General features: G+C 39.4%; 3 protein-coding genes across 4 annotated transcripts; 1 reads left to right on the forward strand and 2 right to left on the reverse strand.

The window, feature by feature from the left end:
- Positions 1-5,775: 5,775 nt before the first annotated feature.
- LOC114284120 (uncharacterized) lies at positions 5,776-9,510 on the reverse strand. Of its 2 annotated transcripts, none has more exons than XM_082871095.1 (4): positions 9,044-9,510; positions 6,654-6,743; positions 6,461-6,557; positions 5,776-6,225 (listed from the first exon to the last, which is right to left on the reverse strand). In XM_082871095.1, the coding sequence occupies exons 1-4, from the start codon at positions 9,312-9,314 to the stop codon at positions 6,087-6,089; spliced, it is 597 nt and encodes a 198-aa protein (XP_082727221.1). In that variant the 5' UTR covers positions 9,315-9,510; the 3' UTR covers positions 5,776-6,086. The 2 variants fall into 2 exon arrangements, with proteins under 2 accessions (XP_082727221.1, XP_028082804.2); XM_028227003.2 differs by having other exon boundaries at positions 6,461-6,575; positions 9,044-9,379.
- A 5,988-nt stretch (positions 9,511-15,498) lies between these two features.
- Positions 15,499-16,619, forward strand: LOC114284119 (uncharacterized). Its single transcript, XM_028227002.2, has one exon. It carries the CDS (start codon positions 15,640-15,642, stop codon positions 16,432-16,434), a length of 795 nt encoding a protein of 264 aa, XP_028082803.2. The 5' UTR covers positions 15,499-15,639; the 3' UTR covers positions 16,435-16,619.
- Positions 16,620-20,734: 4,115 nt separating this feature from the next.
- Positions 20,735-26,580, reverse strand: LOC114284084 (uncharacterized). The gene is made up of 11 exons (XM_082871096.1): positions 26,237-26,580; positions 25,171-25,318; positions 24,744-24,815; positions 24,053-24,124; positions 22,756-22,827; positions 22,511-22,654; positions 22,336-22,416; positions 22,146-22,217; positions 21,959-22,030; positions 21,139-21,210; positions 20,735-21,055 (listed from the first exon to the last, which is right to left on the reverse strand). Exons 1-11 carry the CDS (start codon positions 26,328-26,330, stop codon positions 20,965-20,967), a joined length of 990 nt encoding a protein of 329 aa, XP_082727222.1. The 5' UTR covers positions 26,331-26,580; the 3' UTR covers positions 20,735-20,964.
- Positions 26,581-72,089: the final 45,509 nt, after the last annotated feature.

Raw genomic sequence — 72,089 nt, forward strand, 5'->3', positions numbered from 1 at the left:
GGCATGGCAATCTAAATTACAAAAATGTGTTGCTCTCTCAGCTACCGAAGCTGAATTTATTGCCATTACGGAAGCTTGCAAAGAAGAGTTATGGCTGAAGAAATTTTTGCAAGAATTGGGTTTGAAGCAAGAAAAGTATGTGCTTTATTGTGATAGTCAAAGTGCTATTCACTTGAGTAAAAATTCTACTTTAGTAAAAATTCTACTTTTCATTCGAAATCGAAACACATTGATGTGAGATACCATTGGATTCGTGATGTGTTAGATTCGAAATTGTTACAACTCGAAAAGGTTCACATAGATGATAATATTTCAGATATGTTGACAAAGACTTTGTCGAGGGACAAACATTTAAAGTGTCGAACTTTAGCGGGTATGGTTGATGTCTCCACCTAAGTCGGTAGGGGGAGAATTGTTGGGTATACCTCCTTATTGGAGTGTGGGACCCAATTGGTTTGTTAAAGAATTTTAATTTAACTTGATTTAGGTATAATATATTTTTATATATTATATTTGAGGAAACTCAATTCAATTTGAATACAATTAGGATTTGATTACAAAACCCTAGATTCACAATATATATTATTCAATATTTTGAGAGATATAGATTGGTTTTCACCAAAAAGAAGAAGTACTGCGGCAACCACACAGATTCCGGAGCCAACATTGATTGTTGGGGCTTAAGTTCAATTGATGTTCCATTGTTGCTGTGCATCATTGGTTAGTGGGTGTAATTGATTTGGTTCGTTATTTTGGATCTTCTTCAACTTTGGTTCTGAAGATTTTGGTTCATCTATTTTGTGAGGTCTTTCTTCTTTGTTATTTGTGATTATTTGGAATTCACTAAGGTGTTTTTTGTGAGATCATTCGTGTCTCGTTTGTAATCGTTTGGAACTATTTGGTTGATAGTGGAATCGGATTTCGATCCCGTGGACGTACCACGTAAAAATTCTTGTGTTGTTTTTTATTTAATTTTTTCACATTAATTTTTATTCTCATTGATTGATTTACTTGTGAAAAATCACATATTTTCCCTAACGTGTCTCACTCCAAACCAGTCGCTACTTCGTTTGCAACTACAGCTCATCTCGCAGCAGCTGGTAATTCTTTATTTCATGATTCTATTCTTTATTGCCAACTTGTCGGCGCATTTTAGTACATAACTTTAACTCGACCGGACATAGCCTTTGCGGTGAACAAAAATTGTCAATTCATGCACCAACCTATGGACGAACATTGGCAAGCTGTTAAACGTATCTTGCGCTATTTGGCTGCTACACCGACACATGGTCTCCTCATTGAACAGTCCTCTAATTGTCAATTGCAAGCTTTTTCCGATGCAGATTGGGAAGGCTCTCTGAATGATCGCAAGTCTACTGGCGGGTATGCTATTTATCTTGGTCCTAATCTTATCTCCTGGTCATCGCGTAAACAACAGATGGTTGCTTGCTCCTCTACCGAATCTGAATACAAGGCCCTTGCTGATGCTTTGACAGAGTTGACTTGGCTTCAATCTCTTCTTTCTGAATTGGGTTTCCCTCCATCTCAAGCTCCTGTTTTATGGTGTGATAATATTGATGCCAATTATCTCACTGCCAATCCGATTTTTCATGCTCGCACCAAACATGTGGAAATTGATTTCCATTTTGTTCAAGACAAGGTTGCATAGAAGGCTCTTCACGTTTAATTTATTTCTACCAAGGATCAAATAGCTGACGTGTTTACCAAAGGCTTAGCCACTGCTCGCTTTCAATTTCTTCGGGACAAGCTGAAGCTTCGCTGCTCGAAACCTTCTGCTTGAGGGGGGTTACTAGTGATAAGATTTTGTCTGATTTTGTGTTGTCTGATATAAGTGCCGATAGAGTTGTTCTAGGATTTATTCTTATCATTTTCTTCAATTGTTATCTTTATCTACAACTCATGTAACCCATGTATATATGTCGACAAGCTACTGGAGCAAAATATGAATTCAATAAAAAATATAAGTTTCAAACCCAATTACTTGTACCAATTGTTATGCTATCTTTAGAATGATTTAAAAATTTAATTACTTTTTATTTATTACATATCTGTTTTTTATAAAAATTTATATTTTTAAAATCTTCTCATCAAGATTTATCAAATAAGATATATGATGAATATGAGATTCAAAAATAAAATAAAATTTCATTAGCTCAAGTCAGAGAAATTTCACTAAAATAAGTTAAATATCATTGTAATTGACTTTAAGTTTCACTGTCAAAATTGCTCAAAGAAATTTTTAAATTACTTATTTTCTTTTAGAAAATTTTCTAAATTGCTCAGAGTAATTTCTGAATTGCTTATTTTTTCTCAGAGAAATTCAGAATTAGTTATTTTCTCTCAGATAAATTTTAAAATTGTTTATTTTCTCTTAGAGAAATTTCAAAAATTGGTCAATTGAAAAGTTAGTAAAATTTCTTTGACTCTTAATCAGAAAACTTAGTGAATTTTTCTTCTCGTCAAAATTTTATATTCATCATGAATGTTGTTTGATAGATTTCGACGAGATGATTTCAAAAATATAAAATATAGAGTTTCAAATAAAAAATTATTGAATTTTAAAATTTTGAAACACAACTTGTCTATAGTAAAGAGGGAAGGCATTGAAATTTCATGGTACCAATTTTTACAAGGACCTTGATATATATGATGAAATTTGTCCTTATTTTCATAGAATTTCAAATCTTAAGGATTTTAACTAGTAAATAAATTGTGGTTGTCCTTAAACTCTTACACAAATATATAGAGGAATCTCTCCCTAATTTTCCCAAACAAATCTTTTAAACTAAAACATATATTTTAACTTGTTTTTTTTTTTTTGTGTATTCATATCATCTTCATTGATTTTGATTATTTTAATATTACTAAAAGAGAGAAAAATTATGCTAAACTTGTAAAGTTGATTATATATTTTTCTAAATCCTCAGGATTAATAGTGTAATTTAACCCTTTTAAAATTTTTTTTTTATAATTTTTCAAATCACAAAAGACAATTTATATTTTAAACAAATTTCAGAGAATGTATTTGTAATTTACCCTTTACAGATTTGAATCAAAACAGGAACTTGACAACATGCTTGATATATTCATATGTCACATTTAATGATTAATATTTTAGTCATTTTCCAGTACCCACTTCAATCCATTCTTCCATGCCCAATTCCTCATGACTCTTTAAATAAACTACCATAACAACAATAAGGTACTAAATGTGTGATAAACAAAAATAAAAAATACATTATATACCCATCTCAGCCTATCTCCAACTCTAACTCAATTTTTTTTAATCAAATTTAAATTTAATGAAATATACTCACTTTTTATACTCCAATCATGGCATCAAACCTATATCAAATGAAGGAAGAATTATTTTTTTATCAAATCAAAGGAGCGTTTTATCGTTTTATCAAATTTGTAGGTGACCATTGAGCCAAACGTCTAGATTTGGGATGAATTAGAATGAAAATTTACTCTTACTGAACGACCGGTTGAATTGATGAAACCCGTTAGAGTGCATCATATCAAAATTAAGTTTTTCATCAAATTTTTGCTCAAATTTGATGAACTTTGATGAAAATTTTGAGTAGATGTTGGAGATACTCTTATGTTCCAAGCAAAAAACAAAACATATTTAATTCGTAGAAGAAAAAAAAAAAACAGTGTTCCCCTATGAAAGAGGAAAAACTGTTTCGTAGTTGACTCACATCCAGGGCCGGCCCTGCTCTAAGGCAGGTAAGGCTTGTGCCTTAGGCCCCATATTTTGGCTCAAAAATAGGGTCCCAAATTTAAAAAATTATTATAGGTTCAATCTTTTTCTTTTTTTTTTTATTTTAAGATCAATTTAAAGGGCCCCAAATGTTTTATTGGGCCCATGTATAATTTAGCCCATATTTATTTATAAATGTGTTTGGCCCATATTTATTAAAATGAAAATATATAAATAAATAAATAAAAAACAATAGGGCCCCTAAATTTGGTAAAACATATAAACATATATAACATAGGGCCCCTAAATTTGGCCCAAAAATAGGGCCCCTAAATTTGGTAAAATATTATAGGCTCAATGTTTTTTTTTTTTTGGTTTTAGAATCAATTTAAAGGGCCCCAAAATATTTTTTGGGTCCATGTATGATTTACTCCATATTTATTTATAAGTGTAGTTTGGTCCATATTTATTAAAATGAAAATATATATTAAAAAAAAAGTGTTTGAGGTCAAGAAAAATAATACATACAATATATGGGCCCTATTTTTTTATTTTTTATTTTTACCTTCTTTATCTATTAGATTTTAGTGGAATAAATAATTTTGCTCAAATTTTTTTACCTAGGTCTTTATCAATTTTAATTGAATAATTTTTTCCTAATTTTTTTGTTCTAATTTTTTTTTATTAAATTGTTTTATTTATAATTTTAATGATTATATGTGTAAGTAATTTTTTTATGGTTACAAACAAATAAAAAAATTGTAACTTATCGTTTTATTCATGAATTTTTTTTCAATATAAAAGGGCTTCCATTTTCGAAATTCGCCTTAGGCCCCGATGAACTCAGGGCCGGCCCTGCTCACATCTGCTAATAATCTAAGAAGCGAACATAATCGCCAACGGAAAATTATTCAATACTCTTGGAGCAATGCTAGATGGTGCTCTCAAATAGTAATTATTGGTCGAAACTATAAGACTCACCACTTTTGTGTTAGAGTATAAGAGACAATTGATGTGTTTAACTTAGGGGTGCAACTCGGGCGGGCTCAACCCGAGCAACCCGAGCCCAGCCTGAGTTTTTTTAGGGCTTGGGCAACTATATCTTGCAATCTGGACGGGCTTGGGCAAAATTTTGATGCCCGAATTGCAATTCGGGCCGGGCTTGGGCAGAACCAATGGCCAACCCAAGCAACCCGAACCCGAATTGAATTTAATATATTATATAAATTATATAATATATAATATATATATATAATTTAATAAATTATATAATATATATAAATTAAGTAAAAGAGTTAGTCTTAATTTTTATTTTTTATTTATTTTTTGTTAGTCTTCTACCATTAGATTAGCATCTTTTATGTCTACCCTTAGATCTACCTACATGTTTCTGGACTCGGGCAATTCGGGTAATTCGGGCAATTCGGACTAACCCGAACTCAAAATACAAAGCTCGGGCCGGGCTTGGGCAGCAATGCTCGGGTTCATGGTCGGGCTTGGGCGGGCTTGGGCACTGCCAAATACAATTCGGGTCGGGCTTGGGCAGACTCCCAACCCGACCGAACCCGCCCGAGTTGCACCCCTAGTTTAACTTGTAAATCGAAAGGAGCAATGCTCAGCATTGAATAATTTCCCATCTGCAACAGTTTAAGTCATTTTACTCCAGCCTTCTCTTTCAACATGGAAATGAATTTCTCTCTCTCATCTGGTGTCATTCCCAACCTTTACTCAAATTTAAATTAAATGAAACACACTCACTTTTTATGCTCCAACCATGGAATCAAACTTATATCAAATGAAAGGAGAGTTATTTTTTTTCATCAAATTAAGGGAACGTTTTTTGTTTTATTTATCGAATTTGTAGGTGATCATTGAACCGAATGTCCATATTTGGGATGAATTAGGATTAAAATTTACTCTCACTGAATGACCGGCCGAATTGATGAGACCTATTAGAATGCATCATATCAGATCAAATTTTTCGTTAAATTTTTACTTAAATTTAATGAAAATTTTGAGTTGCCATTGGAGATGCTTTCCTAGCAAACTAAGGAGAAAACATATTTAATTCATTGAAGAAAAAGAAAAGACGTGTTCCCCTACGAAAGAGGAAAAACTGTTTCGTAGTTGACTCACATCTGCTAATAATCTAAAAACAAACATAATCTCAAACGCGAAATTATTCAATACTCTTGGAGCATTGTTAGGTGGTACTCTCAAATAGTAATTATTGGTCTAAACTATAAGACTCACCCCTTTTGTGTTTGAGTTATAGGAGATAACTCATGATGTGTTTAACTTGAAAATTGAAAGGATCAATGCTAAGCATTGAATAATTTCCCATCTACAACAGTTTAACTCATTTTACTCCAGCCTTCTCTTTCAACATGGAAATGAATTTCTCTCTCTCATCTGGTGTCATTCCCTCTGCCGAACAATCTCCTACGCCCCACTCCGCCCCTCGAATGCAGTACTTGTCAAGAATTTCTTGCTTGTTCCTGAAAATTTTCATAACAATTTGAAACAAACAACCATTTAGGGTGTTGTATCATATTTGTTTTTCTTGTGAATATATATGTATATATATGAAAACATGTAAGTTACAGTGACCTCATATCATAGAGTGATACAAAAACAAAAGATTGCTTTCGATTGTTTTTCTGGGTTTTTTTTTTTTTTTTTTTTTTTTTTTTTTTTTTTAAAGATAGTCTAAAACTCAGCCAAGATAAGTACTTCTCTTTGTTCTGTTTGGACTGCTCTAGTAGCTTCTTAAGTAGGGGTGATTCTTTGAATCTTGCATCAAATTCTGCATACTTTTTCTGATTTTCATCTGCAAGAGAAGCAAAATCTGTACTTTTTTTTATAAAAAAATAAATAAAATTAAACTGCTACCAAAACTCATCATAAAGGTAAGTAAAGACTGAACCATTAAAGCGATTGAGAAAATCGATTTGTGGTAACTCAGGGCCAGGCATTGATTCTAGTCCGGAGAACCCTGAAAGAAATCCAGCTTCAGCTGCAAAAAACAAAGAACTTGATCAATTACACTCCACTGTTGCACAGTTGCCTATGAAGCATGGGCACTTTGAAAAATTTGCTGTACCCGTACCGGATACTTATCGGCGTACCGTACCTCATATGGTACTTCTGCATACGTACCAGGTACACGAAATACGTACCCAAGTTTTTTCTTCTTAATTTTTGACGTACCCAGTATATATTCAAGTCGTACCGTATTTCAGTTGAAACAATATTTTTCTTCTACTACAGAGATAAAACTCATTTCACTAGATTTCTTTTTTATTTTTTGTTTTATGCTTAGCATGATTTTGTAATTAAACTATAGTTTGTAAGTTATTTAATATATTGATATTTAATTTTGATTTATACTTTTACTTTTGGCATTAAATGTTAAATATAGGTTGAACCTTAACAAATTAAACCATTTAATTAATTTTTGCATTCCTCTAAATTAAAAATAAATATTTTTTTACAAGCGTACCAAGCCGTATCCGTATCCTATTTTTTTTTGAATTTTACCGTATCGACGTACCCGTATCGTACCAGTACTAGTACTCGTATCCGTACACGTGCTTCATAGACAGTTGCCCACTCTTATTCTCAAATGGCCGCTACATGATGAAACAAAAATATTGCTTCCGTTTCCTCTCTCCTCTCACAAACAGAGAGAGAGTATATTCAAGTCAAGTTTCATTAAGGAAAGGAAAGGACTCCACTCCTCATCCTGCAAATGAGATGGCCCGACTAAGAAATGAATCATTATTGCCAATTGTAAAAGGTAAAAATAGCAGAACTGGCGGTATGTGCACAAAAAGCCTAAGGGAACTTTGACTACCAAAGACAAAGTTTCAAAAGAAATATGAAATTACTTCAACTAAACTAAATAAGTGGCATTCCCAGCCTGTCACACAGAGAGAGAGAGAGAGTATTCAAGATTCAGTAAGTAAAGGAGAGGACTTCACTTATCTTGCAAATGAGATGCCAAGCTGAGAAGTGACGCATTGCTAATTGTATATATATATATAGCAGAGCCCAAACTAATCATAATCTCAATTTGACCACCAAAAACATTTGAAAAAAGCAAAAAACCTACCAAAGACAGCATGAAAATTGTCAATCTCCACTACACTAAAGAAGTCGCAGTCTCAGCTTGAGAGAGAGTGATCCTTTTAAGGAAAGAGAGGACTCCACTTCTCATTCAAATGACATGACCAACTGAGGAGAGAGGCATTGCTAATTGTATATAGTATATATAGCAGAAACGGGATTATGGGCATGACAAAACTAATCACAGTCTGACAACCAAAGATAAAATTTCTAAAGAATCATGAAAATTGCCAAATTGAACTAAGCTAAATTTAGTTGCATTCTCAGTCTGAGTGGAAAGATGGGCCGTGAATGCCATAACCATCTCACAAGACACTGCACGACAAAACTAATTGTGCTTGGACTAACAAAGACAAGATTTCTAAAGAAATGTTAAAATTGTCAATTTCAGCTAAGCTAAAGAACTTGCAATCTCACCCTGAGTGGAAACATGGACACCACCCCCATCTCACTACTAGAAATGCACACCAGCCTACAGCTTTGTCCAAAGGGAAGTAGTGCAGGTGGCATTGTGGTGGCTCAAAGCCAAGCTCACTACCACTTCAGCTAACCGAAGGTTGAACCCAATAATTTTTCCGAGTAATATTTAATTTTATACATAATTAACTTCTATGCAAAAGGATGTGACTTACTCTGATTATCTAATTTGCAAACAGGTCTATCATTTCAAAAAGGGTCATGCTAATGACAACATGTAATAATTTGTAGTTAAAGGTGAGGAAAATGTCAAAATAATTTTAGTACCAAGACATTTTTCATACATTTTCAATTAGTTTCATATATTTTCTAGCACTTTCTCACACATTCTTGAGCACTTTTCTCACGCCAATCAACACTAATTACCCCAGTTAGGCTGTTATTAGCATTCCTTTCTAAAAAATATGGCTAGTCTTTCTAAATGGGATTTGTCAATGGAAATTTTGTTACATATTTCCAATTACTTCTACATATTTTCAAGTATTCTTTTCACACATTCTTGAGCACTTCTTTCGTACCAATCAAGGTTAATGATCACCATTTAAGCTGCCATTAGCATTTCATTCCAAAAATACCACTATCTCATCTTTCTAAATGAACTTTTTCCTACCTTTTTCTTTTCCCAGCAACCAAACAGATTGTTTTCCAAAATCACCAACAAACAAACAAATGGAATTAGGTATAAAAATTAAAAAAGGGTAATGGGTTTACCTGGATTGGACCAGAGAAGAATCGCAATCGAAGCAGCAAAAGGAACGACAGAATTCTGAAGAACAACTCGTTTAGAGATTGTTGTAAACAGATGAAGAGCAACATTGTTAGTAGAACTAATAACACCTTTTGGTTTTCTAATGAATCCAATTTGTTGGGACGATTTGATTTGAGGATGAAGAAGATGTTTCGATGGATGTTGAAGTTTGACAGTGGTGGATGGTATCCGAAAGGAAGAGTCCAGTGGAGGTGAGATGGAAGAGAGAATCATGATTTTGAGCTCTCTCTATCTCTCTCTCTCTCTTTGAGAGTGGATTTAAATAGGGGTGAGGAGAGATGATAGGAAGTGAGCGGTTAATATTGGCCGCTGGAAATCTAGTTCAATTTATGGCGTGTCGTGTGTTCATTGGTCCAACACCCTTTAACGGTTGGCATCTGTTGAGTTTTCCGGCTGGTGAATGGGTATTTGCACTGTGGCCCCATTTTTTAAAGGGATTTTTATTGATAAGTCCAATTTAGAAGTGTTTTAACTTAAGAAGGTCATGAAGGAATTTTTTAACCCATTTAGTCCCATGTATGTATAGTTTTATTCCATAAAGTCCATTTTCTTGATTTACACTATTTTCTTGGACACTTATACCCTTATATTCAATTTTGATACCTTTACAAATATTTTTTGAACGATTAGCAATTTAATGATGTGAACATTTATATTTTAAAATTCACATCGGTAGGAATGTAAAATTAGCCCGTGGGCGGACCGAAACCCGCCCGCAAGCCGGGGCGGGCCCGGCCCGTTGACAATGTGAATATTCACATTAACATATTAACATTCACATTAATAGGAGTGTAAAATTAGCCCGCGTCTCGTGGCGGCGCGAAACCCGCTCGCTGTCCAAGGGCGGTCCGGGGCGGGCCCGGTCCGGCCCATTGACAATGTGAATATTCACATTGACATATTAACATTCATATTGATAAGAGTATAAAATTGGCCCGCGGCCCGGGGAGGGTCCAGCCCGGCCCGGTCCGTTGACAATATGAATATTCATATTGACATGTTAACATTCACATTGATAGAAGTGTAAAATTAGCTCGCACCTCGTGGCTGCCCGAAACCTGCCCACGGCCCGTGGGCGGCCCGGGGCGAACCTGGCCCGGTCTGTTGACAATGTGAATATTCACATTGACTTAACATTCACATTGATAATAGTATAAAATTGGTCAGCAGCCCAGGGTGGGCCCGACTCGGCCCGGCCCGTTGACAATGTGAATATTCACATTGACATGTTAACATTAACATTAATAGAAGTATAAAATTGGCCGCCGTCCCGTGGCGGCGTGAAACCCGCCCGCGGCCCATGGGCGGCCCGGGACGGGCCCGGTCCGGCCTGTTGACAATGTGAATATTCACATTGACATGTTAACATTCACATTGATAAGAGTGTAAAATTGGCCCGTAGCCCGTGGGCGGCTCGAAGCCCGACCGAAGCCTGAGGCGGGCTTGGCCCGACCCGTGACAATGTGAATATTCACATTGACATGTTAACATTTACATTGATAGGAGTGTAAAATTAGCCCGCACCCCGTGGTTGTCCGAAACCCGTCCACGGCCCGTGGGCGGCCCGGCCTGTTGACAATGTGAATATTCACATTGACATGTTAATATTCACATTGATAAGAGTGTAAAATTGGTCTGTGACCCGTGGGCAGCCTGAAGCCCGACCTCGGGCCGGGACGGGCCCGGCTCGTTGGCAATGTGAATATTCACATTGACATGTTAACATTCACATTGATAGGAGTGTAAAATTGGCCCACAGCCCAAGGCTGGCTTGGCCCGACCCGTGACAATGTGAATATTCACATTGACATGTTAACATTAACATTGATAGGATTGTAAAATTTGTCTGCTGCCCGAAGCTCGCCCATGTCCCGAGGTAGGACCGGACCCAAACCCGGGCCGCCCCGGGCCGCCCATGGGACGCGAGTCAATTTTACACCCTTATCAATGTGAATGTTAACATGTTAATGTGAATATTCACATTGTCAACAGGCCAGGCCGGGCCCGCCTCGGGCCGCCCACGGGCCGTAGGGGGGTTTCGGGCAACCACGGGGCACGGGTTATTGTTACACTCTTATCAATGTGAATGTTAACATGTCAATGTGAATATTCACGTTGTCAACGGGCCGGGCTTCGGGCTGCCCACGGGTCACGGGCCAATTTTACACTGTTATCAATGTTAATGTTAATATGCCAATGTGAATATTCACATTGTCAACGGGCCGGGCCGGGCCCGCCCTGGGCAGCGGGCGGGCTTCGGGCCACCCACGGGCCACGGGCCAATTTTACACCCCTATTAATGTGAATTTTAATATGTCAATGTGAATATTCACATTGTCAACGGGCCGGGCCGGGCCGGGCTCGCCCCGGGCCGCCCATGGGACGCGAGTCAATTTTACACTCTTATCAATGTGAATGTTAACATGTCAATGTGAATATTCACATTATTAACAGGTCGGGCCGGGCTCGCCCCGGGCTGTCCACGGGCCGTGGGCTGGTTTTGGGCAGCCACGGGGCGCGAGCTAATTTTATACTCTTATCAATGTGAATGTTAACATGTCAATGTGAATATTCACATTATCAATGAGTCGGGCCGGGCCCACCCAGGGCAGCCCACGAGTCGCGAGTGGGTTTCGGGCCAACCACAGGCCGCGGGTTAATTTTACACTTCTATCAATGTGAATGTTAACATGTCAATGTGAATATTCACATTGTCAACGGACCGGGCCGGGCCCGATCCCTGGCTTCAGACTGCCCACGGGTCACGGGCTAATTTTACACTCTTATCAATGTTAATGTTAATATGTCAATGTGAATATTTGCATTATGAACCGGCCGTCCCAGGCCTGCCCCGGGCGGTGGGTTGGCTTCAGGCCGCCCACAGGCCGCGGGCCAATTTTACACTCCTATCAATGTGAATGTTAACTTGTCAATGTGAATATTCACATTATCAACGGGTCGGGCCTATTTTTTTGGCCTGTGGGCCGGCCCGGCCCGACTTGAATTTTTCCGGACACCCACGAGGATCGACATGGGCCGGGCCCCTACACATTGACGATATGAACATTCACATTGACGGTGTGAACATTCACATTAGGGGTATTTTGGTAATTATGTCACCCATATGACTTATTGAAATATAAGAAAATAATGTGAACTAAATGGAACATAAGTAGATGAAAAGGGTATTTTGGTCTTCTTATCTCAATTTGGACCTAATGAAATAGTAAAAAAGAATATGGGTTGGATGAAATAAAGCTCTTAGAAAATGGATTTATCAAAAAAGCTCCCTTTTTTAAATTTATTTTTAATTTGGTTTTTTTTTTTTGGCAGTGGCTTTGGTCCAGTCCAAGATCGGACTAGACCGTGCTGTTGGGCCTATGGGGGCTCACCATGGGTCCGGTTTTGATAATCTGAACCGTTCAATATGTAAAACTCGTCGAGTACTATATGCCTATAAAAAATCACGTTGATCGGATATCGATAGCTATGTGAACAAAATATTTTTTTATCAATCGTTAATTTTTTCACCGTCCATTTTTTTTTTTTAATATAAAACTAATTTGATCACATAGCTATTGATATCCAATCAACGTGATTTCTTATAAGTATGTAATACTCGATGAGTTCTACACATTGAACGGCTCGGATTATCAAAACGGGTCCAAAAAATGGACCCTATGAGTCAAACTGGACGGGTCCAGTCTTGATCTTAACTTAAGACAAGCTGGACCTTATTTTTTTGGAAGTCCATTTTATAGATGTATATGCCATTAAAATCAGTCATTAATTTTTGGTTTTAAAAATATGAACACATATCATTGTTTTAAATGATATATATTTTTTAATTTTATCTTTGTAGTTTTTTTTTTTATTTCTACTTTTTCTTTATTTTCATATATTATTATTAATTGTATGTTTATAAAAAGTCACTGGCAATTGGTAAGAATGTAATTTTGGCCCGGCCCAGCCTGTGTCGGGCCTTGCGGGCTCCCGCCAAAGATCGGTCCGGCCCGGTCCACGGGCTAAAAAATTAAGCCTAAGCCTAGGGATATTCAGGTTTTGGACGGGCCAGTGGGCCAGGTCCCTGGGCCTGGGCTTGGGCTTTGGGCAAGCCTAAACAATTTTTATTTTTTTTCTAAAATTTTATTATTTTCTATTAAAAATAACACTGAGCCTCTAGCGGGCTGGGCCCACGGGTCGGACCGGGTTTCAAAATGATGGCCCAAGGCCTCGGGCTGGGCTTGGGCTCGGACTCAAACGGGCCGGGTCCGTCTCGAGCCGTAGGTGGGTTTCGGGCCGCGGACCAATTTTATACTCCTAACAATTGGTAACGAAGAGATAGATAAAATTATAAACAAATAAATAAATGTAATATGGTATTTTAAATTCTTGTTAACCCTCATTCATAACATGATAAGAAGAATTAAACTATTTTTGAATGGCAAGAAGGTATTATTTTATGATAAAAAATGTTTGAAATTTTAATTTTTTTTTTGATAATTCTATTCACTATGTTAAAATAGATGTAAACTGCACACATAATGATTGAGGGTCCATTTCTTATGAGTCTAATATGTGACTCATTAGTTGGCCAAATGCTACGCCGTTTTGATTTCACTCACCAACCAAACTACGCCGTTTTCGACCTAGCCATCCTTACGTCTCTAGTTAATATTCCAACAAAATTTCCATTTCGTTCACAGGTGAGAGAGAGAGAGAGGGAGAGACGAAATTCTCCCTTTTGATCTCTTCTCTTCTCTTCTCTTCTCTTCTCTTCCACCATCATCATATTCCTCTTGACTCAATTCTCTGTAATTAATGGTAAGTTTATTGCCTCTCAATTCTCTCTCTCTCTCTCTCTCAATAATCGATGAATTGTCTCTCATATATATATGTTCATGATTGGTACGCTACGCTTCTGATTAATTCGATTAATATATCTCTAATCTTGTCAAAATGTTTCTGTGCGTGTGTATATATATCTAGCATGTTCATGATTGGTGATGCGAGGGAATTAAAAGGCAAATTGCAAGTGTTGATTAACGAATGTGAAATGTAGGCAGGCGTATAATAGACAATGTGAATTTTTTTAAATGAAAGATTTGCACTTTTTGGTGATCATAGAAGAAGAGGAAGGAACAAAAAAAAGTGTAGTGGAAATTGGATTTTGTGGTCTTTGTTTGGATTCTACTCATATTTTTCCTTTTTATTTATAGCCCAAATATTGGTGATCATAAAATAGAAAAATCATGTAGTAAGCATTGCCTCTTTTGGTCTGAACCTATGTTACACAGATTTGGGTACGGTCTAGGAAGCACAGGCACGGAATGTGTTGATTTTGAAAACAATTAGGAGATGGACACGTGGACTATTTGGAATTTTTTTTTTGGGTGCTATTTTCGTGAATAAAAAATTAGGGTTGTGAGTGTATTTTAATTTATTTTTCTTCACTTTTTCAACTTTCTAAAATTATAAAAAGAAACCGTGTTTTGAGACATGTCCAAGCACAGGTCTCAATGTTTTTTACAAAGAAATAAATAAATACATTGACATGCCATGTTATGTATCTGACACATGGACTCGCAAGTCCATGATGTGTTGGTATCCGATAATTGTTGGAATGGCACCCATTTTCGAGTGTCCGTGCACTCTAGGTACAATTGTCTGGTGCATATCATATTTCTTGACATTCTTCTTTAATTGCCTGTGCAAAATAGTGTTTACAAGGTGACAAAGCATTTCATGCATAATATGGGAGTTCTATGCATCGTTGTATGGTAAACTCAAATTATTAGATGTGCTTGTTGGGTCAGTTTGCCATTACACTTTTCAAGTGTCGAGTGCTTGACACGAGTATTTCATCACATTTAGAAGAGCCCATGTAATATGGGTCTGAACATGTCTTCAATTTTTTATGCATTCTTTTATAAAGGAGGGCTGGGACACAATGTTAAATCACAAATGAATTGCTTCTCATAAGGTATTTAGAAGAGTTGGTTAGTTGATTCCCCATCCTGCGACTAAATTTTGGCTGTCTGTCCATCATGCCTGTATCATGTATACATTGTATAGCCCTTTAGTAGATAGTTAATGGAAGTGAGACCTATGAAAAATGGGAAATTCAGCTCTGTTAGAAAAACTCTCACATTCCATGGGAGCTTATTTTATCTACCCTCCAAACTCCAATGATCCAAATAATGCTCTGGCTGTTTTCCATGCTTTATTCAACTTAAAGTTTCTTATTCTATCTTAATGCATCTCTCTTATTAGAGATATTGTCAACAATCACATGAATTATTCTTTGACTTACTTCCTCATGTGGGCCTTCTACTGTAGGTTTGATTTGAGGAATTTGTACTGTTGACAATTAAAGCCAGAAGTAGACATCTTTTAAGGCTCAAGTTCTTGACGAAGAGTAAGCATATTTGGTTTTCTGATAAGTGATTTTATGACAAGTAAACTTTGAATGGTTCAAACTTCATAAAAACAGCCATTACTGCACTTTTGCTTATCAACCTTGCTGCTACCTCTTGCTATGTGGAGTTCTTTCTCTAATAAGATTCGAAGCCTTGGTCAGAAGAAAAACTTTGTTGAAACAAGTCGACCTTGTTTAGAATTCTCGGATGATGAGACATCTTCAAATGCCAATGCAGAGGAAGGACTGGAATGTCCAATATGCTGTGAATCCTTTAACATTGTTGAGAATGTGCCCTATGTCTTATGGTGTGGCCACACCCTATGCAAAAACTGTGTCTTAGGGCTCAGTTGGGCTGCCTTGGAATTCTCCAATCAACAAATCCGTATTCCGTTCTTCATTTCCTGCCCATGGTGCCATTTGTTAACACTCCGACTGGTTTGCAATGGAAATCTCAAATTTCCTCGCAAGAATTTCTTTCTCCTCTGGATGATTGAGAGCTTGAACGGAGACAGAATGAAGTCTCCTTTGTCCATCAGTGGGAACCATCCATCTATTTGGTCACCTAGAAGCCCCTTAGCTTTTGGAAACCAATTTAACAACAATAGCCTCAGAAGAACCTCACTCACTCATCGCCTAGGACGTTCGGGGACTAACAGTAATAATGATAACCACACCAATACTAGCCTTAATGTGGAGAGGAACCATCCTTCCCTTAACAAATTCTTTCACTTTACAACCAAGTTCCCACTGGTGATTATACTTCTTCTGATTGTTGGTTTTGCACTGCCTGCCAGTGCTACCATCTTGGTCCTGTACTTGATAATCACAGTTTTTTTTGCAATCCCGTCTTTTCTGCTACTGTACTTTGCTTTCCCTGGTTTGGATTGGCTGGTAAGAGAAATCACTTCCTGAAATTGTCATTGGTTCCGCAATACATATATTTCTTTTCATACTACATGATATGTATATGATATGTATCGCGTTTTGTACAATTTTGACAACACTGGGTAAGAAAGCTTTGTAGCCTGAACATGACTTTGTCTTTGTTTGCCTGTATGGTCACACTGCATTTCAAGGATTTAAATTTCTAGCACCAATTTCAGTGCCTCTCATTTGAAATAGTGATTCAACTGTTTTTAGTTAAACTCTTTGATGTCAAGTAACATTTATGGGTTTTTGTGATGGAAGTGGATGATTCTGGAGTTTCCAAGGATGGAATTTTGTGCAATTAGATCCATAGTTTGTGTGTTGTAGTGATATCCACTGTACATCTGCTTGAAAAAATTGGTTGATAGATCACATATTGTAACAGGGCTTGTACTACAAGCACAATGCATGTAGAATATAGCTAGTAAAGTGATTGAGTGGTGATATATATTTGTACAATATTTTTCTTATTTTATATGTGGAATTCACAAGGTTCAGCTATGCTTTTATTTGATTTGATTTTATATTATTACATTATTATTATTATTATTATTATTATTATTATTATTTGAAGTTGTCATATATTCAGTAGTTAGAAATATTCTATCACAAAATTTGGGAGTAATGAATACTTTCAATTAATTACATTTTTTTAGTTGTTGAATTATTTTCCCCTTCCTTGTTGGCATAATTAGAGGATTAATTATACTTTTGACTCACTTTGTGTCATTTTGTTTCGCAACATTTTAGTTGTGTTAATTTTGTTCTAAATGTATTAAAATGGCAGGACTATGCTGAAATACATATTGAAGTTTGAGAATGTAATTGTTAAATTTAGAAAATAAGAAACCAATGTTAAAATTCAAGTGAAAGTTAGAGAATGAACAAAATAAAAAATAAAAATACCCATTATAAGTTTGCTTTGTCATACAAGATCTTTTTTAACTTCTGAGAATTATTTTTTTATTTGTTTTTTCCCTTCAGATCACTATTTAAATTTATTGGGTAGGTTTAGCTACTCTGTAACGTTGCCATAATTAGCTTGACATTATATTATTGAGTTCATTTATTAACAAAATTAAAAGTATGGTTGAGCTTAACAAAATTAGATGATTTGTTAATGTGAAAAATCTTACAAGACTTCTTCATCTTCGTTCCATTTTCTTTCTTCTTTTTCTTTTTATTTTGGAAAACACAACACAAGGTAACAGATATATTAAATTTAGGGTTAATTATATTTAACACCTCTCCACTTTTATCTTAATTTCACTTGACAATTAAAAGTGAATGGACTAAAGTGAGACTTTAGTGACAGTGCAAAGATTAAAACAAGATTTTAATAAACATATAGGGACACTAATGAGATGAAAAAAGTTTAGTTCACATGTCAAGTTTTGTTTTGTTTTCTTGTAATATAATTGATTTTTCTGTTCCCAAAAAAAATAGTAGATAGACGGAAGAGCGACATTGTAACTCGATTTAAAATGTAAGGGATTAACCATCACAATTAAAAGTGAAAGGATCAAAGTGAAATTACAATAAAAATAAAGGGGTGATAAGTGTAATTAATCCTTGAATTTATCTTTATTATTAGGGTACAATCCATAAAATTTACTTAAAATATGAATTATTCCCTATGATTCTAGAAATTATATCATACCCCTTCAAGTTTCTAAGACATAACAAATTACCTCTTTTATTAATAAATTATCAAGTTAATTAATAGTTTTTAATAATGTCATAAATATATTTTAATTAACAATTCAAGTAATTTTATTGTTGTACAGGAAAATAATTAAGGATTTTATTTTATTTTTTTGTTAATTCTGTTAAGTAAAAAATTTAAATAAAGAAATATTTGTAATTTCTAGAATCACCAATAATAATTTATATTTTAAGAAAATTTCAAAGAGGATATTTATAATTTATCTTAATATATTTTGTTAACATGCAATACTCATGCGCAAAGGTAACTCACACTGTTCAAGTGTTGCATGATTTTATCTTATGAATAAACCTCACCGATCAAGGTAATGACTCATGAATAGTTGCCTCTTTCCTTTGTTGCATAGAAAATCCGCTCTTATTTTCCACATACAAAAGTAATAATCCATTCCAAGAAGTGGCTATGTGGTGTTTTAGGAAATTGAAAAATAAAATTTTTACGAAATCTATTAATTTGATATGTTATACAAATCAATCTACATGATTTGATTAAAAATAAATTTATGAGATGTTGGTGTAAGCTAAAATTAAAGGTAATAGCGTAAATTGCAAAATAACAATATTCGTTAAGCATGTGTAATTCTACTTAAATCACAAAAGAATCTTTTTACTTTCTTTTTTTTAATTACATTTTTTTACAAAAAATTAAAAATTTAACTTTATCTCCTCACACTCCTAATAATACAAAATATATCCCATCTTTTCAAATGCAAACCCTACCCGCACCTTTAACCCCACCTCTGACGTTTAGTGTCACCATAGTCGCCACTACCTCTACTTCCACCTCCGACGAGACTTTGCTTTTACACCAGCAAGCCCCCTTCTTCACCAACGAAACTTTTTCCACAACAACTCACTCTTTCCCTAATTGATGAACCCCTTTCTATTGCAACCTACTGCCCTATCCCTTTTCGCACCAACAAACCTCCATTGTGACCCCTCCACTATTTGCAAACAACCCAAAATTTTTTGCTCACCACCAAAATACTCTCAAATCTAAGGTTTTTAGATTAGGATTTGTGCACCGAAGTGGGAGATAAAACAAGATCTAGGTAAACAGATAAGAGGGAGAGGCGATAGAAGAAGGGGTTGTGGAGAAGTTGTAGAGAGATGACGATGAAAGTAAGTGGTGGAAAATGCTGGGATGAAGAGAACAAAGATAGCCATGATGTATTAGAAAGAGATGGCACCGACAACGTCATTGACAGAGATGACAGTAGTGTAGACTTGGGTGAGAAGAGAAATGATGATTTTGAAAGATTATGGAGTTAAATCTAATCTTGTGCAAAGATAAGATTATAATTTTTAAAAAAAAAAAATGAAAATGAGGAATGTAATAAGTTGAAATGGTTGTGTAAATGAAATTAGCTTATATATGCCAATAAATTTTGAGCTTGGTGAAAGGGTCATGCCATACAAAATAGCAGTAATATAAACCCCCAAGTAATGTTTTCAGCTTGGTGAAAGGGTATAAAATAGCAATAACACAAACCAACTAAGGTAGACTATAGGAAACTAAAAAATCATTATCAAACTAAAAAAAAGATTATAATAGGGTATTGTTGCACTAAAATTTAATTTACAAAAAAAAAAAAAAAAAAATTCGCAAAAACATCTGACAAAATTTAAAATTATATTATCAAACTGCAGTAAAATATTAGTTAAAATTAATTTTTCTTACATTTTTAAATGTAAAATTATAATTGCCCTTTAATTTATATTTTTTTAGATTCGCCGTTAGTTTATTAGGAATCCCTAAAATTTGATTAAATTTAGAAGCCAGCCCTTATTCGCCTTGGGCTAAGATCGATTCTAGACCGCACGCTACCTAATTTCATAACTAACTCTTTCTTAATTTAAGTTAATACATACATTCTTATTTTATATATTGTATTTTGTCTTAATCATGTTATTGAATAAAATTGTATTATTCCATAATACTTTTATAACAATTTTATAGTGCCAGAAAATCTTGGTCAAGGTCATAAAATGAATACTGCTTGAGAAGAATGCAATTTACAGGCAAAAACAAGTCATAAATGTTTTAAAATCATAAATTCATGAAAAATAACTTTATAAAAACTAAATCGATGGTACTAGGTGTGAACCAATTCATGAATCAACTGTGAATTTATATGTATTGCAAACCGGATGATACACGTACTTCTCATTCTCACTTACACAAATACACATCAATACACATCACGTATACGAGCCAATACTGTAATGAAACTCCTCCAATAGTCGACACTATTTCTGTTAGTAACTTGAATGATGATGTTTCAGACTACATGCTTCAAGAAGGAAAAAAAGTAATATAGTTGTGCTAGGAATACATAAGATTTTCACATAATAGAACACAAATGTGAGAAAACTCTTTGTCGATCGTCTCACATTTGTGTCTCATTCTTGTTTTACATCTGCATCCCATTTTGTAAACATCTTATGTGCACTTACATTTACTCAAAAAAGAAAAATGTAGTGTCCATCGGTTGTGATTCGTGCAGATAACACTAGGCATTCTACAGAATATCGGGTTTGTTAGTATTGGAGATGAGAGTGAGAGCTTGAACACCAAGTCTTTAATATTTGACAACTCAAAAGTGCAAAAAATGCTAAATTGTAACTTGAAACTCCTTTAGGAGGTTCAGAACTCATAAATGATTAGTTCTTATCTAGCTAAACTACAATGAACAAAACTTCATTCGAGAGTATCAAACTGAAACACCCTAGTTTTAGCAAGAACAAAAAGAAACAATTCTATGGGTAAATAATATGTGGAAGCTTTGACTAAAACAAGAACTCCGTGTCAGAAACTTCAAGGACATTGTGGATGCCAATAGGGTTCACACCTGGTCGGAAAGCATTTCCTTCAATATACCTGTGACAACGTTTAATCAGTTAGTATTTGACCTAGTGTTGGGTAACTGTAATTTGCTTGTAGTGATTGAAGCAGAAACCCACATTTCTTTCAAGAAAGTGTGCTTATAGAATGCATCAGGGATTCTCCCAGTAAATTGATTATGATCCAGGTACCTGCAGTGAAAGAAAGCTTAAGATGCTGTCCCATACCTACCCAAAAAAAGATGCTGTCCCAGATACACAAATCAAAAAGACGCAAAAAAAGGGGGAAAGCAAATTAAAGAAGGGAAAAAAAAGCATTAATTGTGATAAAAACAACAGTTAAAAAGCCGTGAATCAAAGCCATAAGGGATGAAGAAATCTTCTCAATATTGAAGATTGGGTCACAGATGTCAAGGAACGAAACAAAGTGTATCAATGAAATAAGAAAACTAACTCAACCATGGTTCCACTAACAAACTAGTTCAAATGGGCCTGCAAATCCAAATAACCTTTCAATATGCAATTGTAATATTGATCACTAGCAAAATTGCCTGTGCCTAAAGGTACTTCATCAGTAGGGAAATAACACCAACCGTTAGATTTATTCAATCTTAACCCCAAACTATAACACACAACATTTTTCAAAAACTGATGTGTTTTATTATATAGATTTGTCTTGTCCTTCTTGTCATGAAGACATGATATGTGACTATTTCAAACCATACAATCACATCAGCCAAATTGTGATCCAATGAATAGTATGCCCAGAAAGTGTAGCTAAAAAAGAAAAAATGTCCAGACTTAAAATCCGAACTGCCAAACTTATGTGTATTGCTCTTAGAAAGAGGAAAATCCTCTAGATACATTGCAAAAATAGAACTCCTCATACATAACTGGATCACATTTGTAGAGTGGACAGAAAATTCAAAAATAAACTTACAAGGAAGTCAATCGGGGAATATGAGCAAGTCCAGATGGTATGATACCAGACATTTTGTTGTATGATAAATGCCTGTTACATACATAGCAGTCAATTTTTTAAGATGGTTTCAATTACAACAAAAAGAAATCCAGAAAGAAGATAGATAACACTCTTAATACAGTTAAAAAGAAAATGAAATGCTTACAAGATTTCCAAATTAGTCAAGTTTGCTAGCTGAGCTGGGATTCCACCCGAGAGGTAGTTATTATTCAGATAACTGCATATTAGAATTACAAAGGATCGAAAATGGTTTTAATAAGAACTACCACTCTGATAGCCTTAAACTGGAAAATATCGTTTTAAGTGTTTCAAAATTCACTGAAGCATAGACTTACAGGTTGCGAAGAGATGGAAAGCATCCCTCAATACGTATTAGTTCCCTTATAGTTCCCACCAAATGATTGTTACCAACATCCCTATGAAAACATGGTTATCACAGAGAGATTATCTGCAATGAGATACAAATAGTAAAGCATACAAATACTGTAGGGAATAGAACATGAAATTTACAAATGTCGGAGTTGTTGCAGAGTGCCCAATTCTGGTGGAATTCGCCCAATAAAACGATTTTCATGTAGATAGAGGTAACGTAGCAGAGGAAGATTAGCTAATTCTTTGGGGATTTCTCCTTTGAAATTATTGAAACTCAAGTATCTGCAGAAGATTCATTAATAACACATTAATAGTATATAGAATAAATAATATGAGAAAATTCCTACAAAACTAATACCCTCAAAGATGATGAAATTACTCACAGATGGGTTAGACTCTTTAGTTCACCTATTTCAGGAGGAATGACATCTTGCAGCTTATTCCACCTCAAATTGCTGGAAAGAAATAAGAAAAGAAAAATACTGTAAGTAAATAGAAAATTAGAAAACAAAAAAGATCAGAGAAAGTGGGCTAGAGTTCTCAAAATTGGAGAAAATGTTTTCCACATGAAGTGGTTGGGAAAAAAAAAATTGTTGTTGTATCAGTATGTAGAGCATCAATCTAAAGAAGTATTATGGAATGAATAAGAAGACCTCATATCTAAAGACATGCAGAAAAAAGACTGCAATTTTAGGATGTGAATGAGTTATTAATGTAAACTCACTTAAAAAAGACCTTGCTCCAACAATTTGGAACCAGCTAAATAAAAATTTTAAAAAAAGTTAATAAAAATAGTAATAATAATGCATAATGCATCCTAGGGGCAATCAAACCATCCTATTCAGAGGTCAAAAATGCATTCAGACTACATACAACCCATAAAATCATAATAAAAGGACTCTATCTTTCCATGTTCAATGTCAATTCCAGCACCAACACCATCAACAACCACCAAAGAGAGAGATGAACATGCTTGTTTCAGGGTCCTCAACTAATAGGGGACAAAGATGATGACCAAGAACACACATAAAAAAGAAATACAAATGGAAAAAGAATAGGTAAGCATGTCTGAGTAAATGATACTCCTCTGCATAGGACATATTTTATCCACTAGATTTGGGGATAAGGCTATCATTACCTATGATAGAGCACATTAGCATTTCCATATTAGTATCACACTACTTCTCTAAAAGATATAACAAATTGTGATGAGAAGTATCAGAAACACATAGCATTCACAAATGTAATGTAGGAATGAAGGAACATCTTTCTAGCCTTGTTCTAGCTTACATCTAACAGCACTGCTATTTGCCAAGTCATTTTAACCTTGGAGATTAGGTCTGCTGTGTCATTGCAGTCATACAGCAGGTCACAGATGCTGCATACACCACATAGGCCCCACGCTCCAAATGGCAGTACCATCTTATTTAAAACAATGCATGAAAGATATACCTTTAACATCTTTCACATGGATGTTGATGCTATAGTTGTCTCTGCCAATTTTCGGGCAATTATTTTTTTGTTCAATAATAAACACTTGTAGTTTAATCTTTCATCATATGAAATTGAACAGATATGTGAATAGCAACATTAATCACTAGAAGATAATGTTCACAAGTTAAATGAAAAATTGATATTCAGGTAACCAATATTAATATATTGGGAGATGATGATCCATACAGTATTTTAAGACGCCTCAAACGCCCAATTTGTGAAGGAATTGGTCCAGTTAACTTGTTGTTATGGAGATCCCTGCGATAAGGAAAAAGTAATAAATTTCAGACATTTTGAAGAAAAATAATATTTGAAAGTATTAAAACATTCTTCACCTGTTATTCACATTACTAAACAAGAAAAAGAAAAGAAGAGAGGTGTGGAGGGTCATATCTTTGCACTTATATTATATATCACAAATTTACAATTGATGACAATAATCATTCCAGCTTTAAATTTCGTATTTGCACTAATAGGAACTTTCTTTACTAGACAGGAAAAGCATATTATAAGTATTTAATTTTCCGTATAGTTTCTTGTAAGTCACGTAAATTTGAAACAATGCGAGAGGCAATGGCGACCATACTATGCCCCTACACTTCCCTCCTTGCCACCCAAAAAGAAACACATCTGACGATGAGGCCTATGCCCCTACTTCAATGCATAAAGTATGAGGATTTCATAGCCAAAGAAAACATGAAAATCTAAATTTGCTATCTATAAAAGCTAGCAATTCACAAAAATGAAATGTGGACATTAACAGTGTCAGTGACAATACTGACAACTAAAAAATAAATAATAATAAAAAAAAAGAAGCTATATAAAGAAAGAAAATTTGAATCACTATAATAAGAAGATAGAGAGAAAAGAGTCTGACAGCCTAGTAAGATCCAACAGATTGGTCACTGCAACAGGAAAAGGCCCAACGATTGACACTGCATAAACTTCCCTGCAAATAAGTAAAAAAACGTCAATAAAGATATGTGGTACTTAAATTTTAAATCACCATCTTAACTTTATTTAATTAATGAAGAAAGATGTCCTTAAAACTTGTTGATAACTATGGCAGAAGCCATATCATCATCCAAGCTGTCTCGCACTTCTTTTCATAATTCCATTATTCTTGTTCTTCCATTCACCATTCTAGCTCTAGAATGAAGCAATTCTAGAACTAATTTGATGGATTAACAACATAACAGCATATACAAATAATATGGCGAAACAATTAGTGACAAAGAAATTTATTCCATTAGTTCAGAAATGTACAGCAATCACAAAACAGAGTAAAGGAAGGTAACCCTTACAATTCTGTAACTACTCTATAGTCACCCTGAAACGAGCAAGTGACTCCAGACCATGGTGGTAAATCACCATCTCCACAAGGGTCATCTCCAACCCATGAATAGACCACCCTCCATCCGAGAGATGCCTTAATTTCATTCAATGCTTTCACTGCAATCATAATGGCAAACATAAATTTAGACATTATGAAAAAAAGGTGCAGGGTTTATAGACACGCTTGCTCACGCGCGCACACACATACATATACACATGCATATATATATATATACATATACATATGTATATATCATACAAAGAAATCTTACTTAATCGACCACATAACAAGCTGCAATAAAGATATTACAATTAACCATTTTAAGAACAAGTCAGGGCCAACATACATGTCAGATTAAAACAGGAATAGTCTCACCCAACCTATGAGGCACGGATACTTCTAGAGGGAGTCATATCTGTATAGTACCCGTATCCGGTATCTAGAATACGTATCTGAAGCGTTCTAAATGCATCCAATACTTAAAATTTAATTTTTATAGAAGAAGAAAATAGTGAGACTTAAATAATAACCCTCTCTTCAAAATTTATCAAACTAATGTATACAAGGATTAATAAGAAAATATAATCATACTAAAATTGGATTTCAACAATTAAACAAGCAAGCTTGCATACAATATTTTTACATAAACGAAATGGCAATATAACCAATTTAAACGTGATATTGAAATGAAATTTTTATAACCACTAAAAAAAGTAAATTAATCACTAGATTTTAAATTTATACCTAATTTATAAATAATGGTTTCTCACATCTTATCAATACTAAAATTTTACAAACATATCCCAGATATCCTATTTTTTTAGGTTTTGTTGTATCTTCATACTGAATCTACATTCAATTTATTGAAGTGTGGAATTAGAAATAGTTTGTTTCTAAAGATCCAATTTTGGCCTTCAATCTCACAAGATAAACACAATACTAAGAAATACACAACACGATTGAATGGAAGTGCTTGACAATTTCAGAGATTTGTAGAAAAAACTGGAACTGAATGGGATCGAAGTAAGAAGTACCGTCTCTTTTGAGGGTTCTGCAGTGAACAACGACGTTGAGGAGCAAGGGCAAGAAGAGGATCGCAAAAAATGCAGGAGATGAACGAATCGCCATTACTGTACACCGATAAGTACCTTCAATTGGTGTTTCAGATACAGAATTGAAGCAATTCAATTCAAGCTTCAAAATTTATATTCATATATTGATAATGCGTACATAGATCCGAATTGTTTAGAGTGAGATTTGTTGGTGGAGAGTGCGAGAGAGAGCGATAGAGAGACGAATAGGACTATGGGTCGTCGTCGGTAGTGGAATGACGTGGTGGCAAGGTGTTTGACTTTTGAGATGGAAACGATATTATAAAGAAGAAAAATGCTTGGGAGCTCTAATTAGTGCTCCAACTAATTAGGTGGCAGTGGGTCTCGTCATTAATGATGTGATATTTTGGTCTTAGAGTTGTATTTTTTTTTTTCTTTTTTAATGCATTAGTGCTATTAGTGGTGATGTTTTTAGTGGGATGAATCATTGTTGTATAAAGAAAAATGCTTGGAGCACTAATTAGTGCTCCCCTAATTAGGTGGTAGTGGGTGTCGCTATTAATGATGTGATGTTTTGATCTTGGAGTTGTGTTTTTTTTTTTTTTTTTTACTTTTTTAATGTATTAGTACTATTAGTGGTGATATTTTTAGTGGGATGAATAATTGTTGTATTATAAATTTAAAATTATTAAACACGGTAACAAAACTTTAAAAAAATTATAAATTGATCAATTATTAATTTAGCAACTAGTCATTGTTTGGGAAGTTAACTATTTTAATTGATTATTTTAATTTGTCTAAAATAATTATATTTAGAAAGTTGATTAATTCTTTTTTTATAGTTAATTTAATAATTATGAGAGAAAAAATAAAATGATTATGAGTTGGACGTGACATTTTATCTTATTAACTTTTTAAATTTATTTTATCTTTTAATAATCTATTTTAACCTAACCCTCTTCCCAAACACTCCTAAATTTTGGAATTTTCTAATTAATTACAAAATAATAGGTATATTAGGGATGAGAATTATAATTTTTTATTTATTTATAAAATTATGAACAATTTTATGACAATATCCTTCATTTTTGACTTATTTTGGAAAGTAAGTTAAAAGTTAATTGTTTGATTTTTTTTTAAATTTTTTGTTTTAATGTGCAAAAAAGTAAAAGGGTAACGTGACTAAAAAATCAAAAAGATAAAAAATTGAATTTTAACTATGTTGTCAAAATAGACCTTCTTTTCTTTTTATCTTTTCAGTTCGCTAAGTAGCTCGAAAATGTCATGGCTCGAGTGGCTCAAGATGCCAAAACAATTTTTTTTTTATTTTTTATTTTTATACTTTCCCTCTTTCTGTGTTGTTTGCTGTTCTGTCTCTAGAAAGAAGAAGACGACAATGCTGGTTTTATGAGACAAAATCAAAACAGTGCTGGTTTTATGAGATAAAATGAAAACAATGGATTCCCTCTCATTTTTCATTCCCCCTCTCTTCTTTCTTCCTAAAATCCAAATCCAAAATCAAAACCAAACCTAAGAATAATACTTGGGACCCCCTTTTAGGGGTCACCCCCTCACCCCCTTTGCCACGTGGCGGGTGGTGATTGGAGGAGCAGGAAAAAAAAGAAAAAGAAAAAGAAAATGTAACCAATGAGAGAGAGAGGGGGTCAAAGGGGGTGGAAGAAAAAGGGGGGATGAATCATTGTTGCAAACCTAAAATCAAAATGAAAACCAAACATTTGGCAATTTCTTTTCCCCCTCTCTGAAACTAGTAACAGAGAGGCAAAAGAAAGAGAGAAAATGGAAGAAGAGAGAAGAAGAAAAAAATATAGGGGAACAGAGGAGAAAACCACCGATCGGCAAAAAAAAAATGTTGATATACACAGATCTATATATATACACATAACATGGGCCAACAAATTTAACACACCTTGGCTAGTTAGATCTGTGTGTACATATATATATATATATATATATATACATATATGGTAAATTACAAATACACCTCCTGAGATTTGATTAAAATATAAATTGCCTTCTGTAATTCTAGAAATTATATTTCATCTCCTGAGATTTCTAATTTCATAACAAATCGCCCCTTTTATTAATAAATCATTAAATCAATTAATAGTTTTTAATGGTATTAGAAATATGTTTCAATTAATAGTTTAAGTAATTTTATTATTGTATAGGAGAACAATTATGAATTTTATTTCTGTAGTTAATTTTGTTAAATAAATAATTCTGACAATGAAGTATTTGTAATTTTTCAAATCATAGGGAGCAATCCATATTTTAAGCAAACCTTAGGGGGTGCATTCATAATTTAAAGAGAGAGAGAGAGAGAGAGAGAGAGAGAGCCCACCGTCACAAACCCCTTTGGCGCCTCCATCACCATCGTAGTTCAGAATAAAGAAGAAGAAGAAGACCAAGGTAGAGGAAGAGAGATAGAGAAGAAAGAGAAAGAAAAAGATAGAGAGGTTGGGCCATTCGAGTCTCATTTTTGTCGAGCTACGAAGCTTTATTCTTATCTTTTTCTTTTCTCTTTTCCCTTTTTTCTACCATTGATCCATTCTTTCCCTTCTACTACCACACGTCTCATCCAATCTCAGTCCCTCTATCTAAACTAACTGTTATGCTTACCCCCATTACTAGGGTTTCAAATGAACTGAGCAATTCATAAACAAGTTCAGCTCGGCTTGGCTAAGTTCATTTAGTAAACGAGCCGAGTTAGAACTCGAATATTAGGCTCATTTAGTAAACGAGCCAAGTTCGAGCTCACATAAGCTCAGCTCGTTAAGTTCGGCTCGTTTATCTTTATTTAAATTATATAATAAATATATTATTTATATGTATAAATACATTATTTATATATTGAATAATATAAATAATATTTTTTATTTAAATAATATAAATAATATTTTAAAAAAATTATCAAAGCTATGCTTGAGTTTCATTAATACTAACGAGCCGAGCCGAAACGAGCTGAGCTCGAGCCTAATTCCTTATCGAGTCGAGCTCGAGCTCGAGCTCAATAAACAAGCTCGATAAGTAAACAACCCAAGTTTGAGCTTAGCAAAGCTCGGCTCGGCTCGGCTCGATTAATTTGCAACCCTACCCATTACCTTTGCCACTACTATCACCGTCCAATCACCGACCACCCCACGTCACATACCTGGTCTCACTGCCCTTTCCATATCTCCACCTCCACCCTCTTATTTTGCCCTTCATTTATGAACAATTTTATGACTTTGTCATTCATTTTCAGCTTATTTTGAAAAATAAGTTAAAAGTTGACTTTTTAATTTTTTTTATAAAAAAAACGTACAAAAAAATAAAGATGTAATATAACTCAAAAAATCAAAAAACCAACTTTTAACAATGTTGCCAAAATAGACCCTCTTTTATTTTCCATTCTTTTTCTTTTATCTTCCATTGACCCACCCCTCCCCTTCTACCACCACACCTGACCCAATCTCAGCCCTTTTGTCCAAACTAGCCATTTTGCTTTCCCACATTATCTCTATCACTACTGCTGCGGTTTGGCAATTTAGTTATTTTTTGACTATTTTAACCTGAAATTAAAAATTTATTTTTGAGAGAAAAAGTAAAATAATTATGTATTAGATGTGACATTTTGTCTTATTAACTTATTTAGCTTATTTTATTTTTTTGTACTTTTTTAAGCAAAAATTTTTAGCCCACAACCCCCCCCCCTCCCCCCCCCTCTTCCCACCTCCGGTCTCACTGCCTTCCACCTCCTCCTTTATCCTCTTATTTTGCCATCACTTCTTAATGCTAATTATAATATTATCTTTTTTGTTCATGCCAATTTTTAGTAACTAAGTTGACAAATTGCACCTCGCCTCAATTTTCCATTGGTTTGTTTATTGGAAAAAAAATGTCATAGACATCTTAAGGGTCATTAAATTCAATTCCACGATTTAAACAGATAAATAATATAAATTTTAACTTTAAGTGAACAAGTTTAATTTGTCATGTATAATAATCTAATAATATAGCTTTTTGGTATCTACTCATTTAATGATGATATTTCAAGATTGGTCACACAAAGCATTTAAGCAAATTTAATTAGAGGTATCACATGCATAGTCATAGGTGTATCACATGCATAGTCATGAACTTTAAATGAGTCCAAGTTCCATGAGAAAAAGTTTTATGTGTACTAACAAGATTACCATAATATCTCTCACTGACAGATGAGGCGTCCTTATATATGTCCCATTTTTTGTGAGAGAACTCAGATACATTACTTTAGTATATTCTATATAAAAAAGTACCTTGCTACTAGAATGGAACTTTTTGTGATGAAATTATTTGCAACGGTGCTTTTACAACCAAATAATTTAACTAAAAAGACATGTTTGATAGCATTGGCCTGAATAATTTGATTCTTACACATTAAAGCGTTTTATTTGTACTCAAAATTGTTTAAATATATGGTTGTAGATTTAATAAAGGGTTAATTACACAAAAAGTTCTCAAAATATGCATTTTATTATAATTAGCCGGTATCACACGTGATACTTGTGTAATTTAGATAGCTAATAATAAAAGATTTAATATCATAATATGTGTATTGTTTAAGGAATAAATATATTCTTAATGAAACTCAAGATCTTACGTTCAAAACTTGCTTATGCACGTGGCATAAAGAGAAGAAAATGTTTTATTAAATCAATTTAGGTCTTTACTTGATAATAGAATAGATAGATATAAATTTGGTCATTATGATTTTGTGGAGCCTTTTAATTTCATTACTAATTTTGAATGCTACTAATGTTAGAGTCTAAATGTAACATGTTACATACTTTTTGAGTATCCAAGCAAAATAATTAAAAAATTAAGAACTAAAACGCCAATAAAAATATTTGAGGACCACTAGTATAGTTAATCTATTAATCAGAATTATACAAAAATGCTAACCATTGATTCATTCATGCATCCATACAATAATGACACACAAGAAATAAATGATGGCAAAGAGCAACTCAAAACTTCCCCAAAACATCGCACACTTTATACAAACACCAATCAAGAACAATGCATGAAGTTCTTTACTATATATAGATGGAGTACAACTGTACAAGCAATACGAAAATCACCATTCTACCCTCAAAATAAAACCAACCCATTAAATGAATTGGCAACATCTCCTAAAATTAAATGAAACTCATGGACTTCTCTTGAACTCTGCAACCCCCCACCCCAAAATTGAAACAAAGAAAGCACTACACAACACACACTATTATACTAAACTATTTCCAATCCTGTTTTCTTTTGCTGATTCCAGTAACATTCCCCAAACCAGACATGCAAGTTCAAAAAAAAAAAAAAAAAAAAAAAAAAACAAGAGTGGAAATAGCAATTATATCTTCCATTCCATGTGAAAAAAACAAAACGGTTGAGACTTGAGAAAGCAAACAAAGAACCCTCTCTGTGATCTCTGATAGATATTCTTTGATTGCAGTGACTCAAGTTTCAACACTGACCCATGTTCTTGCCTTCATCGACTGTATTAGATGTTGAATAATAGTGCATAAAAAGAAGCCAAGAAAATGAAAGAAAGTGAAAGAAAAAGTACTTTCTTGGCAAATTCAGAGGAAAATGGCTAAGATATAGTGGCGAAGAAATGGGTTTACTGAAGGGTTTGGATCGGAAGAAAGAAAGAAAAAGAAAGAAAGAGCGAGAAAAAAAGTTTCTTTCCTCGAAAATTCAGAGGAAAATGGCTAAGATTTAGGTGGAAAAGAAATGGGTTTTCTTCAATTATGAAGAGGGTTGGGACCAGAGGGGACTAATCTCTTCTCTACACCATATCTTGGGTCAATTTCGTCGAGCGGTGACGATGGTGGCGGCGGTAGTAAAAAAGGTGGCAGGGGTGGGCGGTGGCGGATTCTTGGTAGATCATAACACTGCTGCTGTTGGTGGTGGTAGCCGCGGTGGCTTGAGGTGGTTTCCGGTGAAGATGGGCTGGAGATGAGTTGGGTTGTTGTTGATGATGATGATGATGAGACTATGAGAATGAGAAGAAGGAAAATTGTGAAACTCTGATGAAGATGGCGACAGGAGAGCATGGTTGAAGATGAAGAGGGAGAGATCTTCTTCATGGCGTCAACTTTATGTTTAGAGAAAGAGAGAGGAGAGAGGGTGTGGGGGTGGAGGAATTTATAGGAGAGGCAGGAGACACATGATCAAGTGTTTGGTTGCCAAGAAAAACATTAAATGGAAAATGGTGACCACTCGGGATTGGGAGTCGGCAATCACCATCTTCTCATCATCAAATGGATCACGCATTTGTGCGTGTAGGATTCATATACATACATACATATATATAAGTCGAAAATTCTATGTACTGTCAAATTGTGCTTCAAATTTTATCCCAAAGTTTCGTCCATAGATGGACTTTTCTATCTATTTTTAATTTGGAAAATATTGGACACCTCTAAAAATGTTTCATAATTTAACACCCATAATGATTTAATTTGACAAGTGTCAATTTTTAATTGATTACGCTCTCAATAATATAAGACTCACCATCCTTTGTTATATTATAGATATATTTGTGATGTATAATATATGAGCATGCAGTATTGTTCTTTTAATTTATAATACTATTTTAATATACCTACGCATAAATTAGGAATTGATAATGCTAAGTACCAAAAATTTGTCTAAAAATTTATCCACAATAAGAAATGATGGTTGAGCTTATTAGGTTTATGAAATTTAAATTATTTATTGATATTTATGTATAAAATTTGTGTAAAATTTTTGAATAAATAATATTGGTCACCACTAATAAATATTTTGATAGTAAACAAAGTACTTATTAATAATAACCAAAATTAGGACGTGATGTTCTACCATCTCTAGTATTGGTCATTTCAAAGCCCTAGATAATTGTGCATTATTTTATCATTTAATTGTGTTACTGTCAATGTAAACAAAGTACTCATTAATTCAAATAAATTACTGTAGAGAAGTGGTTTCGAAAATACTCTTTTGATTGTGGGAGACGCTAGCGATCCTCTTCTAGTCACCTGAAAAGGAATGAACACTCCGGTCGGGAGTACCGGAATTAGCACTCTGACGGACAAGTCAGTCTTTACACTCAAGTTTACTTGTATTCTAAATTAAGCACAATAGTTCTCACATACCTCTTATTGGCTGATATTCTTCTATTTATATCTTTTCTCTCTTGGGCCACAGGATTAGGCCCACTTTCTGTTCGTCATTCGGCTTCCTTTGTAGCAAATTCCTTTTTACTCGGCCCTTTGCCCTATTCGGCTATTTGACTGATTAGGGTATGATTTGGATGTGGGATGAAGCCGAATATTATACATACATCCTAGTTCCCCAAGTTCATATACTTAGCCTATTTACGACCCCCATTATTCGGCCCCCACAATTGTCCCCCCAAACATTCCACTAATGACAGTTGGTTGGAGTGTTTGGTTTCGAACTCGAAAAGTCATAGCCGAAATTCGGCGGCTGACCCCATTTCCAAGGCAGATGTCTGAACACATGCTTCTCGGTCATCATTTCAACTTCCCGTCCCTTCGTACTCTTCTACTTATTATGATTTAAAATTTTGATGTCTTTTCAAATACACACGCTTTTAGATATTTGCTGTTGGACTGTTTTCCGTGTTGTCTTTGCAACTTCTTTTCCTTCACTATCCTCTTCGTCTCTCGTAAGTTCTCTTTGCCTGGTTTGTTTTTGGTTTCGAGCATTCGTGTAAACTGTTGGAAATGGCAAAACACCTGAAAGACCTCCTCTCTTCGGATCGAATTTCTGGCTTCCGACGCCATTTTTCCATTCCTAATGACGTCCATCGGTCATTCGTGGTAGACGGCACCCTCGATATGGAGAGGGCTGATGAATCCACAATCGTCTTCCCTCTCCTATCAATCGCAGAGGGTGGAGTCCGATTCCCGCTTCATCCACTCCTTAGGGCTGTGCTCTGCCATTGGGGTTTAATCCTTTCCCAACCCAATGTTAATTTTTTTAGAACCGTAATGGGGATTATCGCACTAAACCGTCGCCTTAGGATTAATCTCGGCATTCTTGCTATTCGGCATTGTTATGCCTTGGCCAAGTCTTCTAGTCGGCATGGGAGTTACTTCCTTAGAGCCAAGGACACCCACCATCAACTAGTGACTATGCTTTCTAGCTCTGGGAAACGAGTCGATGATGTTATGGTCGTTGTTCAAGGTAATTGGGAATTCGGCGAAGGCAAGGATCGCCTCAATTCTATTCCTAGACGGAGGGGTGAACCAGGTGGCCGTGTAGCTTCTTTTATTTATTTTTTGTTATATTCATAAAGCTTCATTTTTTAGACCTTATGGCTTTGCTTGTGCAGGGAACGATTTGAAGAAAGTCTTGACTTCAACCAACGACGCTGTTCTTTCTGAAATCAAGGTTGCGCTCAGCTATTTCGGCCGGCCGAGTCTTAAAAAACAGGAGAGGGTGGCCCACATTCTTCTTCGCTACGAGCCGACCTAAACGACCTTCTCAGCGGCAGAGAACATCCCAGTTCCGAAGGGTGAGGAGTTTCTTACCGCCCTTATCCTGACCGATTTCAAGAATTTTGGGCAAGTCAGTCTTGAGGGGTCCGATTCGGAATGACCAGAAGTAGTTGAGGTTGCCGAGTCCGATCAGTCCGAAACTGAAGACGAGGCTTTGCAGTTAGCCTTTGAGGAAGCCGGCCTCAACTCAGTCGACCCTCCGTCCACTTTGGACCGAGAGGACCTTCAACCCGACGACATTTTTCACGGTCTGGAGGACCTTCCCAGCGCTTATCCCGAAAATATGGCTGGGTTAAGCCTCACACAACTTGCCAAAAAGGCGAACGCGAAAAGGATGACAGCACGACGAAGGGCATAGGCTATTCGAACCGGAGTGCCTCTTGCTACTGAAACTCAACCTTCCCTGCCTGTTAGCGAATCTCAGCCCTCCTTGCCTGTTATTGAGGAGGGGATGACAGAAAATCGAAGTGCCGAGGCCGAGTTGGTTGTGCAGGCCGATCGAGAGGCTGAACTAAGGGTCGGGAAGCGCTCTGCCGAGGTTGAGGCCGGCTTAGAAAATAACCGCACCGACAAACGACCTCGTTTAGAGGAATCAGATGTGATCGTGCCTTTTGTTATTCAACCGAAGATAAAAAACACGCCGATCCCTTCTGATGCTTCGGTAATTAAAGATCCAGCGGTCGCGCTTAGCATGGCTACATCCGTCACTGCTGGCTGACAAGGCGACTTTCCAGGCGGAGCCGGATCTGGTTTCAATAGCATTGGCCGCGCAATCCGCATTTTTGGTATAAATCTTGACTTTGTTTTTTCACTTTATGCAAATACTATTTTGGTCTTAACTTCCTGTTTTGTAGATCGTCGGAAAGATAACGGAGATGGGCCGTCACCATCATGACGCCATCGAACAGCTCGACCGTCTTCAAACTGAAGTTGAGGGCCAAAGGAGTAGGGCCGAGTTTGAGGCTTTAAGGGCGAAGATGGAAGGCGCGCGGGCCGAAGCTGAGATAGAGAGGGCATGAAATGCGGAGGAACTGAGATTAGCCGCCGAGAGGAGGGCGAACGCGAGCGAGGGGCACTGAAATTGGCCCAGGAAGCGGTCTCTAAACTGGAGGCTGAGTTAAAGGAAGTAAAGAAAGCGAAGGAAGCAGCCGACTCGGAGGCTTCTAAGGCATTAGAGGCCGGGAAAAGTGCTGTTCTTGCCGAATATGTAGACAAAGTCTCCAAATTTGAAAATCGGGGATTCAAACACGGCTGGCTCAAAGCCCTTGCTGTTGCTGATGTGACATTGGCTATGCCAATTCCATACGAGCAAGTGGATATTGAGCTGCTGCAGTTTGACTCCGAGGATTAATTTGGGCGACACCTTTTTTGCTTGCTGTTTTGTTTTTTGCTTGCTGTTTTAGGAGTTTTCGAATGTATTTTTACATCTTTTTGTTTGGTAATTTTCATGTGTAAAATGGCTACAATTTGTGCCCAATTTTCTAATGAAAATTTCCTTTTTGCCTTATTGTTATCTGTGCTAGCTTTTGTTATTGATAAATGATATTACTGTTGATTGCAAGATGGCTACACTTTGTTTTTAATACCAAGTATCGATCGGCATTAGGCATAAACATTTGGCCGATCAGATTAATAAATCTGCCTTTGCCCCAGCCAGTGCACGAGCGTCATTAGTCGAATAGGCCTAGTTCGTGGAATGGCTGTAGCATAAATCTATTGGCATCGGGCTTAAATATTTGGCTGATCAGATTAATAAATCTGTCCTGGCCCCAGTCAGTGCACGAGCTTCGTTAGCCGAATAGGCCTAGTTCGTGGAATGGTTGCGGCATAAATCTATCGGCATGGGGCTTAAATATTTGGCTGATCAGATTAATAAATCTGCCCTTGTCCCAGCCAGTGCACGAGCTTCGTTAGCCGAATAGGCCTATTTCGTGGAATGGCTGCGGCATACATCTATCGGCATTGGGCTTCTGGCGTTTGGCATTAATGACGTCGCCTCGGGGGCGCTGCATACATATGAATAAATGGGCGTGTAATTCATGAATGAGGGTCCTATTTATGTGCTCAGTCAGCAACTCAGTCCAGCTCTTTGAGGAAGATTAAAGAAGTGCGAATGTCAAATAAGCTTTTCTTCAACAGTAGAGGTGAAGCGAAGACGCTAGTTGAGCTGGGAGGTGCCATGAGTCGACGCGGTGAACCTTCACGCACGGGCAGTAGGACTTTGAGGGATCGGGAGAGACACCAATCTCCTTGTCATCGAGGTAGGTCGCCTAGGAGGGATAAACAGCCACAGTGTAAGTCTCCTCAACCCCGTCCTGGAAGGGAATCCGACGCGACTCCTCGCCCATTGAGTTTCGCGGTCTTCGTGGGTAATAGACCAATGACAGAGGCGGATTCGATCATTCGAGATCCAAATGTGGCAGTCGAGTTTGCTTGACAGATTTTTCCACCCGAAGTTCAACAGTCGATGGTAGGGCAGCCGGACTTCGAAGTGTTTCGTGAAGGCGTTCACGGGGCGATGAGGGGACTGCACACGACTTATGAGATCGGCATGCGTCTCTGTGCCGCTCGCCGCGACATAGAACAGAGAGATGAACGCATTCAGAAATTAGAAGCTCGCGCCAAGGAGGCCGAGCGTGAACTAAGGAAAATCAAGTCTGCAGGGCCCCAATCAACCAGCCACCCTAACCCGGTTGTCGAAGAGAGGGTTACTCAAAGGCTGATTAGTGATGCGATTACCGATCGTAATACGGCTAGCATGTTCGCGATTGAGATTGCGATAGCCGCGGCCTATGAAAAAGGCTTCCATGACGGCCAACTGGTCGAAATTCAGAAGACCAAAGAGAAACTCACCGAAGAAGTTTGCCGATGTGAAAATCGTGGCTTTAAGCACGATTGGATCAAGGCATCTCAAGCCGCGGAAGCTCTCCAAGCATCGGGCATTGATTCGGCATTGCCACTCTACCAACGTAATCATTTTCCATTTTCCGCCTTTGAAGTCGAGAGAGTGAGGATGAGGGCGACGCCGTATAAAAATACTGTGTAATTATGTAATTATTGCCTGATTGAATAAAACGTCGTTTTTAAAATGTTTCATTGTAATTTGCATTCGGCACACACGTGTTTGCATGTGTTTCATTGTATAAACATCGACCGGCCTGAGTCAATTAGGCATTTAGTTCTGAACGGTTATATGCTGGCTTGTCGTGAGCATTTTTCATTAAATATATATTCGGCATACGTGTCATGCGTCGATGAGGCTTCGAATTCGGAGGCTTTTATCGGCCCAAAGGCGTCATGCGTCGATGAGGCTCCGAATTCGGAGGCTTAATCAGCCCAAAAGTGTCATGTACCAGGGGCTCCGAATCCGGAGACTGTTAGCCCATCTATAATTGCCGTTTAGATAATTAGGCCTTTTTAACTCCAAAAAGCCGAAAATTAGCACATGGAGTGGCTGTGGCCAATATTGATCGGCGTTCGTCTTTTGGAGTTCAATGTTAATGAAATCGCCTCGGAATCTTCGCACCAGTAACTTCACTTACTGTGTTCAGACTCGATTTAGAACGATTTTGTTGCGTGGGGAGCAGAGGAGAAGCTCGAACTTTGGCTGAGCTTGATACTACAATGAATCGCAGCAGAGAACCCACCCGTGCGAGAGGTAGGGCGTTCAAAGAATGGGAAAAACGTCATCCTCCAAGTCGTCGAAGCAGATCACCCCGAAGGGAGAAACAACAACGGGGAAGTTCTCTGTAACCGCGACCGAGAAATGAGGCCGACATAGCGCTGCGACCGTTGAGTTTTACTGTTTTGTGGAGAATTCCTTTCTTGTCCTAGATCTTGGCCTTGACGTTGTCTATGGTGTCAAAGCTTTCCACCTCGAGGGTGATTGTCTCGCCGGTGTGAACATCGTGGATTTAAGTGCGGTCAGATAGAAGCATTTCAAGCTGCGGATGTTCTCCGAGCAGCGAGCGTTGATTCGGCGCTGCCGCTGTACCAACGTGACCACTTCCCTTTTTTCGCCTTCGAAGTTGAGAAGGGTGAGGACGGAGGCGACGCCGTATGAAAATAGATATTGTAATGGTCGAACGCGGATTGCGTTTTTGTAATTACTGTTTAATCGAATAAAATGTTTTATTTTAAAAGTTTGTATCTCATTTTGGATTTTTATATGTTTAATTAAACATCTTATTTTGAATGTTGGCACATTTTGCTTTGTTCATGCGGTTGTGCCAGCTTAACTTACATATTCCTGCTTTGATGTATAAATGTTTTTTCATTCTGGAGGGCGCTCTGAATTCGGAATGTTACTCGGCCCTTGAGCGTCGCCCGGTGGGACACTATTTGGTCAGCCGAATTTGGAGGCTTTATTGGCCAAAGACGTCATGTGCCGATGGGGCTCTGAATCTAGAGGCTTTTTGGCCAATCGTGATATCCACGAAGGGCACTTCGAATTCGGAGGCTTTTTCGGCCCAAAGACTTCATGCGCCGAGGGGGCTCCGAATACGGAGGCTTTTTGGCCAATCGTGATATCTACGAAGGGCGCTCCGAATCCGGAGGCTTTTTTGGCCTAAAGACGTCATGCGCCGATGGGGCTTCGAATCCAGAGGCTTTTTGGCCAATCGTGATATCCACGAAGGCGCTCTGAGTCCGGAGGCTTTTTCGGCCCAAAGACGTCATGCGCCGAGGGGGCTCCGAATCCGGAGGCTTTTTCGGCCCAAAGATGTCATGCGCCGATGGGGCTCCGAATCCGGAGACTTTTTGGCCAATTGTGATATCCACGAAGGGCGCTCCGAATCCGAAGGCTTTTTCGGCCCAAAGACGTCATGCGTCGATAGGGCTCTGAATCCGGAGGCTTTTTGGCTAATCGTGATATCCATGAAGGGCGCTCCGAATCCGGAGGCTTTTTCGACCCATAGACGTCATGCGCCGATGGGGCTCCGAATCCGGAGGCTTTTTCGGCCCAAAGACATCATGCGCCGATGAGGCTCCGAATCCGAAGGCTTTTTGGCCAATCGTGATATCCACGAAGGGCGCTCTAAATTCGGAGGCTTTTTCGGCCCAAAGACGTCATGCGCCGATGGGACTCCGAATTCGGAGGCTTTTTGGCCAATTGTGATATCCACGAAGGGCGTTTTGAATCATAAGATTTTTTGGCCAATCGTGATATCCACGAAGGGCGCTCCGAATCCGGAGGCTTTTTCGGCCCAAAGACATCGTGCGCTGATGGGGCTCCGAATCCGGAGGCTTTTTGACTAATCGTGATATCCACGAAGGGCGCTCAAAATTCGGAGGCTTTTTTCGGTCCAAAGACGTCGTGCGCCGATAGGGTTCTGAATCATGAGGCTTTTTGGCCAATCGTGATATCTACGAAGGGCGCTCCGAATCCGGAGGCTTTTTGGCCAATCGTGATATCCAAGAAGGGCGCTCCGAATCCGGGGGCTTTTTCAGCCCAAAGACGTCATGCGCCGATGGGGCTCCGAATTTAGAGGCTTTTTGTCCAATCGTGATATCCATGAAGGGCACTCTGAATCCGGAGGCTTTTTCGGTCCAATGACGTCGTGCGCCGATGGGGCTCCGAATCCAGAGGCTTTTTGGCCAATCGTGATATCCACGAAAGGCGCTCCGAATCCGGATGCTTTTTTGGCCCAAAGACGTCCTGCGCCAAGGGGGCTTCGAATCCGGAGGCTTTTTTCGTCAGAGCACTTTTTAACTAGATTTCGCAGTGGGTGGGATTACAACTTTTCAACAAGAATCCTTGCATTACAAAAGTGAAATGTGTACATGGCGAATCATTTAGAACTAGGATCATTCCCCATAAGTCGGGTTTAATGACAGAATTTTCGCAAGTGCGTCGAGTTCCAGGGTTGTGGCAGACTCCTTCTTAACATATTTCTGAGCCGATGTGGAATCTATCCTATAATGACCGTCTCAGTTAGGACCCAATTTTTCATCAACCATTTTCTTGTCATCCGGAAGGACCTTCAGGATCAACTCTCCCGGTGCGTAGTGGCGCAGTTGAATGCGTTGATTATATGACTTGCCAAGCTGCTGCTGGTATCACTTAGGGCTTCCGTGGCTTTTCGCTAGGGAGCCGTTCGACATTGTCGAGGCTATTTCGATTCGGCACTTTAGTGGAGTTAACCTGCGACTCCGTTGGTGTCTTTCCAGAAAGGAGATAACATGCTTGTGCGGATTGCTGGGAACCACTGATTTGCTCAATGCCGTGTTCGGTCGAGAAGCGTAGCAGCTGATGATAGGTGCTTGACACAGCCTGAATAGTATGCAACCAAGTTCGTCCCATGATGAGATTATACGGCGAAGGGAGCTTGACGACCAAGAATTCCACATCCACTGTTTGGGAGCCCGCTCGAACGAGTAGTGTGATTTTTCCCAATGGGTACTCTAGATTTGTGATGAAGCCGAATAATGGATAAGGAGCCGGAGACAGGTCTGATTCGTTAAAGCTGAGTTTGATGAAGGTCTCGTAATACATAACCTTCGAAGTGCTCCCCTGGTCTATGAGGACGCGTTCAATGGTAAATCGGTTTACGTGTAGTTCAATGACCAATGGATCAATGTGGGGGAGTGTAATGCCGATAAGATCAGAATTGTCGAAGATAATACTCGGAGCTTCGTGGGGCCGTTTCGTTGGTGTGCGTTGCTTCTGGGGGGCTGATTGAATTGCGTGTACGGTAAGAGGCGTTGGAAGGCTGTATATCATATGAATGACGCTGAGCGGAGGTGAATCCTGTCGAAGGGCAACTGTTTTGATTGCGCTCTTTCGGACATGTTACTGGAGCCGACCATCTTGCACCAATTCCTCAAGGTGGTCTTTCAAAGCATAGTAACTGTTCGTACCATGATCGTGATCTTTGTGATATTCACACCGCCTGTCCCACCTTCTCGTGTCAGGAGGTCCCACCATTTTGGACGGCCTTTTGAAGAACGGAAGATGTTGGATTTTGGACATAACCGAGCTGATTGGCTCTGACAGCTACGTATATTTCTTGTCGGCGCGCTTTGTGTGCCTACTATCAACTTGCAGTTGCTCATTTGCTCGGTGTGAGCATTGATCGCTTGATCGACGAGAATCCCGTCTCGTCTCGTTTAGCCTGCTGTCATGGTTCAGGGCTCTGAGGTGGTATGGAACTTATTGGCTGAGCAATTTCAGGAGGGGCCGTTTTGTTGGCCATGTGTCCGGCTTTAACCCGTAAGGCATCATCTTCCACTTTGCAATATTCCCCTACTTTCTTCATCAACCCCCAGACTGTTTTGGGGGTTTTCTAGTCAAGGAACTGCGGAGGGCACTATCTGGATGTAATCCCATTTTGAAGGCAGTGATGGCCATGAAGTCGTTGCAAGCGTCATCAACAAGATTAAAGCATTCCCAATATCGCACCGAATATGCTCTTAGTGTTTCTCCTTGCAGGATTTGCATTGCCCAGAGAGAGTCGACTTGTTTCGGCTGGACCTCGTTGGGGATGAATCTGGCCCTGAAGGATTTCTGTAATTGGTGGAAGGTTTTGATTGAAGCCGGCTCTAGTTTATAATACCACCTGACAGCTAATGGTCCCAAACTGCTGGGAAATATTCGGCACATGAGGGCCTCGTCGTCTGCATGCAATGTTATGGCTTGCTTGTAGTGGCGGATGTGGTCGATGGGGTCTGATTTGCCGTCGTAGAAGGTGAATGACGGCGCTTTGAATTTCTTGGGTAGCACTGTCTTTGCAATCCGTCATACGAAGGGATCGTGTTGATCTTCGTTCAAACTGCTCCTTCTTCGCTTGTGCCTTATACGGGGACTTTCTTCAGAAGAACTGGTAGTTTCAGGTCGCCCCTTCTTCCTGGGCTCCGGGGATAATGAGTCGGAGTCGCTATCAGTGTCGTCTTGTCGGGCTCGAGGTTGTCGACCACCTGCCTTCGGAGATCGTTCCGGATTTAGGCGTACAGCTTGTTTGGACTTTCCCACTTCCAAGGCCAAATCTTCACGAAGACGTTCGTTTTCAGCGATCATGTTCTCCAACCTCTGTTCATTTTGCTTTGCTTGTTCCATGATCGCCTGCATTGTCTCATGCTCCGAAGTTGAGGGTGAGGCGAAGTTCAAGGCACGTCTTGCGGCGATAGTCTCCGGTCCAAGCATGTTTGTTGGAGTGAGGTCGTCTCTTTGCGTGGTTTCATCAGTGACTATTGGAGGATCTTCTGTTGCGCCTGCCATGGATATATTTGAGTATTCCCACAAACGACGCCAATTGTAGAGAAGTGCTTTCGGAAATACTCTTTTGATCTTGGGAGACGTTAGCGATCCTCTTCTAGTCACCTGAAAAGGAATAAACACGCCGGTCGGGGGTGCCGGAATTAGTACTCCGACGGACAAGTCAGTCTTTACACTCAAGTTTACTTGTATTCTAAATTAAGCACAATAGTTCTCACATACCTCTTACTGGCTGATATTCTTCTATTTATATCCTTTCTCTCTTGGGCCTCGGGATTAGGCATACTTTCTGTTTGTCATTCGGCTTCCTTTGTAGCAAATTGCTTTTTACTCGGCCCTTGCCCTATTCGGCTATTTGACTGAATAGGGTATGATTTGGATGTGGGATGAAGCCGAATACTATACATACATCCCAGTTTTCCAAGTTCATATACTCGGCCTATTTACGACCCCCATTATTCGGCCCCCACAATTACATTGATAGTAATACAATTAAATCATAAAATAATGTACAATTATATATGATAAGTATGATTTTAAGAATAGATTGTTCATTTTTAAAGTTATGATTTTGTGATATAATCTTTCGACTATCGATACTGAAATTACTTGATTTTTTGCATGAATAATAATCTTGGCAAAACTTACAAAATAAATAATTCAAATTTGGCTCACAACAATTACACCATCTAATTCAATTAAATAGGTTCGAGAGAAGTCCCATCCTAAGAATAAATATTGAATGCAATGATGACATCATTTTATGGAGAAATATTAAAAATTTCTAAAACTCTAAATTCATCTATGATATTGTGGTAGGGATTGCGTTTCAAGTGTTTGATTTTTAAACTAATCAATAATTGATATAGAATAACTTTCATCATTGTAAATAAATTTAAAAATTATATTTTAAGAGTTCAATTTTTTTGCTATTTTATTTGGTACACTAATCTAATAATTTAATTCCTATTATCACAGTATATATTTTTTTCATTAATTAAATACCACTACAAAATTTCAACTTATGTCGATATCTACACATCTAGTCATAGGGCTAGAGAGGTGTGGTGAGATAAAGCGACCTGTAATTAATATTGTGGGACATTTAAACAATGGAGAACTCATCAACACCAGTTGTCAAAAAACTCAAACAAAATAAATTTAATGAGGTTAGCTTAGTAGTCAAATTGTTATGGATTCGATCTCTTTTCTCAAATGTACTACAAAAAAATTGTTAATGACATTTTGAAAATTATAAATCTAAATTAAAAATTATCAGATTTAACGTAAGCTCTGCCGACGAATCTATATCTTATTTAGAGTAATGTTATGAATAATTTTTTTTTTGTCATTAACATAAATATAAAAAAATCAATTAATGTTTGATATATATTTTTTATTTCAAGCCTATTTTGAAAAGTTGATTAAAAGTTAATTTTTTAACTTTTTGATTTTTTTAAATCATTTCGCCTTTCTGATTTTTTACACGTTAAAAAAAAAGAAAAGAAAAAAAAGTCATCTTTTAACTTAATTCCCAAATAAGAATTGCTAGTCAAAAGCCATATATTCTACAAAGATGATAACAGCATCATTTTAGTAATACATTGGATGAACAGCACATTCTTGTAACCAGTGGAATTTGTTAGAATTTTGGAAGTATTCAAACTCAAAATTAATTGAAAAGGGGTGAAGAGGTCTGAACTAAGTTTGAATAGGCTAAAGTATCAAATCAATACCAAAAAAATGGGTTATTTTCACTAAGATCTCATAAATTATTAGCGAATATTACTTTGTCTATTTTATCTATGAAATCGTACATTGTGACCTCTTTAACTATAAAAAAATTATCACTTTTACTCTTGCAGATTCTCTTTAAACAACGTTCAAAATGGATGTATTTGTATGAATATGTATGAATTCATAAATGAGATAGTAAAATGATATTCACTGATAGTTAAAAAGGTCTTAGTGTAATTAATCTATAAAATAAAATCTTAGATAATCAATGTAGAGTAAGTTAACACTAATTCTATATGTGGTCTGGTTTTGAGTGATGAAAATGATAGAGAGATAAACAGCCCAATAAATAAACCTGAGATGAAGATTTGATCAGGAGACCATTCAAAACCAATTAATAATAAAGTGAAGAGATATCTAAATTATTTGAATAAAATTTGAATGACTTAAAAAATTGATTTAGGACAAAGTCTAACAAAGTCACAGTTTTCATGGTACGTGAAGGGACCAAGTGTTCTTGTGCTTTTCTTGCATACCCCTCACATGCCAGGAGAGAGAAGCAGCCTCTGGAAAGAAAAATTGGATTCCTGTGAAGAGAATTTATAAAATATGTGTTGGAAAATGACTTCGGAGGTTATGAAAAAATTCTTATTTTTTTTTGGTTAATTTTGAGCATTAACTAAGATGGGACCTAAGCATTATTTTTAACGTTTTTCATTGGGTTCATGTTTAATGCTGCGTAGTGAATAAAACCGTGTATTTGATTGCTCAAAACTATTTTCAGATGAAAGAGAATTCAACGCGCGTTTAAGGATTCGTGACAATGGCTTTAGGTGGATTTTCTACACATTTGTGAAATGTGTTTGTCCCACATTGGAAAGGCTTGACATTTTGAATGGGTTTATATACTCTAACTTGGGATACTTGGGATGGGCCCCAACGGGAACCAAAGTTTGTGTAAGGGTGTGGTTATGGGTAAACATTTCCGGATGAATGAGAATTCAACGCGCGTTTTCGGGTTTGTGGCAATGGCTTTAGGTGGGTTTCCTACACATTTGTGAATTGTGCTTGTCCCACATTAGAAAGGCTTGAGATTTTGAATGAGTTTATATACTCTAACTTGGGATACTTGAGATGGGCCCCAAGGGGTACCCAAGTTTGTGGAATGGTAAGGTTATGAATAAAATGGGCTAGACCCATTGGACCCAGAACAAAAACCACACGCGCCGCCACCGCCGCCGTTTGTCCGGACGGATTGGGCTTGGGCATAGGTGCATGGTATGAGGTTGGGTTGGGCTTATTTAGCTCAATACTTATCTTTTTGGGCAAAAAATATTTGTAATTTATTTATTTATTTTTATTTTGATTTCAAAATTTTAAATAAATTGGTCTAGAATTTTTCTTTCACCCAAACAGATCCCTAATGGGTTCAAATCCACCCGAACAGATTCAAAGGGTTCAAACAGGTTCATACCTGTTCAATTCAAACTGAATCTATCCAAACAGATTCAAATTTGTCCAGGTACTTGTTCAATCAACCTATTCGGAATAACCACTATTTCTTCTATAAAAAGCCAACCTTTTAGCATTTCTTGCATAAGAATTTTCTATCAAAATTTCGTCCTTCTTCTCTGTGTTTCTCTACATCTATTCTGCATTTAATTTTAAAAAGAAAGAGAGAGAGTTACAACATAATTTGGTTCACCAGACTTGATTTTGTAGTGTTGTAAATTCAAGTGTTAGTTGTTGCATCCTGGGAAGTAGACGCCAGTAAATCTCGAAGTACAGGAGCGACGGAGAAATCTATTTTAAGGAGATTGCATTCAACACAAGCCTCGACGTTAATTTCTGTAAGCGTTTAATTCGGAATTTAATTTATATAATTATTTTCTGAATTATTTTATTTTGTTGTTTATTTAATTTATACATTTAATTTACACACAAACATCACAGTGGGTATAACAATCTTAAAGTAGATTTATGGTTTTTTATTTTTCTGTGTTAGACAGAAGAATATTTTGTTTCGGAAAATTAAATAATAGTCATATACTATTTAATTTCTTAAATAGTAGTAATTTATTATTTAATGATTTCTTTGATAATATAGTAGTAATATATTGTTTATCATTGAAATTTTGTTACAAAATATTATTCTGTTTATTTTGTGTGTAAATTCTTTTCTGTATAAATTTGTGATTGGTGTATTATTATTATTTCGTCAGAATTATGGCAACTGAAATAAACAATGCTGAGACTATTATTACTCAAACCGCCACACCTGTTGTGCTACTAATGACTTCGGCAATATCGGTAAATCATGGGAAGAAGCTAGAAAAATTCAATGGAAATGATTTTAAAAGATGACAACAAAAGATGATATTTTATCTTACCACATTAAATTTGGCTCGCTTCATTCATGAAAAAGCTCCGACACTAAACGAGGGTGAAACTAACCGAAAAATGGTTACCGCAGTCGATGCATGGAAACATGGTGATTTTCTGTGTCAAAATTATATCCTTAATGGGTTAGACAATACACTGTACAATGTGTTTAGTGTTAAAAGCACCGCTAAAGAACTATGGGAATCTCTAGATCATAAATATAAGACAGAGGATGTCGATACAAAGAAATTTGTTGTCGGCCGTTTTCTGGATTTTAAAATGATAGATTCCAAGACGGTTATTAGCCAAGTTCAAGATCTCCAATTAATTATCTATGAACATACATGCAGAAGGGATGGTTCTCAGTGAATCTTTCCAAGTAGCAGCAATCATTGAAAAATTGACACCATCCTGGAAAGAATTCAAAAATTATCTGAAGGATAAGCGCAAGGAGATGAAATTGGAGGAATTGATAGTGCGGCTCTGAATTGTAGAGGACAACCGTGGTTTTGACAAGAAGTCAGAAAATTATGTCATGTAGGCTAAAGCAAATGTTGTGGAACATAGACAAGGGTTAAAGTTCAACAACAAAAAGCGGAAGCATGATGACAATGGTACCAAACAAGGATCCACTAGTAAGATCAATAAAGGGATCAACAATGGGTTCTTCAAGAGTTTCAAAGGCAAGTGTTTTGTGTGTGGCAAAGATGGGCATCGCGCTAATGATTGTCACATTCGCAAGGACGGAGGGAGTTCGAGCAAAAACCAACACAAGCCAACATAGCCAAGAATTTTTATCTTTCCGATGAAGTGGCAGACATCAATCTTGTTGCAGTAGTCTCTGAAGCAAATTTGGTGGGCAATCCCAAGGAATGGTGGGTCGATACTAGAGCAACCTGCCATATCTGTGCAAATAAGAAGATATTCACAACCTACAAAATGGTGGAACGTAGGGAACAACTTTTTATGGGAAACTCCTCAATTTCAACTGTGGAAAGACAATGAAAGATTGTGTTGAAAATAACCTCGGGGAAAAAACTCACACTCAACAATGTACTCCATGTGCTAGAAATTCAGAAAAAATTGATTTCTGAGTCATTATTGATCAAGAATGGGTTTAAACTAGTCTTTGAATTTGACAAGGTTGTACTCTCCAAGAGTGGCATATATGTGGGGCAAGGTTATATGAGTGATGGGTTTTTTAAGCTCAATGTGAATATTGTTGTACCAAATTTGGCTATTAATAATAAGAACACATCTTCTATTTATATTGCGTAGTCTTCTTTTTTATGACATGGTAGATTATGACATGTTAATTTTAATTATTTGCGTAGACTTATTGCTTTAGAATGTTTACCAAACTTAGAGTTTGATCATAATCATAAATGTGAGATTTGTGTTGAGGCAAAACTTACTAAGACATCATTTAATAAAGTAGAAAGAAGTACTGAACCTTTAAGTTTAATTCACACAAATATCTGTGATTTAAAATTTGTTCAAACTAGAGGAGGTAAAAAGTACTTTATTACTTTGATTGATGATTGCACTCGATATTGCTATATATACTTATTGAGAAATAAATATGAAGCCTTAGAAGCTTTTAAGCAATATAAGCTCGAGGTTGAAAAACAACTTGGCAAAACTATTAAAATAGTGAGGAGTGATAGAGGTGATGACTATGATGCACCATTTGAGGAATTTTGTTCTGAACATGGTATTATTTACCAAACCACTGCACCCTATTCTCCTCAGTCAAATGGAGTTGCTGAGAGAAAGAATCGAACTCTTAAAGAGATGATAAATACCATATTGATTAGTTCAGGTTTACCTTAGAACTTGTGGGGGGAGACGATTTTGTCTGCTAACTTTATCCCTAACAGGGTAACCCATAAGAAACTTTATCAAACACCTTATGAATTATGGAAAGGTCGACGACCTACCTTAAATTACCTTAAAGTGTGGGGGTGTTTGGCCAATGTGGCAGTCCTTAGTCCTAAAACGATTAAGGGGTTGTTTGGGGTGTCCTAAATAAGTGCACTTTTTGTCTTTTTGGACTAAAAAGTTGAGGAAAAAAATATGGATGTTTGGGTTAACTTTTTGACTTTTTATGGAAAAATGTGTATTAAAAAATTGAATAAATTAGTGTGTAGGGAAAAATTAGGATTGGGAGTTGTGCAGCCGTAATTTTTGACGTTTGGTGAATAGTGATAACTTTTTAACTTTTTGAGTAACTTTTTGGCTTTTTGACTTTTTTTATTCTACCCAAACTTGGCCTAAGATAGGACCAAAAATCGTTGATTGTGTTTTCATTGGTTATGCAAATAATATATAAATTTTTAGTTCATAGATCTGAAAATCCTGATATACATGTAAATACTATTATTGAGTCAAGGAATGCATCGTTTTTTGAATACATTTTTCCATGCAAGGAAACTAAATAGAAAAGTTCAAATAAAAGAAATTTTGTTATTGCTATGGGTAGCAGTGAAGACCACAATGATAATAAAGTAGATGAACCTAGATGTAGCAAGAGGGTTAGGATCTCTACATCATTTGGTCCAGATATTCTGACATACTTATTAGAAAATGAGCCTCAAAACTTCAAGGAAGTAATGTCAAGTCCTGAAGCTCTGTTGTGGAGAGATGCTGTGAATAGTGAAATTGAATCAATACTGCAAAATCATACTTGGGAACTGGTGTGTCTTCTACCAGGGTGTAAACCTCTTGGATATAAGTGGATATTCAAGAGAAAAATGAAAGTAGATGGTTCAATAGATAAATACAAAGCTAGGCTTGTTGTTAAGGGATACAGGCAGAAGGAAAGCCTTGATTATTTTGACACCTATTCACCAGTAACAAGAATAACATCTATTTGCATGTTGATTACGATTGCAGCTTTGTATAATTTGGAAATACATCAAATGGATGTGTAGACACCCCATTTTTGACTGACCTTAAGACTCAGACGTCATCGATTGAGCGCTCGGTGATTGCGCATGTTGTGCTCGTTTCGAGTTTCCGAAGTTTTTGGCCGAATGCCTTGCCTCTAGGCCTTTGAACTCTTTGTGTTTCTGCTCGGTTTGTGGACCAAGCCTTGTTTCCCTTCCCTAGAGGGAGAAGGAGGTTTGTGGACCACCTTTTTGTGGTCGTAGACCACTTTTTGCGGTTGTAGACCACTTTTCCTGCTTGGAGACTAGTTTCCGATTTTCGGTGCCTTCGACCGCGCGCCTTATCTTGGGACCACTTAACGTTCTCCATTTGGCATGGTTTTTGAACCATACCTTTTTGCCTCTTCCTAGAGGGACACTGTGGTCTTGGAGACCACTTTTGTGGTCGTAGACCACTTTTGGTGCCCGTAGACTAGTTTTCGAGGCTTCCGGCCGCGCGTCTTGCCTCTCGGACTTTCGTCTTGCATCCTTTTTGGTTTGTTTTTGGTATAAACCTTGTTTTCCTTGTTTGGAAGGTGGTACAAGGGTGGGAGACCAGTTCTCCCCCTTGGAGACCACTTTTCTTCCTGCCAGCCAGATTTCTGGTCGGGCAACTAGTTTTCTTGGTCTTTAGGCCACCTTTTCTAGTCAGCCACCACACCACCACCTTGCTTTCATGCTGCAGACCATCTCCCCCCCCATGGCCGACCACTTTCTTCCCTGGCCGACCATTTCCACTGGTCGGCCGACCAGTAGAAGTAGCTGGCCAACCACTTCAAGTGGTCGGCAGCTTTCCATCACCTTTTTGGAGATATTTTTTAGCCAGCTGTAACAGCTGGAGGGCACAGAAGTGATCCTCCATACACGTGTATGGAGGGATGGCTTTCGGTCTAAGCTTGTCCAACAAGCTTACAATTTATTTTTCTATGAGAGGGAGGCCCTCCCTCCCTCCTCCAGGTTTAGAATTTTGTGCTTGAGAGATATAGATACACATTTGTCTCTATCTTGCTCTTTGCTTCACATTTGTGCTTCAAAAGTGTTTTTTTATCACACTTTAACACACAAACACACACTCAAACACCATACTCTTGTTGCTAAGGCTCTTTGAGGTTGGTTTTGGAGTCTTTGGACTAGTTTTGATCAAGGAAAGTTGCTGGAGTTGCAGCTTTAAAGGTGTTCATCAAGGGTGAGCTTTTAACCCATAAAACCCTTGTTTTGGTTTAAGCTTTTGAACCTATTTGCATGCTGTTTTTGGCTTAACTTTAAATTGAAAAAAGTTCTAATTTTGCATGCTTAACATGTTTGTTTGAGGTCTCTTTTGTGTTGGGGGTGGTCTACCCTCTCTTAGGCCTTGTTTAGGCCTTGTTTTGAACCTTCCTTTTAAGCTATTGGGACCACCTTGTTTTGGCCTTCTCACCACTGAAACTCAGAGGGATTTCAGTGGTGGAAATGGTGTTTTAAGGTCCCAAATAGGAGAGGGTCATCCCCTCCCCCTGTGTCTTGTATGCTTGCTTCACTTGCCTCATGTTTGAGCATGTTTATCTAGCATATGTTAGCTCCATCTCAGGCCATTTTTGGCCTTATTTCAGCATGGCATACCACTATTTTCACTTGGTTTTGTCATCTCATGCATGCTTTATACACTTATAGTGTAAATTTTGCAAACTAGTCTTGTATGCTTCATGAAGTAGCATGTCTTTCTAGCTTGTTTTGAGTCCATCTCAGCATGTTCTTGGTGTTGTTTTTCCATGATATACCTCTGTTAAGGTTTGGTTTGATAGCCCCATGCATGCTCCATGCACTTGTAGTGCAATTCTATGAACTAGCCTAATGTGTATCATGCTTTAGACCATCATTCTAGCATGATTTTGGCTTAACTCTAAGAAGCTTTTGTCCATGTTTTAGCATGCTCTAGCTCTGATTTGTGTTGTTTTGGTCATGCATGCCATGCTTTGTATAGCTATAATGCATTCTAGCTTGCTAGCTTTGTGTATCAAATCCACTAGTATGCATTACTTGGACTATTTTCATGATTTGACATCATTTGGAATGTTATTTCAGTCCATATAGTGTGGTCATATACTTGCATTTGTCACGCTTTCCATGCTTTGGAGAGTTTGTGTTTTATGCCTTAACACGAGCCATTGCGTATGCCTTCATGCCTAAGCTTGCGAGCTATCATTTCAGTGTGTTTTTGGGGTTATTTTGCCATAATATAACTCTGATTTTTGTTGGCGAAGCCATCTCATGCTTGGTCTTAGTAGGTGTAGTGTAATCCTCCCTTTTGGCCTTGCATATTTCATGCCTTATGCCCTTTATGCTAGCTTGTTTTGGCTTCCTTCCATACATGTTTTAGACTCATTTTGACATGTTCTAGGACTGTTTTGGGTTGTCTCGACCATATGCTTCATGTTTTGTATAGCTATAGTGCATGTGCCTATGCTAGTTTTGAGCTTTGAGCACCATAGCATGCTTTATTTGTGTTGTTTACATGATTTGGCATCCTTTAACATGACATTTCAGAGCATATAGAATTTCCATGCTCCCACTTCTTTCACCCTTTGAGTGCCTCTAAGGGTTGTGCGTTGTCGCCTTGTTTATGGCCTAGCTTGTATGCCATCTTGTCTAGGCCCTTGAGCTCCCATCTTAGCATGTTTTGGTCTTTATTATGAACTACTTGTGCTCTGTTTATGGCTGGTTCATGCTTTTGTGCCATGTATTGCATGTCCCTAGAGTAGTCCTCTTTGTTAGCTTTCATGCTTTAGGACCCTAGCATGCCATGCTTGTGTTGATTGAATGATTTGGCATTATTTCATATCTTATTTTAGTGCATCTAATGTTGTCACACTCCCATGTTTATCACTCCTTTAGCATTCTTGAGGGTTGTGCTCTTGGGCCTAGTTGATGGACCATTGCATTGAGCGTGCTTGTCTTGATCTTCATGCCTTAGTTTCATTATTATGGCCACTGATTTGGGCATGACTGAGATCTGTCTATTTTGGTTTAAGTCCATCGAGCATGATATGTGAATGTTGTTACATTGCATCATGTTGTTGCATGCTTATGTTGCCTTGCATTGTGTATGCATGCATTAGCATTGTTTGCATGTCATTAGCTTTGTTAAGTTGATCATGTCACATTGCATTGAGTATGCCACGTTGTTGTTTGCATTGTGTATGCCATGTAGTTGCATTGTGTTTTGCATGCCTTGCATTGCATGTTTGCATGCTTAAGTTGCATTGCATGTTTGCATGCTTGAGTTGCATTGCATTTGTTTGGATTAGGTGTTAGTCCAAACACGAGGAATGAGGGACGTTTCATACTTGAAGTGATGAAACGTGCCTCAATTCTCGGTCGTCGAAACTCTTGATCACACATGATAGAGTTTAAGGCATTTGTGTGTTTATTTGTGCATTCATTTCATATTAAATTGTGCAATTTGGCTTCTCGGCCATCATGTATTGAGATGCGTGATTGGTGGCCTGGGGGTCAAGAACCACACTCCCTTGAGCTTATGAAATGATAGGGAGGGTGGTTGTGCACACATATGTTGCAAATACATTGCCATGCCCCTTCTTGTTCTCTGTCGCAGCAAAGTGGAGGAGTGCAGCAAAAACTGGTCGGCCGACCAGAAAAACTAGCTGGCCGACCACTTTTTTTGGTCTGCAGCAAAGAAAAGTGGTCGGCAAGTGGTTAGCAACATCAATAACTGGTCGGCCATGTTCTTATAGGTTCCCATGGTGGAGTTGAAGCTTTGTGGAGCTTGGTGCAAGGTTCTGAGAATAGTTGCAAACAGAGGCAAATTGGGACATCGCGATGGATTTCTGAACGAGGCGACCGAGCATGCATACACTTCTCGCCTCGAGGCTCATTTTTACTGCTTTCCTTAGCTAGTTTATGCTTTGGTTCTGTATTTAAGTAGTTAATGCGTTTAGCTGCTTATTTGTGTTGTAATAACTAGTTAGTTAACTTGATTAGTTAATTAGCTTTGTTTTGTACTTAATTAGTTAACTAGGATTAGTTAATTAGTTTTGTGATGTAATAATTAGTTTAATTAGCTTAGATTAGCTAGTTAGCTTCTTATTCGGACCCTCCGTCGAGAGGGCCAACAGTTGTAATAAGCATGCGTGTATGCGATGCATGTCTTCCAACCCCCATTTCTTTCTCCCTTTTACTTACCACCTTTCGATGGTTAGTTTTAGGGCATATTTCAATTAGCATACTTATACTTCGCATGCGTGCATCATTCATTTTGTGTTGCATGCACCGGGCTCGGTGCATCATACAAATTGCATTGTATTTTAATCCCAATTTGAATACACGTACCAAGTTGCATTTCACATGACATCTTAGAATAGCCGAGCCTATCATAGTTGCATTTTGTATGTGTTGCATTAGTCATCTTAACATGAACTAGGATCATGCATGATTTCTAACTAGCTCTCTGTTTTGGCTCGGAGTACACTGTGAGTGTTTACGCTTTAGCATACTGCATGTGTGTTAATGTTGCCATGAAAGCATGCTTGCCATGAGGCTAACTGCTTATTTGATATAACTGCTTGAATGCCTGTGGGTGAAGGTTGGATTGCTTGAATTGGAATAATTCATCAAATCCCTGATTTAGCCTACTTGCGAGTAGCAAACTTCAAATCATTTTCACAAACGAACATGTAATGTTTTGTTCCAAATTAGGCGATCTAGTCTATACTTGTATGGTGTGCGCATCACATAGTAATTCTAGGTTAATAACAAGAATAAGAGCACATATGTTTTCAAAAAATAAAATATCATGCTTAGTAAAGGCCGATCTTTGATCGGGTGAGCGGGGGTGCTCATTGCATGACCTTCTCCTTTCGTACCCAAGTTCCCGAGCTGAGGCAACTTTGGTGATGACGGACACGTGGCCTTAGGCACTAGTCAGGGTTTCCTAAATTTCTCAAAATAAAACATTTAGGTGGCGACTCTGTATCTGGCAAAGCAGTCCATGTTTGACACTTCTTTATAAACATCAGTTTTCCAAAACGATTTGCCGGATTTGGACTCTTTGGTGATTTATCGGTCTCACATTGCACTTTGCGAGATTAGATTCAGAACCGTGACACGAGTCCGAATTGTAGTAGCTAAAGAACAAAACGATTCGCGCCCTCGCGGCGTGGAAAGCGGAGTTCTTGGGGCGGTCTACAGTTTCTGGCGACTCTATTGGGGATTTAGAGAACTTGACTCGAACTCATGATATCTTGTTTTGTTTACAGTTATATGTCTCTTTGCATTGCATTTGCATTGGTGCGCCTAGGACACCATGTTCGCTGTCTGCTATTCCTGAACGGTTTGCCGGAGGCTGTGTGCCATAAGGCAGATCGGTTACGGGCTCTGCCACGATGGGAACACAAACTCCGGTTATTACTGAGGCACCCTTTCGACCATTCGACCTAGTGCATATCGGAATTCATAGTGACCATTCCAAACTAGGACAGGTTGCTTACCCGATTATAAGTTGTTTAAAACCGCTGCGTGCATAGTGAAACCCTAGCTCCTGACAAAATAGGACAGAGAAACCCTACCCCTAACACAGGGGTGTTTTGGCTCTCATTTGCTTGCTATGTGCTTTTAGAGTGCGTCTCTACAGGAAAGCATGTATCAGTTTGCAAGTCTGGGTATCAGGCCTGAGGGCATCAGTATTCGGGAATCAGTTTTACCTGAGGGTACCAAATCTGGGGCAGCGATTTGGGCACAGTAAACAGTGTTTGAGAGCAGTATATTCAGCTTACAAGTGCCAACTGTGTCTTGCCATGTCAACTATGTGTTGTCTTTATTAAAGCCGTTATGATGTCCATTTTTCTGGTTGTATGTTTACTTATTATGCTTTATTTATCTTTTTGCAAGGTAGTTTAGCACAATTGCATCTGACCAGGCAGATATTCCCCGAGCACTCCGAGTTAGAGGTCGAAGACTTAATCGATCCGAGGATCTGATAGACGGACAAGCAGTGTTCCTTTCTTTACCCCCGGTTACTAGACGGAGGTCAGTAAGGCGCAGTGTATTAGTACAACGGTTGCCAGATCAGTGGTCCTTGAGTAGTCGGGCTGAGATTTCCTAGTCTACGGCAGAGACAGACATACCGGTTGTTCAGTTAGACCAACATCCTATGGCAGGTATGGAAGAGATAATGCGTCAGCTCCAGGAGAGTATGCAAGCCATGCAGTGGGATACTGCCCGCCAGGCAGAAGTGGTTGCACGTCAAGTAGAAGTAGTGGCCCAACAGGCAGAGTTAATTGCCAGGCTACAGCAGCAAGCCAGAGCATCTGCTTCGCACCCAGCTCCTCCCCCACCAAGAGTTCCAATACTCGGGGAGACCGCCAACGTCCAGGAAAATACGAACGTTCCAACGGGGCCAGCTCTGCCCCCAATCCTATCCCAACTGTCTAAAGTGCCCATCAATCTAGTAGATTCATCATTTGAATTTGAGGTGGATCCAACAACGCTAAAAGTGAGCAAGCTAGAAAAGCTATTCAAGAAGTCTCAAGGCGTGAAATCCATTCCGGACATAGAGGATGGATATACCGATTTTGCCGTGACTCTGTCGGACCGGTTTAAAATGCCGCACATAGACCATTTTGACGATTTTGGAGATCCTATGGTGCACCTGCGGTTGTTTTCGGATATCTTAAGGCCAATGGGCCTCACCAGATTGCAGAAGCTTTCCCTGTTTGGCTGGACCCTGTCGGGTATAGCGGCTATTTGGTACGCGAAGCTAGAGGACTCTGTTAAGAGAAGCTGGGAGGAGATGGCTGAGGCCTTCTGTAGACGTCCCCGAACGTCCCGGGAGGAATTCCGTTTTGTTCATTTGGGGCTTACTACAGTTTGGACTCAATGTCACGGTCCTGTATCTAATCTCGCGGAGTGCAATGCAAGACCGATGAATCATCAAAGAGTCCAAATCCAGCAAATCGTTTTAAAAAATTGATTTTTAGAAAGAAGTGCCAAACATGGATTGCTTTGCCAGATACAGAGTCGCCACCTAAATATTTTATTTTGGGAGAATTTAGGAAACCCTGACTCGTACCTAAGGCCACGTGTCCGTCATCACCAAAGTTGCCTCGGCTCGGGAACTTGGGTACGATTGGGGAAGGTCACTTCGTGAGCACCCCCGCTCGCCCGATCAAAGATCGGCCTCTACTAACCATGATATTGAGTTTTGAAAACATTATGTGCTCTTATTTCGGTTATTAGCCTAGAATTACTATGTGATGCGCGCAGCATGCATGCATAGACTGGATCGTTTAAGTTGGAACAAAACATCTCATGTTTGTTTTTGAAAGCGGTTTGCTCCTCGTAAGTAGGCTAAAATGTGGATTTTGCTATCCTCAAGTGGGCTTAGAAGACATGGTGATTTGCCACTCTCAAGTGGGCTTAAAACTCGCAATCGATGAATTGTTCCAACTTAAATAATCTAACCTTCACCCACAGGCATTCAGGCAGTTATATCACATAAGCAAATAGCCTCATGGTAAGCATGCTATCATGGCAGTCACTCACACGTATGCAAGGATGTTAAAGCATAAACACTCACCGAGTACTCCAAGCCAAAACAGAAACTAGTTAGTAATCAATGCATGATCCTAGTTCATGTTAAGATGGCTAATGCAACACATGCAAAATGAAAGTAAGATAGGCTCGGCTATTCTAAGATGGCATATGAGATGCTACAGGTAACATGTATTCAACTTGAAATTGAAATACAATGCAGTTAGCATGATGCACCGAGCCTGGTGCATGCATAACAGATGAATGGATGCAAACATGCGAGCATAAGTATGCTAATTGAAACATGCCCTAAAACTAACCATCATAAGCTGGTAAATAAAAGGGAGAAAGACGTGGGGTTGGAAGACATGCATCACACACACGCACACTTATTACAACATTGCCCTCTTGCAGAGGGTCCGAATAAATAATACACAACCGAATGAATAACGAACTACAACTAATTATTACACGACATTAACTATTTAACAAACTAGCTAAGTAAGCATGTAAACTAAGTGAATGTGACTGCCTCGGCTCTGTTTTGGATGACAATGGAAGCATGCATGCTTGAATCACTTTTGTTGGGAAATCCATCGCAATGCCCTCGACTCACCTTTGTTTGCAATTGATTTCAGAAACTTGCACAGAGCTCCAAGAGGCTGAAACTCCACTCTGGAAGGCTGTGGGAAGGCTACCGACCAGCCCTTGGCTATGGAGACCACCTGCCGACCACCCTTTGTGGTGGAGACCCAAAAGGGTGGTCGGCCTGCCAGAAAATCTGGTCGGCCGACCACTTTCTGCCCCTAGATTCTGGTTTTCTGCAACACAAAGCAAAAGGGAGGCATGGTAAGATATTTCCAACAAATGTGTGCTCGACCACTCTCCTTGTCATTGCATAAGCTCTAGGGGGTGTAGACCTCGATCCTCATGCCACCAATCACGCATCTCGATGCATGATGGCCGAGGAGTCGAATTGTACGACTCAATATGGAATGAATGCATATGAAAACACAACAAGGCCTAAACTCTATCATGGGTAATCCGGAGCGTCGGCGACCGAGAATCGAGGCATGTTTCGTCACTTTGAGTACGAAACGTCCCTCGTTTCCCGTGTTTGGACCAACCCTACTCCAAACATAATGCAACAAGATAGCATACACAATGCGACTAACATGCAACCCTAAATGCAATGCAACCTAATCATGCTGGCATGCAAGGGATGATATGCAAACATGCAACTAGCATACACAATGCTATGAACTAAGGATGGCATACTCAATGCATACGAACCATATGGCATACACAATGCACATACGAAGACTATCATGCACAGATGAAGACTATCAATGAGATGATCAAGGCATACACAATGCAATGGCGAAACATACAACAACATGAACTAAATGGCATACACAATGCAAGATGGACTTAAACCAATGTGAGTGGACCTCAGCCACACTCAAACTAGTGGCCAAACACAATTGAAATTAGACAAGAACGCTCATGCAAACATATCCAATGCAAGGGACCGAACCTAAGGCATCGAATGCCACTCTACCAAAGCATGGCAAGGGATGACACATGGCATACAATGACACAAATTCCAGCTCTGAAATAGCATACAAGATGGTTCCGAAACATGCAAACCCCTCACTCTACGCATGCTAGATGACCCGAATACCGAAACTAGTGGAATGTATTACACTCTAGGTATGCAAAACAATGCTCAAATGATGAAACCAATCCCAAACAGTCCCTATGCAGACCAAAATCAGTGGCAAAATGCGTTAGGATGGTGGCTCGGAATGCATTCAAATGAAGCTCATGCAATGGCCGGTAAATGAGACATTCAAGCATAACTCTCAAACGCATTTAAAGAGTGAAAATCATGGGAATATGGCATACATGTAAGCTCTGAAATATGATGTGCAATGGCCCCAAAACATGAAAATACCTCAGTATATGCATGTAATAGACCTCGAAACTCAAAGCCAAGCATGGATATTATGCTACAAGCATGCAAAACAAGCATCATTCGACCATGAGACCCAAAAACAGAGCTAAGGCAGTCCAAAATATGTACAAAATCAGTTTAAGGCATGCCCAAAAAGTGCTGGAATCAAGGGTCAACATAGCATGCAATGTAAGCTAGTAAAGAGGATTTGCACTACAAGTATGTGAGGCAATCAAGAGGTCACCAAACCAGAAAAATTTAGAAGTATGACATGCCAAATAAACCCCCAAAACCCACTAAAACATGGCCTATGCATGCAAGAATGATAGGCTCCTTTGATAGGCTATAAAGAGGGTTGTTCTACACATGCAAGAGGGACACTTAATATGGAAAAACAACCTTTAGAAAGAGGTTATGAAGGCCCTTAAACCCACTGAAAAGGGCCTGAAATGAGGCTAGGAAGCATGCAAGTAAAGGCTCCTTTGAAAGGCCATGAAGAGGGTTACTCTACACATGCAAGAGGGACACCTAATATGGAAAAACCACCTCTGAATAGAGGTTATGAAGGCCCTAAAACGCACTGAAAAGGGCCTGAAATGAGGCTAGGAAGCATGCAAGAAAAGGCTCATTTGAAAGGCCATGAAAAGGGTTACTCTACACATGCAAGAGAGACACCTAATATGGCAAAACCACCTTTGGAAAGAGGTCATGAAGGTCCTAAAACCCACCAAAAATGGCCTAAAACATGCTTAAGAAGTGTGTAAATATAGGCCCCTTTGTTAGGCCAACAATGCTAATAAACAAGATAAGGGGTGAGAGGGTCACCCCTCTCTGATTTTGGGGCTCAAAACAGTATGCTAGCCACTGAAAATCCACTAGATTTCAGTGTCTAGAAGTCCAAACAAAGCTAACTTCAAAGGCCTAGATGCTTGGCTTAAAACAAGGTGAAAACAAGCATGCAAGGGGGTAGATGACTCCTAACAGAAAAATGACCTTAAACAAACTTCAAGAGGAGCTCAAAATAAGCCTTTTTTTAGTTTATGACAAAGCCCAAATATGCTTGAAAATATTGCTAAGATATGAAGCAAAATAAGGACCAAAAAGGGAATAAGAGTGTTACCCTTGTAGCCAATAACTCCAGCAGCTTCTGGACCAAAACAGCAACCCCTTAACCTCTGAAAACAAGCTCCAAGGACCTTAGGTTGGTGTTGGAGGTGTGTGGTTGTGAGGTGGTGTGCAAAGAAGGGCAAGAACTTCACTTTTTGAAGCTAAAATGGAGAGACACAAAGGGAGATATGGTGTATGCCTCTCAACAATTTCTGAACCCTTGCAAAGGAATGAGAGGCCTTCCTTTACAGAGCCAAGGGTCCAAAGCTTCTCCTAGAAGCTTAGAACCAAGAGTGAAGATCCTCCATACATGTGTGTGGAGGATGCAACTTGTGCCTCTCAGCTGGCACAGCTGGAAAGCATTCAGGGAGACAAAAAAGGTGGGAGCTGGCCGACCAGTTCAAGTGGTCAGCCAACCACTTGCCCTGGTCGGCCGAGCAGGTCAAAAGGTCCAAGGTGGTCGGACATCCCCTATGATGAAGCCCCAGAAGTTAGCTTTCCAATGGCTCCAGCCTTGCATTAAAATTCTAACTGTGCAAAAAGTTATGCCTGTTGTGGTGAAGCCGCGCAGATTTGGTCCAACCGGATTGATGCCCTACTTCAACCAACCATATCTCCCCCGTCCGGACTTGGCTTTAGGAGATTCTTGAGTGTAAAATGAAGCCCCAGAAGTCTCATTTCCAACGGTAATGGCGTCATATCTTAAATCCAAGTGTACAAATAAATAGGCCCGATTCAGCGAGAGCTGCTCGACTCTCTCTTAACGGTTCATGCCCATTTTCTCCCCCAACTGGATTTCTCCCATTTTCTCCTATTTTCCTCAACTTCAAACCCCTAAGCAAGGTGTTTTGAAAGATTTTTCAAAGATTCCATCTCTCTTTCATTCATTTCCACTTTGCCCTGGCTCAGTTTATCGAAAAGCGCGACATTTAACAAAATGTGAGCCTCGAGACATTGTAGGAACTTTATTTCAAAAATATTTCGAAAGAGAGGGTTTTAAGATCTAAAATCTTTTGATCAAGAAATGGAGTGTGAGGTTAGGGTTTGACTCTCCTCTTGCCGAAGAAATTGAACCTTTGCTCTGCTCAACTTTCTCCACCAAGTAAACCATCAGTAGTGCCCAAGTCTTAAGGGCGGTCAAAAAGGGGGTGTCTATACCTTCATAGCTCAATACTCCTATAATACGCAGATCGAGGTCACAACTCGTGATCTTGAGACAACCAGGCAAGAGCCAAAGGAGAGCTTCTCCGATTTTGTAACCCGCTGGAGGACTAAAGCCTCGATGATGACCATCAGGCTCGTTGACAAAGATCAGATTCGGATGGTTGTGTGCAACCTCCATCCCAAGCTCATGCAAAATATGATCGTCCTCCCCCTACCCACCTTTGCAGATTTACATGAGATCGAGGTGCAAATCGAGGATGCTATGAAATAAGGTCTGATTGACCATGAAAGAGAGCAGCCCAAGAGGGCATTCAACCGCGGTACGAATGCAGGCACAAGCAGTGCTGCAGCTGCTAGAGCTTCAGATGTCGGCATGGTCACCACCACCACCACCCCAAAAACCCTTGCAGCTACACCCTTCACCAGTGCGTCCGGAAGTAGCTCGCAAACAACCAGATATGCACCCAAAGGCCAAAGAACCTTTACTCTACTATACATGTCTTTGTCCATGGCTTTGGGGGTTTTGATCAAGAAAGGGCACTTGAAGCCCCTAGAGCCGCGACCCTTACCAGAAAAACTTCCTCCCTCCCATAACCCGGCGAAGTACTGCGTCTTTCACTAATAGCATGGTCACGAAACTGACCAGTGTTTTCGATTGCGTCATAAGATTAAGGATCTCATTGATAACAGGGTGATCGTGCCTCCAGAGAAGCCGAATGTCACAACCAACCCTCTCCCACCACATAACCAAGCTCCACCTCCCATGTGCATCAACTTGATCTAAACTGGGGTTGTATCATACGGCCCTAGTATATATATCACACCTTCCCACCTACCCAAGCCGGAGGTGTTCATTCCGGACAGCACTGACTTGTGCATGTTGGGCATCCCCCAAACCCAACCGAAACCGGTGGTGGTGACTATCAAAGGTAGAATTGGAACGACTGCTGATAGTAATGAGGATTTAGAGCCTGAGGGATCTGCAAGCTTTGTGTACAACCCGAGTAGTTACATTACTTCAATAAGCCAGGATAGACCGAGAGTAGAGCTACCGGTTGGGGCAGAGATTTGTGTAATTTGAGAGGATGGACCTAATCAGGGGCTAGATGACCTAGCGGAGCAGGAAGAGGACATTGCCAACCTTTAGTTCTTCAACGAACAGGATCTGGGAGGCGTGACTGTCAACTGGTTTGATCTGGAAGGGTCATCGGAAGCTATAGGGTGGCTTAGCGACGAGCCAGATATTGTTGAGCAGCCTCAGCCAGAACAGGGTCCGTCAGAGACGGGGACATCAGTAGTGGCTGGAATGGCCGGGAATCAGAGTGGATCGCCAGAGAGCACCGGTGTTAAGGATTTTGCTCGAGATCAGAGCATTTTGAGTACGGAAGATACTGAATAGCAGGCTGCACTGAAGCAGTTTGAGCAGGAATAGATCGAAGATCTCGAAAGGGCTAGAAAGACCAAAGCCCTTGTGGGGATGGAATGTGCTGTGAGCACAAGAACGGGAGGTGCTGTGCGCACAGGAACAGTTGTAACAGAACCGGATAGTTACTTGTCGATGGCCGATGGAATGTGGTGGGAAGACGACGAACTATGTCTTGCCCACACCGACGAAGATTGGGGACAGAACCAACCGGATGATACTTAGTATATTGGAGAGGTGGACCACATGACTAGGAGTGGGCGGTACTTTAAGCCCCCACACCTGGACCAACCAGAGGCGTCCAGGAAGGACAAGGAGGCGGGGAGGCAGAAAGAAAAGTTACTAAAGGAGGTGGCTGTGCTGAAACAACTTAAGAAGATACAAGCAAACATCTCCAGCTGGGGACTGCTTATGGCCTCAAGAGTTTATAGACAAGCTGTCATTTCTGCAATGGACAAGGCCAAACTCTCAATTGACACCACGCCTGAACAGTTAGTAAGGTTGGACTTTTTGGGAGGGGCTTCCCCGATGTTGACCTTCACTGACAAGGAACTACCGCCTGAGGGCTCAAACCATAACAAACCACTCTATATCTCTGTGGAGTGCAGAGAGAAATGGATACTAGTAGTTCTTGTTGACATAGGATCTGCTATCAACGTGTGTCTGTCGAGGACGGCATATGTAATCGGGTTGAAGCCCGTGGATTTTATGCCTACTGCCCAGGTGATACAAGCATATGATAATACCAGCAGAGAAGTGATGGGGACTGTGCAGATTTGGACTCAGGTCGGCCCAGGACAACAGGATATTGACTTTCATGTCTTGGACATTCCCGCAACCTTCAATCTACTCTTGGGGCGGCCATGGCTGCACCAGGTGAAGGTAGTCTCTTCCACCCTACACCAGATGTTGAAATACCCCCCACGGGAAGGGAGTGGCTATTGTTTTTGGAAATTCTTCAATCCATCCGCCACCAGAGGTGTCTACAACGGTTCTGGAGATCGAGCATGGCGCAGAGGATGTGTTCCTATCAGGATTTACCCTAGCCAAGGCCCGGGTTGTACAGAACATACTGGCTATTGATGAGGGGTTATATGTCAGTGCACAGTCTGTGTACCTCATGAACAAGCTCCAGCACATCCTCGGGATAGGATTAGGGAGAAGTGGCTGGAAAGGCATTGCAGCGTTGGCTGAAGTGCCGCACAACCCACATACCTTTGGCTTAGGTTATCTGCCTACCAAAGAGGACTGGGTGAGGAAAGGCAAAGACATGGCCGGAAGAGCCAGAGCAAAGCAGGCTAGGAAGCATTATGAGTTGATGCACTGACCTATCCAAGGGACCCTAAACGGACGCTTTTTCCGGGAGGGGGAAGACTTCCCATTCTGCGGTTTCCTAGAGCCATGGCTAAACGCAGAGAAGAGGCACCTGTTGGGATTTGAGATCTTCTTTGACTTGCAATTGTCTGGGGATGATGTTGTCGAGGAGCAGACAGACCCACCAGCTGAGGCTGAACAGTGCAAGGAGGAGGATTCCGAGAGCGCAGAGTTTGAAATAGGGGTAGCACTGGCTTGTCTACTTTCAGATCCTCCGATCGTACATGAGTGCTTGGGGGATAACTTCTCAGTTTCTATGATCAGAAATGAAGCGACTGTGAGCCCATCTTCAAACATTCTGGATGTATCCATCGCACCCTCCCTCGTATGGCAGTACGAGGAGGGCTTTTTATTGAGCAGCACTGGGTCAGGTAGTGAGCCGTAATCTGATTCCACTAAGTCTGTGGAGTCGGAATCAGGTTCCAGCTCATCTGAGTCTGAGTCCGGTATTCTTGGAGGTGACAACCCGGATGCCACAGTCCTGTCTAGGTCGTCTTTTTCTTTTTCCTTTGAGTCTGTTATAACAGAGGAATCAGGCGATTTGAAAGTGATTAATGAGAATTGTGTGGCTATGGCCTTCAAATACTTTTCTGTGCCCTTGATTTATTGCATTAATCAAGACTTTCAAAATTTCGATGAAAACGACAAGGAAGAAATTCCTCCGGTTTTGAAATATTTGCTTGATCAAGAGCAGGAGAGGTTTGTAAAACCCTTGGTTGATGAAATCACCACAAGTAATGTTGGTACTGAGAAGCACCCGCGGCTGGTCTAGATAGGGTCCATGTTGTCTTCGGAGGAGCGCGAGCACTTAGTCGCTTTATTAAAAGATTTCAAAGATGTTTTTGCGTGGTCTTATGAAGACATGCCTAGAATCGATTCTGAGATTGTACAGCACCGGATCCCTCTTGACCCAGAGGCCCGACCTACTAAGTAGAAGCTCAGAAGGATCCGCCTGGACTGGGCTCTCAAGATCAAAGAAGAGGTCACCAAGCAAATTGATGCAGGGTTCCTGCTAGTATCTGAACACCCAACTTGGTTGGCCAATATAGTTCCAGTGCCGAAGAAGGACGGCAAAATTTGAGTATGTGTGGACTTCAGGGATTTGAACAAAGCCAGTCCGAAGGACGACTTTCCTTTGCCGCATATCGACGAATTAGTGGACTTCACTGCTGGGCATGCTTTGCTCTCTTTATGGATGGGTTTTCTGGCTACAATTAGATCTTGATGGCACCCGAAGACCGGGAGAAGACTGCTTTTACCACCCCGTGGGGAACCTATTGTTATAGGGTGATGCCATTTAGGCTAAAGAATGCTGGAGCTACATATCAATGGGCTGCGACCACAATATTGCACGACACGATCCATAAAGAGGTTAAGGTGTACGTGGACGACATGATTGTCAAGTCCAAAGAAAGAAAGGGCCACTATACCACCTTGCAGAAATTCTTCCAAAGGATTAGAGAGTATCGGTTGCGGCTAAATCCTCAGAAGTGTACGTTTGGTGTTACAGCAGGAAAAATGCTGGGGTTCTTGATCACACAGAGAGGTATCGAGGTCGATCCTTCCAAAATCAAGGCCATCTTAGAAATGCCACCATCAAGGACTGAAAAGGAGGTGTGAGGCTTTCTGGGTAAAGTGCAATTCATAAGATAGTTTATTGCAAAATTAACCTTGACTTGTGAACCACTCTTTGGTCTCCTGAAGAAAGGAAAAAATTTCTAATGGGACAGTTGATGCCAAGCTGCTTTTGAACAGATCAAGCAATATTTACAGAACCCACCTGTGTTGTCACCGCCTGAGCTGAGAAAACCGTTGATTCTGTACCTTTCAGTAACTGAAACTACAATGGGCTGTATGCTCGCACAGGAGTCTGAGGACAAAGTGGAGAGGGCTATCTACTACCTAAGCAAGAAAATGCTAGATTACGAGACTCGCTACACTCCGTTGGAGAAGGCTTGTCTGGCCTTGGTATGGGCTACCAGGAAGCTGCGGCACTACCTGTTAGCTCACTCTATAATACTGGTTTCGAGATTAGATCCCATCAAATATCTCTTCAAGAAATTAGCACTTACGGGTAGGCTAGCCCGTTGGTTGCTTCTACTTTCCGAATTTGATCTGAAGTATGTGATGCACAAGTTAGTAAAAGGGAGAGCAGTAGCGAAGTTCCTAGCCGATCACCCAGTTGAAGGGGATGAAACAGTCGAGTATTTGTTTCCAGACGAGGCCATTCTACATGTTGAAGAAGAGATTTGGACGATGTACTTTGACGGAGCGTCAAACCGATACGGGTATGGGATAGGGGTGTTGCTAATAGCGCCCGACAATTCCCGCATACCCTTAGCATTCAAACTCCAGTTCAGAGTATCGAATAATGAGGTAGAATATAAGGCATGTATTGCTGGTTTGGAAACCGCCCTAGAACTAGAGACAAAACGGTTGGATGTCATCGGGGACTCGAACCTTGTTGTATCTCAAGCTAAAGGCGATTAGAAAGTTAAAGAAGAAAAGATGAGAATCTACCATCAGACCTTGGACGTTCTAATTCCTCAGTTTGAGAAACTGAAATTCGCTCATCTATTAAGAGAGAACAACACGTTCGCAGATTCATTAGTAACTCTATCTTCTATGATAGACATCCCTTTCGGAGTTCAGATGAGTCCGATCATCATCGAACAGAAATTTGTGCCAGCCTACGAGTTGATTGCTGCCATAGACGAGGTACAAGATGAGAATCCCTAGTATTACGATGTCTGGAACTTCTTGGAAAAAGAGGCGTATCCACTAGGGGCAAATGCCAAAGATAAGAGGGCAATTCGAAGAATGACTACTCAGTTCGTTGTCTACGTAGGGAAACTGTACAAGAGGGGTCATCTCGGGATGCATAAGCTGTGTGTTGATATTGAAGAGTCTAGGCACCTGATGGAGGCCATCCATGGAGGAGAGTGCGGAGTGCACATGAACGGGGTGATGCTAGCTCGGAAGGTCCTGAGGCAGGGTTATTACTGGTCCACCATGGAGGAGGATTGTATTAGCTTTGTTCGGCGATGCCACAAATGTCAGATCCATGTGAACCGCATGAACATTCCGTTGTCAAAGCTGTACAACATGACTTCGCTATGGCCGTTTTCAGTTTTGGGGATTGATGTAATTGGGGCTATCACTCCAAAGGGGTCCAATGGGCATGAGTACATTCTGATAGCGATAGACTACTTCACAAAGTGGGTTGAGGCCCAATCTTGCGCAGTGTTAAAGGCATCGCACGTTGCTAAGTTCATGAGGAACATCATCTGTCGCTACGGAGTCCCGAATGAGATTATTTCAGATAATGGTTTCCACTTCAAGAAGGAGGTGATCGACTTGTTAGAGAAGTACAACGTGGCTTTTCATAAGTCATCCACATATCGACTGCAAACCAACGGAGCAGTTGAGGCCGCCAACAAGAACATCAAGCACATGCTGCAAAAGATGATGGAAACCTATCGGGACTGGCCAGATAAGCTGCCATTTGCTCTGTGGGGCTACCAGACTTCAATTTGAACTTCCACTGGAGCAACTCCGTATTCCTTGGTTTATGGGATAGAGGTTGTTCTGCCTATCGAAGTTGAGGTTCCGGCATTATGGGTATTAGTTGAGTGTCAGATAGTTGAGGCAGATTGGCAGCAAAGCAGGTTCAGAGAACTCATGCTCTTTGAGGAAAGAAGGCTGAAAGCACTGTATCATGTCCAGGGTTATCAACGAAGAATTGCCAGGGCTTTCAACAAGAAAGTTAAGTCTAGGAATTTGAAGGAAGGGGATCTTGTGCTCAAAGACAGCCGAGCTCCCATCCACGACCCTAGGGGCAAGTTCAGACCCAATTGGACTGGTCCTTGCATCATCAAGTCTATCTGGTCGGCTGGAGCTGTCATTCTGATGGACTTAGATAGCCTAGAATTCTCCCAACCGATCAACATGGACAAGTTGAAGAAATACTATCCTTGAGTGGCTCGCTAGGCCGAAAACCCGAAAGGGCGACCTAGGCAAAAGTTAGAGCACATAAAATTTGAAATAATAAAAACTGAGCTCGCAAGGTTAAAAACCCAGAAAGGGTGGCGTTGGCAAAAGTTAGAGCATAAAAGGAGAGTGTTAATACACGAGTGAACCCGAGCCGAACTACGTAAGGCTTGATTCCCATCTGTGTGATACGTAGGCTACTTCATTCTGAAGGCCAGCCATAAACACTTCCAAATCAACTTTGTCCGTGTGATCTTGTTGGTCATCTTTGTCTATTCTGCATTCAAGAGCTCGGTTATGATCTCCAGTGCAGTGCTATTCAGACTAGGGGTAACTTTCCAGTTGATGGGATTCGGGGTTGTACATCTCTGAGAGGGCGATTTATGATCTGGAGTTGGGCCGAGGTAGCGACCGAGCAGGTTGAGAGCCCAGCAGCGCATGGGGCCGAGATGATCGACTATTCGCCCATAGATGGGCTGCCAGAACTTGGGCCGAGTACGTCGCGCCCCAGACCTTAAAGAAGCGGCTCGGCAAGGCAGTGCTCGGTCGGACCGAGATGCTCGGTCCGAGGATAGCCGAAGCTAGACAAGCCGAGTGACCGGCGCCCGGAAAGGCGCGGTTAGCCGAGGTTATCGTTTGACTGGCAGGAAAGCCGACCACAGGGGGTGCTTCGGGCTAGGCTTTGCCGAGATGCCGCCTAGCCCGGTCCTCCTTGCTCTTTGCCAGTGAAGTGCTTGGGTATGAAGCACGGCACGACGCAGCAACGCATAGAGCAGCTCGGCTGCCGAGCTCCAGCTGTGATGGCGGGCAGTTGAGATTAGGTGATGTTCAGCAAGGTCTATGCTGACAGATGGGATGAGCGGAGCCACGTGTCAGGAGATGACTGGGAGTAGATATGGGGCACAGAGGGTATAAAAGCATGTCTGCGCCCCCCATGCGCGACAGATGAACATTTGGTGAGACATACACTAAACACTCAACACTCTCCCTTCTCTCTATCTATCCCCTAGTGTGTGTTCTAACTTGACCGTCGGAGGGGTTTTCCGGCCACACACCGCCGGGTAGCTCACCCACATTGTGCTTTCAGGTGATCGGATAGAAACGGAGATTGGAAGAAAGGAATACGGGCTCGCCTGAATATTTGCTCCCTGTACAATCTCAATGATAGATCTCGGGTGTGTCCAGTTTTGATCCATATTGAAAATGGTTTTGAAAAGTTTTAATAAAAGTTGATTTTTCTCAAATTAATCTTTTTACAACTTAGACCATTTTTGGACCAAACGGGAAATTTTCAGTACCCACAACCTTCAATTACATTGATTTCAGTACAGAGTTCTCCTACTCTTGAATACAAATTAAAGTTGCTTTTTATTACATTTATAAAGAAAAACTTGAAAGTACTGATAAAGTAATAAATTCGGGGCATAGTCAGGTGTTCCTGCGTCCCCTCCCAGAGCTTGTGGAAGCCTCTGATGCCAAAGTAGGCCCAACTTGCACCTCCTCATCAAGCCAAGCTATGCACTCATCAGAAAGGGTGCAGCTGAAAGTGGGAGCGGGGGCCAGAAGCTCTCTCGTCCTCCATGTTGTGGCATACCAAGCTCGCCGTGTGCCTCGAACTGGAAATGCAGCAGGCTACTCTATCCCCTCTGCCGGGCAATTCTGATCATGTCCAAACTAACGCCAAAATCGGAACGGGAAGAAAAAGACACAGTGAGTAAGGCCGATCAACTGAATCCCAGGCTGGCGAGACATGTTATAACTCATCGCCGGCAAATTGAGCAAAAGACAGCGCCAAACAATACTGGTAGCGGATAGATTACACATCCATTCGCACCACCATCCCTCATCAAGGGCATCGACTAGACGTCGCCGGAAGAAATAGCTACGAGTTGAATATGCTGGGCATGAGTCCACAACCTTCAATTTATCCATCAACCATATCTGGGGAGGGATGAAAAATGAGAGATTAAAGAATAGAGAGGTGTACGTAGAGAGAAAAGTGAGAAAAGGGTTTTGAGAGAAAAATCGAGCCTGAGGGCCGAGTGATGTGAGAAATATATGTGAGATGGGATGGGAAACATTACCTGCAACAGTAGTGGACTCCCCGCGAACCTAGTCGTCTCTCGGCGATGAAAAGCATCCAAACCCATCAATGTCTCTGCCAGTGTCATGGCAATGCAGCACTTGCCCTCTTTTAAGCCTTGGGAAACCTCAATCAACCGGGCACTCGACCCTCCGGAGCCTGAGGCAAGCAAGAAATGAGACAGCATGCACAAGCAAAGCGCATGTCGCCGAAAACCCTGCCAGTGATGATCGCCACGGTTATCGGCATCAGAAAACTGATAAACCAAGCTAGGGATGTCTAATTCTCCATCGTGAATCAAAGACCGAGCGTCATGCATAGTGAGCCCGCACATCCGTCCTAAGGCTTGGATGTGGCCAAAGTGGAATTTTGACAAAATCTCTTCCTCGCGTTCGGACTCCATCAAAGCTTGGAAGTCTTCGAAAGTGGGACATATCTCTTGCCCATCAAAGCAAAAGACGTGTGTAATCGGATTCCAAAACCTTGTCGCGGCATGAAGGAACGGAAAACGCAGCAGGGTGCGGCCCAACATGAATAGTGCATTTATGCCGAAGCCCCGGAAGTTCAACTTTTCTGAGCCATCCAAGTTAACAATCCAATTTGTGAGATTTTCGACAAGAAACGCCTCCATTTTGGTGCAAAACTGAGTTAGAATGAGGGAACCACGAAGCTGGGACCTTTATGAAGGATAAGGCACTGTGTGGAGGATAAGTGTCAAGAATCTGGAGGTCCCCAGAAAAACTGGTTGGCCAGCCACTTTTTCTGGTCGGCCAGCTACTTTTTTGGTTTGCAGGACAAGAAACTGGTCAACAAGCTCTAAAAGTGGTCGGCCGTGTGCAAAAATGTGGTCTCCACCTCCTTCTTGTCTCTAAAAGAGAGTCTCTAGCTTTCCTGTGTGCTGAGAGTACTGAAAGTCTGAGTTTACCTCTATTTTGGATGCGTTCTTTTGCTTAGTTTGTCCGAAATGCATTTGCTTATCGAGTTGTTAAGTTTTGCTTATCGAGTTGTTGCTCTTTGATTATCGAGTGTTGCGATTTGTTTATCGAGTTGTTGCTCTATGCTTATCGAGTTATAAACTTGCTAAGGTTTTGTTGTTTCTTAGTGAGTTAAGTTGTTTAGTTTGTTGTGTTGGTTCACTACCTGACTTGGCAATACATGATGTTCAATTTCCATTCAATCTCATTTTTGTGCAAAATGGTGCAATGCGATGCTTAGAATACAAGTACAACACTTTTTGAACAAAAAACTGCTTTCATTCCATCATAGCTTCTTTTTACAACATTTTACAACGAGGTACAAGTTTAAAGGAAAATAAAAATAGCCTAATGCTGTACAATGTGCTATAACTACATGTAAAAAGGAAAATAAAGCAGGAACATCTGCATCGGCGCTATCAAGCTCAAGACCGA

The sequence above is a fragment of the Camellia sinensis genome, chromosome 5 (assembly GCF_055761805.1).
Source record: "Camellia sinensis isolate YWXY chromosome 5, ASM5576180v1, whole genome shotgun sequence".
Classification (NCBI taxonomy): domain Eukaryota; kingdom Viridiplantae; phylum Streptophyta; class Magnoliopsida; order Ericales; family Theaceae; genus Camellia; species Camellia sinensis.

Excerpts from the sequence above, each read along its gene's own strand:
- LOC114284084 (XM_082871096.1), bottom strand. The coding sequence starts at position 26,330 with ATGGCGATTCGTTCATCTCCTGCATTTTTTGCGATCCTCTTCTTGCCC. Across the intron at positions 22,828-24,052 it reads TTGAGGCGTCTTAAAATACT|CAATTTGAGGTGGAATAAGC; the intron begins GTATGGATCATC and ends ATTTCTTTCCAG. Across the intron at positions 22,218-22,335 it reads TTTCCATCTCTTCGCAACCT|TTATCTGAATAATAACTACC; the intron begins GTAAGTCTATGC and ends TCTAATATGCAG.
- LOC114284119 (XM_028227002.2), top strand. The coding sequence starts at position 15,640 with ATGTGGAGTTCTTTCTCTAATAAGATTCGAAGCCTTGGTCAGAAGAAA.
- LOC114284120 (XM_028227003.2), bottom strand. The coding sequence starts at position 9,314 with ATGATTCTCTCTTCCATCTCACCTCCACTGGACTCTTCCTTTCGGATA. Across the intron at positions 6,744-9,043 it reads TCTTCTCTGGTCCAATCCAG|CTGAAGCTGGATTTCTTTCA; the intron begins GTAAACCCATTA and ends TGTTTTTTGCAG. Across the intron at positions 6,576-6,653 it reads TTTTCTCAATCGCTTTAATG|ATTTTGCTTCTCTTGCAGAT; the intron begins GTTCAGTCTTTA and ends AAAAAAGTACAG.